We start from the raw sequence: 70,146 nt of genomic DNA, 5'->3' as shown, positions 1-70,146 counted from the left end.
TAGTGTGATGGATACAGATTGGACTAAATACTCCTCTCCTAACTTAGGGTGGCAATAGCCAATGCCCGTAATGACTTCAGTGGCACATGATGGACAAAGCCACACATATCCCCCCAGATCCTTCTCAAATGTACATGTGAAAACTGCCCTCCCTGAAAGGGCCTGGCAGCCAATGAGCAGAGTCATGCAGGACCTGGGAAAGCTCCCACTGACGCTCCAGGCCTCCCTGGACTGGGGCAAGTGGGCATGCCAGGCATGGCTCTACTGAGCAGGTCAAGGTGCCCCTGTTCCTTTGGCTAACAGGCTCCTTAGGAAGCTCTTTCCTGTACAGCATGCAGGCTTTCCATTCGGTATATTAAGGATTTGTGGAAATACTATCTTCTGATTACTGCCATTAAAAAACTGAGCAACAGGTTCTCGGGCAGGAGCCTAATCTGCTATGATAACATGGTTCCTGTGGGGAAATCGGATTCCTTCCTTTCGATACCCATCAGCCTTTCCAGGAATGGAGCACTCAGTCGGAAAAAGTGAGGGATGAGGATGGGAATCATCTCCTACCTGGCCCCCCACCTTTCTCTCTATCCATCCATCTAAAATCGATATGCCCAAGGACCTCTGTTTAGTCCTGAATGGCTGAGGTTTTTCCTTCAATTACATGGCTTGGCCCTGTACTTGTGCTCCTGAGTATATAAAGTTATATAGTTATACCACACCCTAGGTTGTCTCTAGTTGTTGACTACATTGTACCCTCAAAGCTGCCTGTCCATTTATCTCTATATCAAATCTGAACGTAGGGCCAGTATATGCTTGAGCTCATTGTTTGAAATTTAAATGTTAATAAAAAAAATAGTATACCCCCCAGTAAATAAATAAATAAATAAAATTGATATGCCTACAAACCCCGAATTTATGCACCCGGGCCAGGCCTCTCTCCCACATTGCACACTCCCTTACCTGCTTTGATGTGTAACAGAAACCTCAAACTCAGCATGCCCCAAACTCTGCCCCTCGTCTTCCCCAAAGCTACTGCCCCCATCTGCCTTGCCCACTGCAGTTGATGACCACTCTGTCCTTCCTTAATACCTTTCTTTCTCTCACCACTCTCCCCACAACATCCAATCTGTCAGGAAGTCCTGTTGGCTATACCTTCCGTAGATCCAGAATCTGACCGTCGTCTCCTCCGCCACTGTCACCTGCCGCCTCCCAGCCACCATCATCTCTTGCATGGGTTACGGCAGCAGTGTCTCAACGCATCTCCCTGTTTCCTCCCTTGTTCATCTACACTTTGTCTCAACGGAGAAGCCAGGGTGATATAGAATCTCCCAACCGGAGACTTTTGGCTTCCTCACTGAGGGGATGTCTGAACCATGGTCACTCGTCTTCCACCTGTATGTCCCCAACTTCTGCATCAACCACTTAGTTCACAAGTATGTTTGGTGATGCATTTACTGCGTGTCTGTGGTAGGACTGGAGTATTAAACCTGATCCTTCCAGGAGCTCCCAGCCTCCCTAGGGAGACCATTAATCCATTTGGAAAAATTAAAGAGCGATGCGCATTATTGTTGATTCAGCTTCATGCAAGGCTGGGAGAGGTGATGCTATGAGATCCCTTGAGGGAAGTCTTCTGGGAGGAGGAGTGCCCAGGGCTGGGCTTTGAAAATCTGATTGGAGAACAAGGTGGATAAAGAGTATATTTTAGGCTGAGAGGTAGGGGAAGAGCCTGCAAAAAGGGGCAAAGTGCATGAGCTTGTTAGGCTCAGGGACAGACAAAATCTGGGCCTGTCTGGAATGGAGGGTGTGAGATGGGGCTGCGAATTGCTGAGTCATCTCCATCTTAAGGCCTCCCAGGGTGGGGTTGGGGGAGAGGGGAGGGGAGGTGTGTGTGTCAGCTGGTATGCTCCCCACTAAGGGGTAGGGGTGAGTGTGAAGGGAGGTGTGTCCTCCTCCACGCTCCAGTCTGAGGGCCCTTATTTCTTTCACTGAAAGTGACCATGAAGCCTCATGTGTCCGGCACTCCAACTTCCTCTCCATCTTCCCCAGACTTACCTGACCCTCCTCTTCTCTTTAGCATAAGGGACTCAGATGACTCAGTCCTCCAGGAATGAGGCTGTGCTCTGATGGCAGCACTTAAGCTATGTTGGTCCCCGAGGAAAAGAGGGAACTTGGTGGTGGGATGTTTGAGTGTCCCTCAAACCGGGTGCTTGGACTGTCTCACAGGAGGCTGTGTGTCAGCGGAGAGGATCTTCACTGCGGTCAGTGATGGCTAGATGACCACAGCTTCAAGGGATGGGACACAGCAGACCACTAGTACCCTCCTCTGCTGGCCTGAGAACACCGCCACCCCAAGGCCCTGATTCATGCTGCCTCTGCCTCTCAGCCCTGCCCTCCCCTCCCCTAGGTACCCATTGGCCCTTTGGAAGAATGAGGAACATTCCCAGTCCAGAGCACTGAGTAGCCAGATGGTCTCTGCTTTAGTGCTACTCCAGCTCTGTGGCTGAGAACCCCCTGCTGGCAGGCACTGGTTTCCATCCCAGGAAGCTGCACCCTCCTTACCCAGGATCCCCCTTGCTCATTAAACTCTGGCCATGGGGACCTTCCTTCAGACGTTCGTATATGCCAAGGTCTTTCCAGGAGGGCTTCCCAGCACTCTCATCCTCAGCGTAGCAGGCCTCCCTACTTTGCTTTACTAACTACTGTCCCTGCTAGTCTCAGCGGGAACATCCCTCCTCAGAGGCGCCATTGGGGTTGCCCTGCACCAGCTATATTCTGCTCCCTCATTATTCTTGCTCACAATTTTCAGTTCTTTTCCTCTCTAGAGCTTAGCACAATTTTAATTAAATAGTTGTGTGTATTTGTTTCATGTTGCTCTCTCCAACTAGATGGCAAGCTTCCTGGGTGCAGAGCCCCATCTGCCCTACTCACAGCTGTATTCCCTGTGTCTCTGGCCACGGTAGCTGTCTGCAAGAGACACGCTGAGTGATGAACGCTGGAGATGCACGGCTCAGTCCTGCAGGGAATCAGGGGCTGCTGTCCCCCATTTGATTCCAGAACAGTTTGATTCTGGGCTGCAGTGTGAGCTGGGGGTTTGCTCTTCATCATGGGGCGGCAGGGGGGAGGGTCTCAGGTTCAGGAGGTGGATGGGAATCGTGATAGAAAAAAGTCCAGGGAGAGGGGTCCCCATATTCAGGCCTGCCCTTAACTTTTGTAGTGATAAATCAGGCTAACAAACTGTTACATAAAACATGTCCTGTCCTCCTCCTTTGACACATATACCTTCAAAATGGCCTGGAAGTCTAGATTTGGATTCAGAAATTTTGGACTATTGGAGTTTCATACCAGAACTTGGTAGCATAGGAGGAACTGGCCCTTTGCCCCAGAGCCAAGGCCAGCTCAATCTTTTGTTGAGAGTTTTAATCTTCAGTGAGTAGCATGGGAACAGAAAACAGAACAGATTTATCCCACAGTGGCCCCTAAGGAAGGGGCCTGAGGCCTGCATTCCCCAAGGCCACCTGGCTTTGTTCTTTCCAAGGCCTGGTTGGTCAGGGTTTTCTTTGGTTCTCTAAGTGCTATAGACTGAATGTTTATGTTCCCCAAAATTCATATGCTGAAACCTAATTCCCAGTGTGATGGTATTTGGAGGTGAGATCTTTGGGAGGTGATTAGGTCCTGAGGATGGAGTCCTCAGGAATAGAATTAGTGCCCCTAAAAACAGACCCCAGAGAGCTCCCTTGCCCCTTCTGCCATGTGAGGACACAGCAAGAAGACAGCTGTCTATGAACCAGGAAGTCTGGCTCTCACCAGACACTGAATCTGCTGTTGCCTTGATCTTGGACTTCCCAGCCTCCAGAAACATAAGAAATCAATTTCTGGTGTTTATAAGCCACCTAGACTATCATATTCTTTTACAGCAGCTTAAGCTGACTACGACACTGAGCTACCCACGAATTTCTAATAAATTCTTTCTCCCACTTTAGTTAGAACCAGAGTTGGTTTCTGTTGCTTGCATCCAAAGATAGTCTCCCATTGTTCTTAAATATTTCGAAGAATGTGATTTTTAAAAGGCTATATGTATTATATTCACTTATTTGGCTGATATCCTGTTGTTTTGTGCTTTCCTGCTAATAGCATTACCACTTTCGATCCATCTCTCCTTTTTTTCAGTTCTGATACATTCCCTAAGCACATACTGAGCAAAATGGCAGAAGCAAGCAAGCTAGAGAAAGTCTTCTTATAGGAAGCATGGCTTGTTTCTGACACCCTAGTGGAATCCTTTCACTGGCCAATTTTGTTCCACTGTTTCGTCATTCATTCTTTAATTTATAATCCATTCTTAACGTTGGAAGGATCCTATGGATTGTGTAGGGCAGGAATGGCATCTTGGCGTCCCGCTTCAATTAATTGGTCAGAGTTACTTGAGCGTTGTGAACTCAGTGGGAAAATTGTGTCATAATTAGTTCTCCATGTTTGACATGGTCATGGAAGGTGGATGTCTGGATATATGTACCACATATTTGTCATTCCTGATCTAATGCAACTTCCCACCTAGTCTGAAAATTCTCTGATCTATAGTATTGCTCTGAGATGGTTTCTGATTAAGCACATTCATTGGAAGAGCACACTTCATATGTGGATTTCTCCTTTTGTTATTAAGTTCTTCCCTGGGAGTATGGGGCAGAGTAAAGGGTTGGGTTGATTTAGATAACCTAAAGCTAATTCTGATTGACTGCCACTGACTAGTTATGTGATTCTAGGGAGTAACAGTCTCTTCCGGCCTCGGTCTTCCACCTGAGAAATGAAAAACTTGAACCGAGTAACCACAAAGTCTCCTTCCAGCTTGAAGATCCTATTATTCATATGAGTCAGTATTTGCCTCACAGAGACATATTCCATTGGCCTCACTTACACAGTAGGGCTTACGTGAGAGCCCCTCAAATATTGGAGGACCAACGGCCTTCTGAGCTTTTTGTTATCAGCTAAACATGCCCAGTTTCTTTAATCATTTCTCATATGATGAGGTTTCCAGACTTTTCACCATCTGGTCATTCTTTTCTGGACACCTGAGTTTTCCAACGTCTCCCTGGAGGTGTGGCTCCCAGAACTGGACCTGGGCTAGTCGTGCAGTGGGGGTGTCCCCACTCTTTTTTTTTTTAACATTTTTTTTGATGTGGACCACTTTTAAAGTCTTTATTGAATTTGTTACAATATGGTTTCTGTTTTATGTTTTGGTTTTTTGGCCGCGAGGCATGTGGGATCTTAGCTCCCCGACCAGGGATCGAACCCACACCCCCTGCACTGGAAGGCGGAATCTTAACCACTGGACCACCAGGGAAGTCCCCTATCCCCACTCTTTACCCATGTGATCAGCCTGCCCCTCCTGGCCGATGGGACCCGTGCTGACCAGTGCACAGCCCACTAAAACTTTCCTGAATCTAGGGATATATTGTATAGTTTAGAGGCCCTCCTTCAAGCTGCATGCAGAACGGATGCAGGGAGCCATGGAGTCAAATCTGGAAGGAGGTGGTGCTTCCTCCGAAGACCAGTAAGTAACCAAGTACTGGTGAACTGAACAGGTGCTACTTCTTGATAAACATGGAAGGAAGATTTGCCAGAGATATCATTAATGTTTGCAGCAGTTTTTTTTTAATTTATCAATTTTTAAAATTGAAGTATAGTTGATTTACAATGTTATATTAGTTTCAAGTGTACAAAATAGTAATTCAATATTTCATAGATTATACTCCATTTAAAGTTATTCTGAAATAATGGCTCTAATTCCCTGTGCCATACAATATATCCTTATAGCTTATTTATTTTATGCACTGTAGTTTGTACTTCTTAATCCCCTACCCTTATCTTGCCCCACCCTCCTTTCCTCTCCCCAATGTTATTTTGTTTTTTGAAATGAGGCATTGGGTGCTCATAGCTCCACTGGTGAGAAAATTTGTTTCTAACCCTTCTCTCTTGCGATACCCTCCCCGCTCCATTTCCTCTGACATTGTGGCACATGACCCCTTTGCTCGAGCAGCTCTTGTATTTACACAGGACAGGTACAAAGGCTCTTGCTCAAAGGAGATATAATGAAAACAAGGAAAAGCAAACACAGATTTGGAGTGGATTCTGGTCTGACCGTGAGCCCACTGGAGTTAATGGTGCCAAGGTCATTATGGGAGGAATCTGACATTCAAACAAAAGAGGTCGCTCCTGGCTTCCCTAACCCCAGGGACGGGGTGTTCTGAAGACCACAAGGTCCCAAGTGCTGTGGCCCCAGACCATCACTATGGTCCTCCCCTTTCCTTCCCCACCCTCTTTGTTTTGGCCCAGTTGCCCTGGTCTCCGCTCTCCTCTTCATAAACCCCAACTATGCTCCCCGTCAGGGCCTTTGCATCCTCTGCTCTCTGGAACGCTCTTTGCCCAGCCACTGCATGGCTCACTCCACTGCACTGGGCTTCTGTTCACATGTCACCTTGTCAGGAGGAGGTGTCCTCTGATCCCCTTATCTAAGACAGACCCCTTCTCCCCAACACACCATTCTCTTGCCATTTACTCCGCCTTAGCTTTCTTAGTAGAACGTATCCACATGTGACATGTGCTTACTTGCTTATTTATATTATCTAGAATATAAACTCCATGAAGGAAGGACATTGCTTTATTCACTACTGAGTCCCCAGTGCCCTGAAGTCTACCCAGTGCATGCTGCACACTCAATCAATATTTGTTCCTGTGTGACTTTTAAAGCATCAATCCCAATGCTTTTCAACACGAACGCTGTGGTGGGTTAATTAGTCCACTAGTGGACAAATGAGTCATTGGGGATGGGAACCTCAGTTGATTTGAGCAGCGTGAATATGTTCAAAAGGTCCTGGTGTACCACACAACAAAACCGCCATCTACATGAAGTCTCCAAGGGTTACCGCGTGAAGGAGAACTGTGGGTCCCACCCCATCCAGAACTGCTCTGATCTGAGGCGGGGCCCTGGAGATGAAGGCAAGAGAGAAGGGGAGTGGGGTGTGTGTGTATGTGTGTGTGTGTGTGTGTTTCCCTCATTCAACCACCATGGCTCATTGCTAGACCCTGGGCTTTCTCTTTCACATCAGTTTTAGAGACTAAGGCCAGTTTTGCCTGGTTCATTGACCAGGCCCGGGGAACGCCTCTGATGACAGGTGGCAGCAGCACTAGCTGCTGTGGCCATGTGCACTGTTCAGGTGGACTTGGAAGAAGGTGATGGGAGAGAAGTGGATGCAGGAGAGGCATAAGGACTAGGCGAAGTCAGGTGGCCAGCAGGGAACCTCTGAGCAGAGCCAGCAGGCAGGGAAATTCCAGGACTAGTCGTGTGGAGGAGTGGCGATATGAATCTGGAGGCCAGCTGAGCTGACCATTTGTCCAAGGTGAAGTGACTGCCCAGGAACTGGGGAGAAGACGGAAACCCCTTGCACAGGGCTGACATCCTGGGTGGAGGGATTGAAGCCGCCCTGGGAAAATACTTCAAAGCCTACCCCTGTTTCTTCAATGCCTCCTTCCTCTATCATCAAGACTTGAGTGAGGTCCTAGAAAAAAATCCAGTTACACTTGGGAGGGAGTAATGCTGGACCATATTATCTACTAATTCTTAAGTGTAAGTTTAGCTCATCAATTATTTTTTCCAGTGGCAATATTCTGGAGCTATTTAAGACAGAATCGCTCAGTGGCAGATTGTGTTTTGCAGAGATGGCCACAATAATACCTTCCATCCCAAATGCTCTCCTTTCAAAGTGACCTTGAACATCTTCCCATTGAGTGGTGGGTCCCTTGAACTTGGGTGGATCTTCTGCACTTGCATCGGAAAATGAGTGTGGCAGATATTAGGATGCCTCAGCTCCTTTCCCTCCATAATTTCCCTTCTGTTTAGCTTTTCCTGGCTCCTCCCTCTCTCAGTCTCAGGCAGAGACCCTCATCCTGAGCTGAGCTGATTTTCCTGAAGTTGTGCAAGAACTTCCTGTTGGCTGAGGAATTTAATCTCTCTTTTTCTGGTCACTGTGCTAGACAGTGAGGAGAGAATCTCAAAGCCAACTCCAGCTCCTGTGGGAGGCATGATGGTCAGTGCTGAGGGTGAAGATGTCAATTAAAAAGATGTTACCGGCAAAATGGCACCCATCCCAACCATGAGATATCAACCATCCCTTGATTGTCTAGAACTGTAAATTACCTTTGAGGACCATGAACTTGCAAGTCCTTCAAGCCGGAAAGAGAAACCCTTGACCCCCACGTCTCTTCTTCATCAAGTTCTAGACCTTTTCTTATAATTTCTTGGTTGTGGGAAACATCAGGGTCTCAAATGACAGGGGCTGGGTTGGGGCTGAAAGTGGGTGATTGTCTAATGTCTTTTAGAGGCCAGGGCCCAGGCTGGAAGTAATCCTTTGATGCTGGTTGGTTAATAGTTGTGTTAGTCTGCTAGGGCTGCCATAACAAGATATCAGAATGGGTGGCTTAAACGACAGAAATTTATTTTCTCAGTCTTGGAAACTGGAAGTCCAAGACCAAGATGTTAGCAGGTTTGGTTTCTCCCAAGGCCTCTCTCCTTGGCTTGCAGAGGGCTTCCTTCTCTCTGTGTCCTTCCATGGCTTTTTCTCTCTGTGTGTGCATTCCTGGTGTGTCTCCCTCTTCTTATAAGGACACCAGTCATATCGGATTAGCGCCATCTCAATGACCTCATTTAACCTCAATTATCTCTTTAAAGACCCTATCTCCAAACACAGTCATATCCTGAGATACTGGGGGTTAGGATTTCAACATGTGAATTTAAAGGGGACAAATTCCATCCATAACAATACTTGATGAACAGTGGTGGAGGAGTGAGTGCCCTGGACAATCAATCTATGGATCCTGGAGAACTTCCAGTGTCCTTGAGGGGATGTCCTGCTGGGCCCATGCTGCCCAGAGCAGAGCCAGGACATGCAACCAGGGGAGAGGGAAGGGGGAAGGTGTGGAAGGTTGTGTCAGTGCTTCCTGCCCTCCCAGTGTGACGGCTGCCCAGGCTGTTCCTGAGAGGTGGTACAGGAGTATCACAGGAGGTACGAGGCCCATGGTGGTTTCCAGGTACCAGCTACATCCCAGAGCATCATGTGGCTAGGCGGTGGGTTTCCTCACGATCCAGGCATTGCTCATGGCAGACCCTACACGAGGGGGTTCTCTGTCTCTGGAGCCACTTCATCAGCACAGACATCTTTCTTCTTTTTCCCTGGCAAGGAGATCAGAACGAAGGTTACCCCTCCAATGTTTGTACCGAAGGCCTCTGAATTCTGACTGTCCTTGCGTATTCCTCAGGCAAGGAAAAGCTCTCCTGGTTTTCTAAGACCCTGGAAAAGGAGATGCTTCAAGGACAGGAAGTTCTTCCTAATGTCTAGCCTTTCTCTGCAATTATGGCACGCGTTTAGCTGTAGAAGGTATAGAAACTTAGAGCTGGGATGGACCCAGTTAAATGACTAGGCAGAAGCCATGTGGCAGAGGCAAGGGCCAGCCTCCAGTTGCCCTGGGTAAAGCCTTTCCACTATCCCAGGTAGTTGGATTCTCTCTACCCTTCTCAGTGTCCAAAGCTGCTCTTTTCTGAGCCTTGAAAACATTAGGCAAAGTGAAAGAAGTCAGTCACAAAGGATCACACAGTGCATGACTCCATTTACAGGATAGACTGTCCAGAAGAGACAGTCTAGAGACAGAAAGGAGATTAGTGGCTGCCTGGGTCTGGAAGGGAAAGGGGGACTAGGGAGTGATAGCTAAGGGGCTTGGGAATTTCTTTTTGGGGTAATGAGAATGTTCTCAAATTGAGTGTGGTGATGGATGAACAACTCTGTGACTGTAATAAAAGCCATTGAGTTTCACACTTGAAATGCATGAATTACATGGTATGTGAATTATAGTCCAATAAAGCCGTTAAAACAAAAAGCTGCTCGTTTCCTGGCTTCCACCTTCTTACCACAAATCCTGGGGGCTGTCTGAGGCAAAGGGCCACGTCAGACCCTCTCAGGAGCAGACAGGCCCCTAGGTGGAGTGTGACCTCAGCTGCTCCCTCCTCCCTCCCTTGCCTGTGGAAAGAATATACAGGAGCCAGCCAGCCAGCCGGCCCAGCTGCATGCTCAGTGGCTGCGCCAAGACTCTTGCCTTTTAGGACACATCCACTGAAGTCTTATGCCTCCTTCTCCTTGCTGACCCACTTTCTCCATCCTGGGATCAACCAGACAGCCTAGGATGGACATGTCCGCGAAGCCCAGGTCAGCTGGGGTAGCTCTTTCAGGAGCTGGATGGAGAGCTCAGAACCCAGCTTGACCTCTGAGTGTCCCCTTCCTTCTTCTCCTGGGGGAAGGAGGCCCTATCAGTCCCTGACCAGAGAGGTGCTTCTCTCAGGGAGCCTTTCCTAGGATGGTTGGCAAGAAGGAGTTGGGATTCATCTAGATTTTCACTCAACACACCTTTATTGATACCAGCTATGTTCCAGGAACCCTTGCTAGGTGTCAGGGGGTGGTGACTCAGCTTTCGTCTTTCAAGACCTGAGAACTCCGTGGGAGAGTGAGGGCAGTAAGTGCTGTGACTGAGATGAGCACTGGAGAGTCAAGGCAGGACACAAACCCAGCCTGGGTGTGGGAGAGAAGGTCGGGAAGGCTTCCTGGAGGGGGCACACCTTGAAGATGGTGGAGGTGACAGCCAAATGAAGAAGGCGAGTTGGGTGGGAAGTTATGGAAAATGTGTTCCAGACAGAAAGAGTAGAATGTGCAAATGCCTGCAGAGGCACATAAGAGAGTAGCTCTTTTGAAAACTGCTGAAGGAACTTCAAGTATTTCAGTCTGACTGGAGACCAGACTATTAGATGGAGAGGGCCAAGAGATGACATGGGAGAGGTAAGCCTAAATAGGAGGAGGTTCAGACTTGGCCCTCCTTCCCAGAAGACCTACCTCCTCCACCCACCCCCAGCCCCTGCAGGACTCCTACCTGAGCAGGGGCCCCAGTGCCAGGCAGAGAGACCAGCCAGGATCAGGAACAGCAAGACAGGCACCACCACCAGTAGCACATCTTTGTAGGAGGCCATCCCTGGAGCTGGACATGGAGGGGGCGGGGTCACAGGTGGACTGCATGCTTCACCATCCCTCAACCACCGGTCCCCAGCCCTTGGCATACCTGCCTGGCGATGGCAGCTCTCCCAGGGGGTGACTGTGGCCAAGTCCCAGCTGACAGGGTTTGAGACAATGCAGGAATAGGCCACACCTTTGTCACCTGGTCCCAGTGACACACTCAGCACCTGTCCGTCCACGAAGAGGCCACCTGGCTTGATATCAAGGTCGATGGTTCCCTCCCGTCGCCAGCTATAGGTTATGTCGCTGATGTTGGGAGCCCAACAGGACAGGAACACTTGGCAGGTCTTGGGGAGCTGAGCATCCCCTGATACAGCAATGAACACTTGTACCTCGGGCCTGGGCACTGCATCTGAGCAAGAACAGCAGAGCCAGTGTGGGTTATAGGGATGCTGAACGGGGCCCATAGCTCCAGCTCTGGGATCCACGCAGCGCTAGATGCCACCTCTGACTAGACCACTCTGGCTCTAAAGCCTCATCAGGCTCCCATTGCCCACAGGACGGAAGCTGAATTTCTAAGTCTGGTATTCAAAATCCTTCATTAAATGGTTGATGTCAACCTCTCCAGCTGTACCTCCTGCTGATCTTCCCCACCCATCTTAATTAATTTCCTGTTCTCCCAAACGTGTCATGCTCTTCTTCATATCTTTCATATGGCTCAGCTGTACACATATGCTTTTCTCGTCTCACCCTCCTAGAAAACTCCTACTCATCCTCCAAGGCGCAGCTCGGACACACTGCTTACTGCTCTGATTATGAAGCCTTCTCTGATATTCCAGGTATGGCTCTGAGCCCTCCGAGAACTCTGTGTATCCCTTGTCATCAAATTTCCCTGATACATGATACATCAGTCAGAGAGACAATAAACGTTTATTAAGGTAGGCACAAAAACAAACACATTCCTGGACTTTTGGAGCTTTTGGAGTTTGGTGAGGAAGACATACTAACAAGTGATGATGAATAACTAAGAAAATTATTACAAGGATGCAAAATTCTGTGAAGGAGCAGACCAGGAGGTAGGGGCTCTGCCTTGTTATCTCCATAACCCTTGCTCTCAAGGTGCTCAGCTACTTGGGCCATTGGACAAATTGGTGTCCTGGCATTCCAGACCATGGCTGCCCTTTCCTACATCAGTTGATGAGTAGATCATGAGTCTCGTGGCAAAGTGGGTCAGCGGGAGAGCATTCTGGCAACAATGGGAGGGCTCAGTCTCTGAGAGCATTCCAACGTTAAGCTGAGTAAAACCTCATTAATGCCAGCTCAATCTGGTGGGATTTGTGATATGAAAAAAGAAAAGATTTGTTGGGTGCACTAATAGTATAAACAAAGATTACAGGGGAGGGAGATATTTACACTACTTAAGAGGACAAGCTGCTTCCAAACACCATCAGGCACAGTAGAAACACCCATTGACATTTCTAGTAACTGATCTGCTAATTCAAATCATTCTTATCTATTGTCAAAGCAGAGCTCCTAAGGACGGCTGCTTGGCAGCTTTGTGCAATTAGTTCTAATCACGCTACGTATTTGGAAGCAATAAAACAGCAATTTCCTTAAAATCTGTAATTCAGATGCTGAGAACAAGGCATTTTAGAGCTTAGTGGTGTGGGCGCTGCATGTATTATCACATTCAACGTCCTCATTTCACATATGTGGCAGCTGAGACTCAGAACGGGGGAGAGCCTCCCTAGCTGCCTGTGTGGTTGTGAAGGCTGTTCACTGTGCAAGGGCGCTGGGCTCAGGGGGTAACAGGTGAGAGGTGGGTGCTGAATTCCAGCCAGCACTCTGCTTGCCAAGCCGTGCAACACGGATCAGGGTCGTGTGCACCCAAAAGGACACACATTTAATTGTACACTGGCAGCCCGTGTGGCTCACCTAAGTGACGAGCCAGTTATCTCCCTCTAGGTGTGGGAGGGTCTCTCTCTTTCCGGTTTGCTACTGCCTTTCTCTCCCTCAGTGTTTTGCTCTGCCCAGCTATCACCCCTACTCTCCATTCTTAAATTTGCACCTTTTCCTACCCCTTATTCTATCCCAATTTCTGAGGTTTTACTGAAATAGGGGTCACTGACATATCTTTTCCAAGCCACTAGATAGATGAATAGGAGCTCAAAGGCCACTTTATCTTTACCAGCAGAAATACGGTGGCAGTGGTAGAAGCATAGGTGGTGATGGTGGTGCAGGTGATGGTGGGGGTGGTGAAGGTAGTGTAGGTGATGGTGGGGGTGGTGGAGGTGGAGGTGGTGATGGTGGTGCAGGTGATGGTGGAGGTGGTGGAGGTGGAGGTGGTGATGGTGGTGCAGGTGATGGTAGGGGTGGTGGAGGTGGTGGTGGTGATGATGGTACAGGTGATGGAGGGGGTGGCGGCAGTGGAGGTGGTGATGGTGGTGCAGGTGATGGAGGGGGTGCTGGAGGTGGTGGTGGTGATGGTGGGGGTGGTAGAGGTGGTGGTGGTGATGGTGGTGCAGGTGATGGAGGGGGTGGCGGTGGTGGAGGTGGTGATGGTGTGCAGGTGATGGTGGGGGTGGTGGAGGTGAAGGTGGTGATGGTGGTGCAGGTGATGGAGGGGGTGGTGGAGGTGGTGGTGGTGATGGTGGTGCAGGTGATGGTGGGGGTGGTGGAGGTGGTGGTGGTGATGGTGGTGCAGGTGATGGAGGGGGTGGTGGAGGTGGTGGTGGTGATGGTGGTGCAGGTGATGGAGGGGGTGGTGGAGGTGGTGGTGGTGATGGTGGTGCAGGTGATGGAGGGGGTGGTGGAGGTGGTGGTGGTGATGGTGGTGCAGGTGATGGAGGGGGTGGTGGAGGTGGTGGTGGTGATGGTGGTGCAGGTGATGGTGGGGGTGGTGGAGGTGGTGGTGGTGATGGTGGTGCAGGTGATGGAGGGGGTGGTGGAGGTGGAGGTGGTGATGGTGGGGCAGGTGATGGTGAGGGTGGTGGCGGTGGAGGTGGTGATGGTGGGGGTGGTGGCGGTGGTTGTGGAGGTGCTGGTTATGACAGAGGTGGAGGTGAAGTTGCTGGAAAGAAAGACCCATCCAGCCTCCAGTGAATTCAGTCACCCCAGCTGAGGTACTGAGAGCAGCTTTATGAATGACCCTAACAAACCTATGTAGAACAGAGGATCTGCTCAGCTGAGCCCTGCCAAGTCAGACTTGTGAGAAACAAAAATATTTGTTGTTTTTAACCAGTAAGTTTGGGGATGGTTTATTTTGCAATAACAAATAACAGAGAACACCCATGAATGATGTAAATTTAAAATCTCTCAATACATCTAAAAGAGCTCTTTTAAGAAATATGACATAAAAATTCTATACTTTAGTTACAATGAATTTTTAAATTAAAATCATTGTGTCATAGTTTATTTGCAATATTTATTTTTCTTTTTGGTGGTGCATAAAATAATGGCACGTCTTATAACCTGTTATCTTAGAATTGATGATGTCTAGGCCAGCCTGTATCCCAGATGCTTCTCAAATGCCACTGATTTTACCTTTATTGGCATTTTCATGGTAATATTACTATACAGGTTTTACAAGTGAGAAAGGTCAATGTCAGGGAGTAAGTATTGTGTCCAAGGCCACTGAGATAAGAAAAGACCAAGCTAGAGTTCAGACCAGGGCTGTAGGGCGGAAAAGCCTGGCTGCCCCAGCCAGAAGCTCACCTGGGAGAACCCGAGGAGTTTTCTTACCTGTGGCTGTGGGGAAGCAGCTGTTCCCTGAATCAGCCATGAGGTCAGAGGCCACAGGTTTCTAGAGCCCAGCTCTCCCCAGTTTCCAGGACGCAGGATGCCTTTCCGGAGCTTTGTGGGAGGAGGTGGGGCAGAGAGCCTGAGTCAGGCGCACTCACCATACACCTTGAGCTGCAGGGTCTGGGTCCAGGCTCGACCTTCCTTGTCCACCAGCAGCACGGAGAAGTTGCCGCTGTCTCCAGACTCCAGCGGCCGCAGCTCCAAGCTGAGGTTGCTGTGCAGCTGGGCTCGGCCCAGGAAGCGGGAGTGGTACAGCGTCTCCAGAGACCCCCGGAAAAACGTGGCCAGGAGCTCCTCTGAAGGCCAGAGGGATCTCCAGATGGCCTCTCGGATTTGGAAGCCGGGAGGGCGCTCTGCCACCAGCAGCGCCGAACCCCCCACCTGGCCCTGAACTTGGGCACCGGTGACAACGAAGGGAAGTAGTGCTGAAAGGACAGAACCCCATCACTCTGCCTGCCCCAGCCTCCTCATCTCTCTCCTGCATGCAGCTGAGCTGCTGCGGAGCAAGGGAGGCCCCTTCTCTCCACACTCCCTCCACCCAAGCTGAGGGTGCCCCGCGCCAGGGACTGGGAATAAAACAGTGAGGAAGGGAATCCAGTCCCTGCGCTCATGGAGCTCAGACTCTTAAGACAGCAATTTACCATGATGGCAACAAGGGGTGCCCTGGGAGAACACAGGTAGGCTGATAGGGTGACCTTGCCAGGCCTTGAGGGACTCAGAGAAGAAAAGGTTAAGCTGAGACCTGGAAAGAGGAATGGAAATCAACCAGGCCAAGCAGAGGGCGGCCTGGAGTGGGGATGGGGAAGTGTTAGAGACTGAGTGGGCAGCACACACAAAGGCCCGGACGGTGAGAGAGCTCGGTGCGCCGTGGGGAACTGAAAGTAGTTCTCCGCAGAGGAGGTAAGAAATAGCACTGCAGAGTCTGCGGGAGCCAGATCCTGCAGGGCCCTAAAAGCAACTTTGGAGTTTGGGCTTTATCCTTAGAGTGACGGGGGGGCCTTGGATAGTCTTTAAGTAAGAGAGTGACGTGATTAGATCCGTGGTTAGAAAGACAGCTCCAGCAGAGGTGTGCAGGCTGCACGGGAGGTGGGGCAAGACTGAGGCTGCGTCTGTTCACCCCAAGGAGAGTGGGATTGTACTTGTACTGGAAGTACAATGGAAACTTGTACTGAGGAAGGGAGCAGCTGAGACAGGCGGAAGTGGGAGGAATGGAGAGGTTACTGTGTGTAGTCAGTGGGATCTGGTAACAGACTAGATCTGGGGAGTGAGGGCGCGCGGAGTCAAGGATGGCTCCCAGGTCCTTGGGACCCACTGGATGCCATTCTCTGTGATCCAGAACAGGAGGAGAAACAGAATGGGGGTGAGGTGTCAAGAGGCTGTTTTGCTGGGAACATATTCAGTGTGACCTGTGTGGGTGACACTTCTGCTTGAAGTGCCCCTCTGACTCCTTTGCTGACTAACTTCTGCTCCTCCTTGAAGCATCACTGCCTCCCCTGGACTCTGCCATCTGTCACTGCAGGTTACAAACTCTCTCTGTGTTCCCACAGCGGGCTGGGATCACCACTACAAATGCTCCTATCCCTCTATTGTGACCACTTGTTTATGAGTCCCATGAGACCATGAGCTCCTCTTTTCATGTTTGTACTCCCTGTGCCCAGCACAGTTTAGGAGCAGGATGTAGGAGAAACTCGGCAGATACACTTAATGCATGACAAAATTGGCTGAGGACTTCCCTTGTACCCAGCACAGTGGTGGGCACGGGGGTTCAGGGCAGAATAAAAGCAGATGGAGAACACACCCAAGTGCTGGGAGTTTGGTTAGGGAGCTGGGTTCTGGATGATCACTCAGCCAGCCGCTGGTAACTCCAGTCTCCTGTCTGTCTCACTGCCCTACCAGCCCCAGTCATCTCAGTCCTAACTGGGGATGGCTTCAGGGTTAAGGCACAGTGGAGATGTAAAGAGAGCATAGCGCTGGATGTCAATCAAGACTCCTGTTCTATCCTGCCCTGGCTCTGCCACGAACAAGCTGTGCAATCTTCAGCATACCTCTTCCCCCTAAACGCTTCCATTGTCCCATTTGTAAAGCAAGGGGGTGCATTCAACCAGTGGTACTCATCCCTTTTACCATTCAGAAAAATTATTTTTGCTTCCCATGTCCACAGATTTGAAAGATTTGTGAACCAAACAGATTCCCTCTTTTTGGCAGGATTTCCTTCACATGTTTAGAAATGTTGAAATCTGCAGACTTTTGGAGCCAGGAACTCAGGTGGGGACACCGGACAAAATCATCTTGAAGCCCCTATGAGTTTCTGACACAAACAAAAGTGTCTGAGTATTTGCCACACCCCATGGCTCCCATCCCCTGGCCTAGCAGCGCTGGCCCTTGTCATACTGACCACTTGCTAACCAAGGGAGGGAACTCAGGCATCGGACAGGATGGGGGGGGGGTGTTGCCCAGTGTTGAAGAGACCTGATTTGTCTCTTCTGACATCACACTGCTATCGACCACCCCAAGTCCACAGGCAGTATATTAACTTGCTTTTGTCTCTCATCCCTCCTCAATGTCCACTTCCACAGACCTGCAGGGAGGAGTCTGAGCTCCCCCACAGGCTGTTGGAAAGACATCCTCAGATTGTAAGAGCCCTGCCCGCCCCTGCTCTCCCCAAACCACATTTAGAATTTGCATGTGTTAACACTGCCAGACCCTCACATTCTCACGACCATCTCTTTCAAAACCAATGGTACCACCAGCCTCAGTTTTAACCTCCCTGGGCCACAAAACAGCTTGTGTCTCAGGGGCATGGAGGCTCCTCGTGCTGCCATCCTTCTATCCAGGATCCTGCATCTCTTTGCCTCTGCCTAGCTTTTAAGGTTGCCCAAGAACTTGCTTCAGTCTTCCCTACCCCTCCACAGCTCCTGGGTCCTCACTTGGGTTGGGGAGAGGATCCTGCCCAGATGCCTGGGGAAGGGACTTCAGCTCTCTGAGGCCAGGCCAACCGCCTGCCCCACTTACCTTCCCAGAGAAGGAGACTCCACAGGTACCACACGGCCATACTTCGGAGAGGCAGGCAAAGTCGCTCGACAGCCAAATCCAGAACATCCCAGGTCAAGCGGATGCATGGAAGGAGCTGTGGTCCTTCTGGAAAGTCCCATGTTTAGAAGGAGGAATGTTGACTCAGAACAGGACGCCCTGAAAGTGAAAATATCCAGAGGAAAGTGGAAGTTGGCCTCGGGTCTGGCTGGGCTCTTTCAGGAGCTGATTCTTGTAAGTCAGCCTCTTTCAAATGCCTATGGTTGGCCAATGCAGATGGCAAGCACCCCCCGCACAAGCCCACATCCTCCTTGCTGACTCCCACCGGGCATCCCCACATCCCACTCTGCCCGGCTGCCCCCTGCCTTTCCTGTTGTCAACACAGAGAGCCCTCTAAACTGCGATTCCCATCATCACTTCTCTGCTTAAAATTCTTCTGCAGCCTCCCACTGCCCTCAGGATAAAGACTAAACTCTTGGCTTAGCATACAAGGTTCTCCTAAGTCCAACTCCAGCCTGCTTCTCCAGCCCGCCGTCCTACGTCCATTCCGCTCTCCAGCCACGCCAAGCCAGGACTGCCTCTTCTCAGAACTGCCAATTCCACACTTCCATTCATTGTACTTGTTCCATTCATCCTTCTGGATGTGGCATGGCTATGCAGCTGGCCGGACTCCCATTCCAGGCTTCCTGACCACAGGCAGCATGAGGAACCTTCCTTTCTGCGTGCCCAGGGCGTGCCCGTTCCTCTGTCATAACTCTTAGCACACTGTTTCGCAACAGTTTTCTCATCTCCACAGACTGTTTGTTGCCAAGGTCTCATATTCATTTCTGTTTACCCCTCGGTGCTGGGCATGTCATGGATGCTTAATGAACATTTGTTAAACCAGGGTGTGAATTCTAGAGATTGCTGCATATTTTGCTTCCTGGAAGCCCTACAACTCTCCTCTGAGAGGATCTGATTATCACCCTGTTAGAGCTGGGGGAGTTTGCAAACCAGAGTGAGGTTAGCACCTTTCGGAGGTCACAGAGAAGCAGAGCTATGAGCTGAGCTTCAGTCTTCCGAGTGTGGTCCTTTTTGCCAGTCGCTCCATCCTAACTCCGTTTCTCTTCTCACTTGGCGGTAACTTGGTTTCTTTAGTCAGGGAAGGCTTTGCGAGAAGATAAGGAACATCTCCGAGCTTCCTGAGTGTGGCTTGTGGTGTCTAGTCCTGCAGAGCTTCTGACCTGTCAGTCAAGCTGAACGCTCTGCCCTGGACCCAGCTGGGAACGAGGCAGATGTGGTGGCAGGTGAGCAGGAGGCTTCCAGAACAGGCTTCCTGCCCTCCAGTTACTCACCACCAAATTGTAGGAACAAGATATGCCTGGGAAGGGAAGGCCCACGACAGACAGACACGGCTCTGTGCAAAAGAGCCGCACAGACGGTCCACGCTGCAGGAGGGCACGGGAAGAGGTCTCTGTGGATGTGGGCAGGGGACACTTCCTTAAAAGGTGGAAGTTGAGCTGCATCTTGAAGATGGACATGATTTGGATAGGCTGAGAAAACAGGGAGGGCCAGAGGTTGGGGGTGGGCTCTGAGCATGAGGGGAAAGCAGCGTAAAGCTTGGCAGTGGGGAGGTCCCGTGTGGGCTCCAGAGACAATGAAGGAGCAGAGGGAGGAATCCTTTAGGGCTGCCTTGGGTAAAATGGAAAGGGAGGCTGGGGGTCAGATTATGGGGTCCTTGAGTACTAGGTTAAGTTTAGGCTTTTACTCTGGAGGCCAGCAACTCTCACCTGTGCTGAAAACTTGGATTCTCAGGGATTCTGGTTCAGTGGGGCTGGGCTGGGGCTCAGGAACCTGTAGTTTTAACAAGCACTGCACTCCGGGTGATTCTGAGCTAGTGAATGGAGGGAGGGCTCTGAGAAGCACTGCTTGGAGGGAGGGGGCTGCTGTCCATTTTGGGCTAACTTGCTAGTGGGAGGACAGCGTGCAGGGCTGATTGGGAGAGAAAAAAGAGGCAGGGAGGTCTGGGTAGCAGCTATTGTGATTGTCCTGACTGGAGTAGAAAGGAACTCTCTAGAGAGAAAGGGGCAGAGCTGGAGTTGTGACAGAACTTGGACACCACCCACCTATGGGACACAGAGGCCAAGGGAGAGGACTGATCTATGACTCCACTGTCAATTCCATCATCCATGTGTCAGATATTTATTGATCATCTACTTACATGTCAGGTGCTGGGGAAACAAAGATGAAGGGCACAGCCTCTGCTCTCAAGGAGTCTGCAGTTTAGATGAGAAGACAGACATGTAACCCAGTAATTACAATCAGTGCGGTCAGAGCAATGCCAGCTGCGTGCATGGGATGCTATGGGAGCCCGAGGGTGGATGGGTGGGAGCCAGCTGGGGGGCTAGGAGGCCAGGTGGGCCTCATGGAGGGGGTAGTGTTTGAGGTGAGCCTTAGGATATAAACAGATGAGGGTGAGGGTAGGACTTAAGAACTCAAGCTCTGGGGTCAAGCTTCTTGGGTTCAGGTCTTGGCTGTGAAACCTTGAGCAAAGTGGCTGCTCTGTGTTGGGCATCTTCATGCACGAAACGGAGATTAATAACAGTATCTACCTCTCCGTGGTGCCGTAAGGGTGAAACCACTTAAAATAGGGTCTGGTGCATAGTCAGGTAAAATAAAGAATGTGGCCCACTATCCAGTTCTACAAGTTATTGGCTACTGCAGTTGCTGACCTACAGTACACCCTGAAAGGAATTCAGGATGACGATCAGGATGAGGACTTCTGTGCTCTGGGAAAACAGGCAGAACAGACCCTCAGATATTTTATGAACCCAATTTCTTGCATCTTCCCATACTTATAAAAGCACTAAAATCATTGACTAGGATAGCTGTGCCTTGTGACAAGCAGTAACCTTCTACCAAAATGTGTGCTTAATTGCATGGACTCTTTCTCCAAAATCACTGTATGCTGACCTCCCCCTAACCTCTTCAGAGCAGTTCCTCAGAGCTATCTGAGAGGCTGTGTCCCAGGCTCTAGTCCTCTGTAAGTCCCCAAATAAAAAGGAAACTCACATTGTGCATTTTAATTTCAGTTGACAATCAGCACTCAAAAAAATTAACCATTGTTACTAAGTGGCCAGAGAGAGGGAAGAAGGGAGAGCTGGGCAAATGCAGGTAAAGGAGTGTTGAGGTGCCAGCAACCCTGCTTCAACTCTCTTCTCCCAGTTCCTGAGGGCGGGGATCAGACCCCCTTCATTTCTGCACCCTGTATATCACCAAGGACAGGATTTCCATGAGGTGGTACCCTTCAAGCATGTGTTGAAGTGGATTGAATGATTCTGAAATGTCAAGGCCAGGTCTGGGGTGGCCATGGAATGCAGGAGTCTGGCTGGTGTGTGAATGCTGGGAATACGGATGCTGAATTCCTTTGGAGGAGACAGTGGGCAGTCACACTGCCTCTCAGCAGAAAGGGTGGTCCATAGTGGTCCATCCAAGCAGGAAATGAGTTGCGATCTTCTATGCACCACCCCAGCCCTTTTCCTTTAGGGGAATTTCAGGGAGGCTGAGAAAGTGGGGAGGGGGAGGTTGGGTGAGGGCCTGAAAATATCCCACCCACTTCCCCCAAAAGAAAAACTTCCAGCAGCCGTGTGACAGCTGGAGAAGAATGGACTGACGAAGGCACAGGAAGGGTTAAGTCTGCGGTGGCAGGTTCCCCCACCCCTCCCAGGGCTAATTACTGGTTCAGACCACATTAATTACCCAGCCACAGGGGGAGTGCATGGAGTAAATTAGCTAGTAAGTTCAAAGGGGCCACTCCGCACATTCCTTAATTAAGAGAGAAGCTGGCAGCGGGGGGCTGCGCTCAGCCTCCCTGGGGCCTTTCTGGGAAGCCCGGAGCCATGGAGTCTGCCTCTGCCGCAGCCCTGGCAGGTGCAGTAGTAGCCCCATCTGCCAGGCAGAGTGGCCTGCACCTGCCATTAGCCCACCTTCCCTGCGGGCTGGGGTGGGGGTAGTGGCGAGCAGGTGTAAAATGTGGCCAAACCAGCATCTGAGCTCAATCCTTAGCCCTGAGAGCAGCGTGGTGCAGAGAATCGGGCTGGGTGGAATTTGATGGGGTGTGAAGGGTGATCGAAGTGATGCCCTGCGTCTGTCCACTCACACTCGTCCTTGTTCCTTGGACTGGCCTGAGGGCAGAATGCGGCCTTGTTTCTCCTGGGGTGGGGAGAAGTGGAGAAGGGAAAAGAAAAGGTGAGATGCCTGGGGAGAGAAGGGAGCTGGCAGAGAAGGAGGCAGAGGAAGAGCACCAGGCAGGAAGGAGGGGCCTTCAGCGGGCTTTTGGAAGGCAGGGGTGAGGGAAGAGGGCGGAGTGTTGCTGGAGGGTGGGTGGGCCTCTGGGCACCACTTCCAGGGGGCTGTGCAGGATGGGGCTGAGGGAGAACCCCAGGTAGAACCCCACCTGAGCCCCGTCTTTGTGTCTACCTTCACCGGCACGGTTCCCATAGGGTGGACCAGCTGCCTGCACCATCTGCCAGCTGACACCATTCCAGCCCCAAAGGCTGCCCTGGGCGGGGGAGCCCATGTGCACCCCTCCCTTGGCAGCCAGCTTGGGCAGTGGTGCTGCCATGTGATGAAGACTGGGTTTGAGGCAGTGCCTGCATGTGTGAAATGGATGTACTTTAACCTGCCCCAGAGGACACTCTCATGCATGCACAGCCCCGAAGATGACTCCCTCTTCAATATTTGTGTCCGGGGCATTTCTCTTGCCTCACCCTCATCTTGGCCCTGCTGGAAGTAGGTAGAGGGAATGGAACCTTCGATGGACCAGGGGCATGGTGCTCACAGCTGGAAGGGGGGAAACTGAGGAGAGGGGGAAAAAGAGGGAGCCTATGAGATAGCTCGTGGGAGACTGGGTGGGAGGCATCTGAGGCTTTGGTAGGGTCTGCTTTTGAGGCAAAGACATATCTTCCCAGAGAGTCAAAGGAAGGCTGCACAAAAAAGAAACAGAGCTACAACTGTGTTGTGCTGAGGTAGAGAGCCGGAAGCTGGAAACTCATTTCTTCATTCCCTCACTTACCCAGCATTTGTTGGATTCCCATCTTGTGCACACTAATGTACTGAGCAAACGTTTATTGAACATCTAGCATGTGTAAGCCCCATGAGATCAGGAACACATGCTGATGATGACAGCGACCACGCTCCTGACCATGAAAGGAACAGTCACTCTTCGTCTGTACGTCACATGGGAGAGAATTCCGGAAACAAGCACAACGTAGGCTCTTCACTCACAGAGAGTGGTGCGTGCTGAGTGAGCAGCCTTAGTGACGCTCCAGGTCTGCTGGGTGCAGCTTCTTCCGGCCGTGTAGACGGAGATATGACATGGGAAAGCCTGGGTCTTTCCCGTGCTGTGCACCTTGTCTGTACTTACCGTCATCACAGTTGATACGAAGATGAAGGACACAGAGCTGTTTAGTGGATGCTTATTTAAATAAAAAGGTAGGAGATCTATTTCCTAGCCAAATTTAAAATAACAAACCTGGAATTGAAAGAAATTCCAGTATGTGCAACCTGCCTGGTTCAGGAAAAGGCCATGCTCCATTTTTATTGTTCGTATCTAAATGGTGTAGCCACATACAAGGCAAAGATGGGGTGTCTAATGATATCTTACAAAAAACCTGTCCAGTGAACGGATCAGACCACAGTGTAGGCTGGTGCTCAAGTCCCTGACTACCCGAGAGGGCCACCAGAGGGCAGCCTTGAGGCTGCTGGCTGTCCTCTTACTCTCTACCTTAAGGGGGCAGCTCCAGGCTGCCTCTCCATCCTCATCCCAGCTAAGAAGTTCTTTCTTTTCTTCTTACTCTGTAAGTGATATGACCCCACAGAGCACAGGTCCCTAGATGAGGCACAGCCAACTCACCTCTGCTGGATATGTGTCTGCATTTAGCTCTGACTTGGAGAGAAAAATAAGGTTTCATAGCCCAGAGCCTTGATAAAGTGTGGAGGCAGCTTGTGTGCATTCCTGTGGGGAGCAGCACAGTGGCAGGCTGGGCACTGTGGCATCCTTTTTCTGTGCCTGCAGGGTCTGGCCCTGGAGAACTGTGAGGGTCCCATCCTCCCTTGGCAGTGGCCTTTCCTCCCCTGCCCACCATCATCCTCTAGGAACAGAAGCAGCTGCCTGCTCTGAGGACTGGAGATGGGATTTGGGGCTGGGTGTGCTGATATCAGGCAAACCAGAGAGAGTCTGGGCTGAAAAGCGTGGGTTTCCTCTGAAAACTCTGTTTTCTCTATGTTCTTCTGGGGATTCTCTTTTCCTTTAATTTTCTTAGTAATTGTTCATTTTGGAAAATTCCAGCTCATTCTTTTATAAATTAAGGGTCTGAGGAGAGAGCAAAGTGTCTGAGAGACCAGGCCAGCAGTGTGTGAGTGAGAGCGTGTGTGTATGTGTGTGTGTGTGTAAGATAGGACTTCTCACCTATGTGTGTTGAAGGACCTGTTTTTCTTTTTTATTTCCAATCCATTGTGGAGCTATACTTTGTAAAATATAATAAAAACACGTTACCAAAAAAAAAAAAAATTAAAAGAGAGGTACCAAATACGAGCCCTAATTTTTATGATTATATTAAACAAACATAAAATTAACTCTGTCAGATTGCTATAAAAGTTCCTAAATTTTTGCTTGCAATTGTTCTATTATCTTGCCTGGACTGGTAAATCCAATTCACAGACAACCCCCAGTCCATGGACCAGGCGTTAAGTGTCTCGGGTGTAGGGCAGGGAGGAGGGAGGTATGAAAGCTCAGAAGCAGGTGGTCTGTGGACGACTGGAGGGTTGGCTCTTTCCCAGTCCCCATCATCAGTGTTCTCTTCATGAGCTGTCTTGTCTATGTTTTGTTTTTTTTTTTCAAGATTTTTTTAAAAAAATTAATTAATTAATTAATTTTTATTTATGGCTGTGTTGGGTCTTCGTTTCTGTGCGAGGGCTTTCTCCAGTTGTGGCAAGCGGGGGCCACTCTTCATCGCGGTGCGCGGGCCTCTCACTATTGCGGCCTCTCTTGTTGTGGAGCACAGGCTCCAGACGCGCAGGCTCAGTAATTGTGGCTCACGGGCCTAGTTGCTCCGCGGCATGTGGGATCTTCCCAGACCAGGGCTCGAACCCGTGTCCCCTGCATTGGCAGGCAGACTCTCAACCACTGCACCACCAGGGAAGCCCCCTTGTCTACGTTTTGACTTTTTAGAAGGAGGCGACTCATTTACAGAGGGCGTGGCGAGGGCTTAGGGTCGGGGTGCTTACTGATTGACCAGTGAAGACCCTGTGCTTCTAGATGGTGTGTGCCTCTCAGTCATCCTGGCAGAACCAAGGAGGCAAAGGGGAGGGGACCCTGGTGTATTCTGACTGTGGATTTTGACTGGTGATGACAGAGACAGGAGGATGAGGAAGAGGAAGGGTTGGGATGGGAGGAGGGAAGGGAGAAAAGGGAGTAGAAGACAAATGAGAAAAAAGGCTAGCATGGGTTGCCTTATCCACTGTCTTTACCCAGAGCAGAACCGCAGACAATTAAGCTCCCAAAGGCAAGTGGACTGATTTACTTCCAAGACGTATGTATTTTGGAGGTATACCAGGCTTTTAAAACTTTCATGTACATGCAAATCGCCTGGAGATCTTATTGAAATGCAGGTTCTGATTCAGCAGATCTGGGCGTCTGCATTTCTAATAAGCTCAAGGGGAAATGCTAGATGTTTGCAGCTCTGAGGGGCCAAGAGCGCTCTGAACGAGCAGACTTCTTGCTAGGGGAGGCAGGTACCAGAGTTGCTAACTCAGACCTCACTCTCCGTGATTCCGGTGCAGGGGTCTGCAAGCTGGGGCCAGGGCCTCACAGGAGCAAATATATAATCCTTCACTGAGCACTCTGGCTGTGGACTGGACTGGGACTCCCCTCCCTTCCCACCCCCTGCCCCAGCAACCCTTCCTCTCCCTCGCCCTCTCATCTCTCTCATCACCAGTCAGGTCCACAGGGAGTCCATTGTCCTTGAATAAACCAGACCAAATGATCAGGCAGCCCAAATGATTGCTACTGATGAACAATATGAAACAAATTGATACACCTTTATTAACAAATAGATTCTACAACCATGTATCTTTTTAAACATGTAAGGGGTAACAGAGTTTTCTGACGTGCTCCACAAACGGTGGGGGGGCGGTTCTGGCTGCTGGGCTGGGGAACTGGAGGACCACAGAAGAGGCTGGGGTCCCCTGGCCTCCTGGGGAGCGCTGGGGGCTGCGGATGGGTGTGTGTGTTGGGGGGAGGAGATGCCGTCACTAGCAGAGGACCTCCTCGCAGTCACTAATGGGATCTTGCTGGGTCCTGCTTCCTCTATTCAGCCCTTTGGCTGGAACCTCACTGAACTGAGGGCATCTCACCTCAGCGGAGATGACAGAAATGTCTTGTGGGAGAGTCAGGTCAGGGTGAGGAAGCAGACGTCACACAGAGAATGAGAAAAGAGCAGGGGTCCCATCTCACCTTTTCCCGCCGGGCTGACTGCGCAGGCCTGGCTGTGGGGAAGAGCAGCACTAAGGTTAGGGCACTGGGTTCACGGGGTGCCCCCTCCCCACCTCCTCGTGGCACCTTCCTCCAGAGAGCACGGGCCGGCCAGGGTTGGGGGCTGCTCCCCCTTTTACACCTCAGGGCTCCTCACCCGCCATCTGAAAGCAGGTGGGCCTGGGAATCAGGAGACTCCAGCTGTGTGACCGGAGGCCAGTCACTTGGCCTCTGAGTCTCAGCTGCTTCAACCAGGAAAGGGTGGTGGTGTTGACAGTGACTGCCTTGCAGGATTACAGTGTGAAGCAAGAGACAAGAAGGTGCCCAAGATACTTCTAGAATAACTCCTCCATTAGACATCCACTCTGCACCAGGCAACCATTTAGGTGTGAAAATTATATAGCTGATCTATCTAGTATACAGCTAACAGAAGTATAATTCTGTATATCTAATCTCACATCAGTCTTGCCAAGTAGGGGGTATTGATTCCTTCTCACAGTGGGATGAAAAAACTGAGGCTCGGGCTTCCCTGGAGGCGCAGTGGTTGAGAATCTGCCTGCCAATGCAGGGGACACGGGTTCGAGCCCTGATCTGGGAGGATCCCACATGCCGCGGAGCAACTGGGCCCGTGAGCCACAATTACTGAGCCTGCGCGTCTGGAGCCTGTGCTCCGCAACAAGAGAGGCCGCGATAGTGAGAGGCCCGCGCACTTCAATGAAGAGTGGCCCCCGCTTGCCGCAACTAGAGAAAGCCCTCGCACAGAAATGAAGACCCAACACACCAAAAATAAATAAATAAATAAATAAATGAATTTTAAAAAAAAAAAGAAAGAAAACTGAGGCTCAGTGAGGTGAATAACTCTCCACAGTCACTTCCATAAGAAATGGAACCGTAGGCAAATATTGAATCTTTGTGCATGTGAAGCATTCTCCCACTGATAAAAGATCCAGTATCCTCTCTTCTATGCATCTTGGAACATAACAGCTCTCCTTACTTTGGGTTTCAGATCCCTGCACCCACCCAACAGGGAAAGCCTGCTCAGAGCTTGAGCTGGAAGCAGACTGTCCCAGACCCCACCCCTGCCCCGAATCATGCCTTCACCCTGTTGCCTGCTAGGATTAAAAGGATCACATTTTCTTATTTTCCTTATTTTGCTAATGAAAACCATAGAGTCTGAGGTTGGCTTCTTTTTTCCTTTCTTATGTTTAAGTCCTCATTGTAACCCTTCTCAGGAAGGAACTGGGCCCACGTGTGCTTTCCCATCTGCTTGGCAATGCTCTGGCCAGCAACCGGTCAGGTCCTGGGAGAACTGCCCTGAGTCCAAGAGACTTCTTGGCCGTCCACTTTCCCTAGTGCCCTTTATGGGTGGGAGTGGAGTCCCTAGACTGACTCAAATCCATTTTACAGACCAGGAATTGAAATCTCAGCACAGGTGAGACATAAAACGAGCTCCCTATTTTTAAACACCTATTGCATACCAGACAATCTTTATGGTTTCTAGAACCCAGGTTCTATTCCTAGCCATTTATAATAATCTTACAAAGTAGGCATTATCTACACTTTATAGATTAGGCTCAGAGAGCTTAAATAATTTGCCCACAGGTGCACAGTGAGTACATAGAATCAAGTTTTGAACTCAATTCTGACTGACTCAGAAACCCACACTCCTCCCATGATTCCACGTTGCCTGTTTGTCTGTTAGAGAGTGGACTAGCCTTCCCCGTGCCTGCCATCTTGACTCTGGTATCTGTGGCCGGGGTTCATAGTCTTTATGGCTCCCTCTTAGAGCTGAGAGTGTCCTGTTTAGACTTACACTCAGGGTCAAAGACAAACTGTATCATTCTTTTTCCTTTTTTCCTTTGTTGCTCCACAATGCTCAGAAAAGGGCAAAAAAAAAAAAAAAAAATTTTCCCTAGTTGGGATGGTAACAGTGGAGGTGTGGTGGAGATGATGTAGATGATGGTGATTATGGTGGACATAGTGGTGTTTGTGGTGATGGTGGTAGTGAAGGAGGAGATGATGGTGGTGGTGGTGAAGGTGGCCGTGGTCAGGGTGATGATGGCAGTCATGGTGATGCTGGTGGTCAGGGTGATGATGGTGGTCAGGGTGATGACAGTTGTCATGGTGATGATGGCGGTAGTGATACCTCACCCTAGGCCCCAAACTTCCCCTTTACATTAGCAAAGATGTCAAGTTTGACCCGAGATCACTCACCTTCACTCTCCCTTGGGATCGTACGTACCACAGAGTAGATAACCCCTTCATCGTTCTCATTCTGCCAATGAACTGAAAGAAGGAATGCAGCTGCAGCTTGACTAGGATCCACCTGCTCTCCCACCTCAAGACCCAGAAGCACTTACGGGGGGAAGCTGATCAGGGGCTGTTATGGTGATAACTGGCAGTGGGAAGCAGTTATTAATGTGGGATATCCATCTTGGCAGGAGGTGCCTGACCCCTGCAGCAGATTCTAGCAGCTTCCCCAGCCCTGATGTTGTTTAAACTAGAGGTTGGCACAATCTTTTTCTGTAAAAAAGGTAGTGAATATTTTAGGTTTTGCAAATACCTGTCTCTGTAGTGTGATAGCAGCCACACACGATACATACACAATGTTCTTTACAAAAATACTTGGTGGACCAGATTTGACCCATGGTCAAATTTGCTAACCCTTGGTCTAAACCTCCCTCTTGGGGGCTGGGATCCCTTCCTGCTTCCCTCTCCCACCACCAGCTCCATGCACTGGCTCCTTAAGCTCTCCCCAGAAGCCATCTGTTTCCTTCCCCAGATGACTCTGATTCCTGAGACTCGGGCTCATGAGGCCTTCTTTCTCATGACTCCCTTAAGAGGCCTTTCTCTGCCTTTATGGACGGACACTGGTGCTACTGCAAGTCCTTACCATTGACATACAGTGGGTGTTCCTCTCCACCTGGGGCGGGGGGCAGATTCCGGGGTGGAAGGGGCCCTAGGAGATGCAAAGGCACAATTCACTGAGCGCCCTCAGAGAGCAGACTGGACAGTGGGGACAGAGAGGCTGAGAGAAAGAATGTCAGTTACCTTTAAAAATTGTATAAAATTACCTTTAAAAACTGTATAAAAAAATTAAAAAATTAAACTAAAAAAAAAAAAGAAAAGAATGCCAGCAGAGGTTGCTGGAGGTCTGAGGCTGGTTTGTTAATGAGGGTTAATTCACAGGTCTGGACACGGTTAACTTTTGTGGGATGTTTTCTTTGAAAAATACCCCAGAGGGGAGGATGGCTCCATGGGAATCGCAAACTGGGAGGAAGGAGGGTCAGAAAGGATGGGCCACATCCTTGCATCGAAAGGGCCCAGACCCACCAGTCAGGCTGCTTTTCAGAAGGAGGAAAAGCTAATAACTTTGACAACACACCATGAGCCAGAAACAGGGCCAGGGAATTCAAATACAGCGTCTACTTAATAGCAAACCTCCTAACCCAGGGACAAGCACAGAGCTGGATGTCACAAAAGCCCCCTTACCTAAATCTTCGGTGTCTGGTGTTCTTCACAACCACCTTGCAAAGGTTGATACTGTGATTTCCGTTTTTTAGATGAGGTGACTGAAAAACAGTTGGGAGAGGTGACTTCTTCAAGGTCACACAGAAAGTGGTGGAGACAGAATCTTAATCCAGTGTGTACACTTTTTCTCCACTAGCATGCTGCCTCTGTGAAAGCAGGCGTTTCCAGAACTTTAAAAATTAGCTCTTGGGATAGGAATTGGGTCACAGGTGGATGTTAGAACACCTGGTTCATGCCTGGTGTCCAAGAAATATTCATTAGCTCTAACAGCAAGAAAGCATCAGAGTCATCAGGTAGCACCTTCGGACATGGCTCCTCCTGTAAAACCAAGAGGGCATTTGTGGAGACTCAGAGAGGCCTCTAATGCTCATTTGTCAAGGCTGTGTTTCTGAGTCTCCATTCACGAAGAGCTCTGTGAGTTTGATGGAACTGTGTTTTATGGGAGGTGTGACAGTGGGAAGTGAAATGAACACTTTTAAGCAAACAACCAGAACTTGCACACTTAGGTAACTGCTACTTTGAAGTAGACCTCCTGTATGACCACATCCTAGTCCTAGTGATTCCATGATTGGTCAAAATGTTTTGAACATTGCCTTCAGAGATACAGTCTGTGGAATATCTTCAGTGGTGGCACATTTTTGTTTGTTGAGGAATGGATATGCTGTCTGGAAATGGTTAAAGCTGGGCATGAAGAAAAAAGCTGTTGGACTGTGTTTCCTGTGTGGCTATGGAATTGGGCCTGAAGGTGGTTTTCTGAGCGACATTCTAAGGAAGGTTTTGTGCCCCTGAGCTTCTGAGATGCTAGGACCACCACCAGGAGTCTTATTTTCATGAGAGACAGGTTCCTTAACAAAATGGAGCTCAGGTGCTCCCAGGCTGGCAGTGGGGGTGGGGTAGGGGAGTGGGAATGGGTGGGGAGGCAAAATCGCCACATGAAGAGGGATGCTCCTTCGTTCCCTGTGAAAGGCATCTTCCTCTTGAAGATCTTTCACCAGTGTCTGTTCCTTCACCATCTTGTTTGGGCCGGGGAGGGAGATGGCTGTACTGTGTTGCTTTGCCTTTAACTCTTTGACCCAGAGGTGAGTGGGCAGAAACACCCACGTTATTGAGACCAGGCTGGCTTTATGACAGGTGCAGAGATGGTAGAACTCACAGATCTTCAGTTCATGGTCCCTTACTCCAGTTGCTTCCTCATCTAACTCTGGGCCTGTCTCCATCTTTCTCCCACTGCACAGGTATACCTTAAAGCAACTCTGGCCTGCCTTCATGAAATCTAGACTCAAGACTAAAGGAAAGGAGAGATGAGAAGTTAGATGGACAAAGGCTGCTAAATTAAAAAGGGGAGAGGAAGTCGGAGCCTGGCTCAAGCCCTAACTGGGGTGCCTGGTGAGGTAGTGGGTCTAGGGCTGGGGAGAGATGTTTTCAGGTATCCTGGCTGATGGTCAGGGAAGACTGGATTGGATTGCAGGACTGGGTGGTCTTCCTCAAAGAACAGTCCGGCTTAGCTCTCAGAACTCATCACTAATTCCTTAACTGAGGGAACTGCAAACTTGAATAAGCAAATCTAGTTGGAGGTCTATGAGAACAATTACTTTTGCCCTTGGCAAGTGGAAAATAAAAATGTTGCCCCCAGGGAGGAAGAAGTAGGTTGATTTGAACTTCTGTAGGTGGATTTGAAGCCCTAGGAATAAACTGGCACCAAATAGCTTTGGCACTGGGAGCCATTCCCTTCAACAAGGCCCCAGGCAAACAAGGGTTAGAGTTGGAATAAACGTGTAGCCACCCAAGGTGATTGCTTTGAAAGCCAACATTCATACTTAATTATCATGACCATGACAGGAAGAAGAGGAGAGTCTGGAATTTCAAAACCAATAGATGACCTAGAAATGCCATTTATCTGATTATTTTCACTTATTTCTCCCTATAGAATTCTCTCCCTATAGAATTTCTCTCATCTGAATTTTAGCGAAACTTTTTATGACTCTGATCAGAGGAATTACAGAATGGATAACAGGAGCAAAGGCAGTTTGGGAACCTGCCGGGGTGATGTGTTCAGACCAGAATGAGAATGTACTGAGCACCCACTCAGCGCCAGGCTAATACATCAGGTATGAGACAGATGTCACCTCATTGACTCAGACCTTACAACATCCCAAGAGGGAGACATTTAGTGAAACTTAAAAGGAACTGGCCCAAGGTTACTGAACTAGTAAATAGCAGTGCTGGGACCGGGCTATTCCCCAGTGCTCTCCACCACACTTCGCTCCTGATGAGTCAACAGCCACGGACTCTCACCCAGGGCACAGCACGGCACAGAAGTGTGTATGCGTGAGCATGCATGTGCACTGGAGTTCTCATGTCTTCTTTCTCCTCCACTAAGCAGACCAGAGCTCTGCTGACTTTAAGGAGAGAATTGGAGGCCTTGGGTTTGTTCAGTCATATTCACAGCCACAGACTGTCTTTCAAATGGGAAGGACACTGATCTACACCTTGTTTGGCTTGTGAGAATTCCTGTTTGTGCCTTTATTCATGCCCCAGTGTGCAGTAGTGTGTTTGTGTGCTCTCTGGGTGATTGGGTGTGTGAGACACTGTGTCTGTGTGTGTGAGTTCTGGAAGCTGTAAGTGTCCCTCCTGGGGCCCCTTTGTATGACGTGTGAAGAAAAGTCCCTCCTCCTCCCAATACCCAGAAGTAAGCAGTTGGTCCTGTCAGGCTCTGGCTTTCCAATGGCTGGGCTGTGCCTGGCATAGGGATTCGGCAATCAAGAAAGCCAAAAAGAGTTACTGACCGGTTTTTCTCCAGGGTCTGAAATACCCTAGAAGTGCAGCAGCAATGACCGTCATGCCAAGCAGGCTTGCAGGCCGCCAAGGAACCAGCCAATTGATGCTAGTGGGGGCAGATAAGACCCGAGGACCTGGGGGGTGAGTAGGGGTGACCATGAGCATTGAGGATGAAATTCACAAATGCACCCCAGACTGGCACAGGAGAGGCAGAGTGGTTGGCATTAGTGGGAACCACCTGGCCTGAAGGAGCCTTGCCAGTGGGAATGAGGGACGGATCAAAGGATGTCAACATGGATGGGCAATTCCACGGATGACCATGTGGCCCTCCCCCCACGGTGCCCCTCACTCTCTGTGGACTTCATTGTTTCCCTGCCAGGTTCAGTGGACAGATGGTCCAAGCGGGGTCCATGCTCAGTCAGTCATGCCGTGCCTGCTCTGGGCCCAGCATTGTGGGAGGCATGGCGGGAGGAACACAGAGGAGTGAGATCTGACCCTGGCCAGCTTGCTGGGGCTCACAGCCCAGTTGGGGGACAAGACCTACCCTCCACGGAGAGTGTCTCAGGCTTGCTTGTCTCTTTGGAGACACTGTTCTCAGCCTCGCAGGCGTAGTTCCCAGCATCCTGCTCTGACATCGCCGGGAAGAGGAAGGAGACAGCTCCACCACGGGGAGTCACGTGGTTCCGCAGGGTGTCCCCACTGAGGTAGAACGGGGATCGGAGGGGAGGAGCTCCACAACTCGGCTGGTGGGTCTCAGGGTGAGCAGAGGACAGGACACAGGAACCGGGGCAGCACACAGCTGGAAGGGTCAGCGGGACCCCCCAGGCTCCTCCCTTAGGGACCCCTCCCCACATTCCCAGGGGGCCCCACTGCCCACTGCCCAGGCCCCTGGGGAGTGTCTCCCCGTCCTCCCCTTACTCCACACCCTGACCTCCAGCTGGGGACTCTGCTTCTGGACCCAGCCACCCCCAAGGGCCACCGCGCACCAGTAAAGCCCGGAGTCTCCCTCCTCGGCTGCTGGGATGCAGAGTTCTGGATGCAGGCCCCTGTCCTGCAGGGTGTGGCCCTCCGTGTGGAAGGAGAAGAGGAGCTGCGGGGCTGACCTCTGGCTCCCCCCACGGAGCTCACGAGAGGGGTGGGCTCTCAGCACAGGAGGCAGGACGGCTCTGGGAAGAGGCAGCCCGGGGCTCAGGAGGGGAGTGCTGGACAGCGAGGCCCCTGGAGTCTGAGGTGAGGTCTGAGCTTCGGCACATCCCAGGCCCTGCCCCGTGCCCTGTGGGAAGTGCAGTCACTGTCTCCCAGCACCTGGCCTCTCATCCCACACACCAGCTCGGAACTGACTCCCACAGCCCTGAGCCCCTCTGGGGTCCCAGAAGGCCAGAGACAGAAGGGCCTTAGAGGTCACCTAGTGCCCAGAGGAGAAGGGTCTGGCTCAGGGTCCCAAGCGGGGGAGCAGCAGGGCTGGTTCTGGCTCTTCCACCACAGGGCATCTTCCCCCCCTTCCCTGGCTCCAGACATGCCCCATGGGGGGCCAGGGCATGTGGACAGCATCCTGGATGTCTCAGGGCCCTGCAGATTGGCCCAGCATCAGGGGAAGCCAGAGAAAGGGGCGCTGCCCAGAGCGCTGCTGACCTGTAAGACCAGACCCCTGAGCAGCACCCTCCCCGCTCCCCCCAGTCCCCCAAGTTGTGACTCACCTTGGACTTGAGCCATGACAGTCCTTGAGGTTCGTCTGCCCACATATGGGATGTATGTCACCTGTCCAGTGCAGCTGTACCGGCCACTGCTGTTCACTGTTGCTGTTCGCATGGACAGAGGCTGGTTGTCCTTAGAGAGACGGAGGAATTTTCCGTCCCTGTAGAATCTCACCTGGGACAGTGCTGCGTTCCTCCTTCCCCAGCATCGCAGAGTCAGGATATCCCCTTCAAACGCGGGGTCTGGCTGGACTTGGAGGCTCAGCCAGGCTGTGAGACACAGGAACAGGGTCACCCTGGAGCTGCAGGTCCCTCATCCATTTTCCCCCTCTGTCCCCCAGCCTAATGCCTCCCCCGCAGCCCTCCCCCCCACCCCTCCCCGGGATGGAGGCTCCTGGTCAGCTCCTTCACAGCTGTCGCTGTCCCCCGGCCCTTCACGCCAGACCAGGGCAGGGCTTCTGCTTTCCTGCACCCCTCCTTCCTCTCTCCTTCCTCTGCCCTTCTCCTCTATTCCCCCCTCCCGTCCCCTCCCCTCCCTGTGCCTTCTCTCTGGCCTCCTTCCCTCCTACCCTCCTTGTCTCCGTTTTTTTTTTGGCTGTGACCAGGGATCTAACCCGTGCCCCCTGCAGTGGAAGCGCGGAGTCTTAACCACTGGACCTCCAGGGAAGTCCCCCTTCTTGTCTCCTTTTATTCTGCATTTTCCTCCGCCACCTTGACAAGCCTGAGTCAAGTTGGATTCCTTCCATCTATTGTTCTGCTTCATTCCTCCTTATTAGATTCTCACTCCCCTAGATTGGTTTCTTTTCCTCTGGTGACTCCAGTGCAGCTCTTTCTTCAGCGTCCACCTCTGATGGTAGCTGCACCCCTGTCCACCAGAGAGGAGCTGGAGGGGTGGGTGTTGGAGGTGCCATGGCATGGGCTCGCTCCCTCCTGCTTCCCTCATCAGGCTTCCCCAGGCCCAGCCTCCATCGGTGCTCCCAGCAGTGAGGTTCATTTCCACCACAGTCATGGTGCAGGATCTGTCATTTCTGTCCTCATTTCTAAAATGCATTTTATGTCCTGACATGGACAAGAAAAGAGCTCCTGGGAACCCAGCATCACCTGCAGGGCAATCCCAGGCTGGCCTGGCCCCAGGACATACTTCTTTGATCCCAGACAGCCTCAGGAGCCTGGGAGTAATGATGAGTAATCAGATAGGGAGCCCTGAGGAGAGCCCCAGAACAGCCTGCCTTTGCCTGGATCCACCTGGATCCCTAGAACCCATTCCCCTCCCCCTAGACTAGGTAACGATGCTCACAGCATAGCTGGAAAATGGGTCTTGCTTCCTTGGCTGCTCTTTCTAGCATCACTAAGTATTGGTTTAGATTTCCCTCCCTGGCATCACAGAACATGTCCTTGGAGGTCAAGATGTTCCTAGGCCAGAGTTTTCACCTACTTGACAGAGGCTCCATGGAGTTCAGTGGAACAGGATGGGTGGGAGGGCAAAGGTAGCCAAGGGAGAAAGAAGGCATATCCACACAGAAAGATGCCTGCTTCTTTGAACATTAGAGGGATGGAAGGGAGTCCAGAGCCTTGATGAACGGAGATGACAGGAGCTCCAGAGCCACACTGAGAGGAGGAGACTGAAGCCATTGCTACTTGTAAGGGAGTCGGATGGTGTCCTAGAGCCATTCTTCTGGGCCTTGAGTCACCCTATAACTATCCTCAGCCTGAGAGAGTAGAGTGCTGGGTTTCTCCTCTTCCTGGGCATTAGTGAAGACTCCTGAGGAAGAGGCCTAGGCAGGTGTTGCTCTGAAGATGTTTCTGGGGGACCCAATGGCCCTGACTTTTCCCTGTCCATTAAGTTTTGGCCCAGAGACACACTTGGAGATGAAAGAGACATAGACAAGACTCACCAGTTTTCCCAACACAGGGAACTGCAAGACAACAAAGTGATAGAATTCGATTAAGTAGCAGAAAAAACTTTCTGACAAGGAGGAGGACTGTCGCCTTATAAATGGGTGCTAACATCCATTCAACCAGTCAACCACCCAGCCCCCTAAGCACATAACTATCTAAGCCACCCAACTGCTCAGTCACCCAGCCACCCAACACCCAGCCACCCAACTATCTAACCACCTAAACACCCAGTCACCCAGACATCCAGCCACCCAGCCACTCAGCCACTCAACTTGTACGGTGGACCTGCTGCCTAGAATCCTTTACCCTATCTCAGTTCAAATGCCACCTCCTTAAACAGGTCTTGCTGGGGGCCCGCAGTCAAAAGAATTCTCCTCCATCACTATCACAATACCTTATTGTATTATCATCAGAGCACTTATCACCGTTTGAAATTATCTTATCATTAAATTGCCTACTTGTTATCACCTGTCTCCCTCTGTCTAGAATGTAAGCCTCATGAGAGCAGGTACTCTGCCTGTCTTGTTCACTGCCATGTTACCTATGCCTAGTGCCTGTTCCTGGATCATGGTCTGTGTTTAATAAGCATATACTGAATAGATGCATGAATGCTTTCCTTTGTGTCCACTCATGCGGGGCAGGGAACAAAAATAGAAAACATAGGACTAGATTCTTACACTAAGGTGCTTTACACCTACAGAAGAACTCAGACAGCAAAGGCAGGACCTGATTCCTGTGGTCCATCTGTCCACAGAGCTCTGGGGAATAGAGCATGGGAGTGATCAGAGGCAGGAGGTGAGGTTTCCTTGGAGGAGTAATCATTAAAACGTCGTGGGACACGGACGGGCAGCTCGGACGGATGAGAGAACTACCAGCAGGCCAGCGCATCACACACCGTGTTGCACTTGGTATGCATTGCACTAATGCTTCTAGATGAACCAATGTTTGAGGAGAATAGGTGGCCAGGAAAGAGAGGCCAGACCACAAAATGATGACAGATGAGGTGAGGCAGGTGTGATCAGCCCAAGGGCTGGAGGACCCTAAACTGAGGGGCACAGTTGGATATAAAGCAGTGGAGCGTATTCTGGGCTTTGGGGCAAGAGGTGAAATGATGAATGGTGTAGGGCTGAGTACAGTCAGTCCAGCCGGTCCCCAGGCATTTACCTGTGCCCTTCATTCTTGGGTGCTGTGCAGAACCCTGAGAAATGCAAGAATGGCCTTGGAGGGGGTGGGTGAAGACCCCCCTCAGCAAATGTTTGGCATGTTCATTCACAGGCTGTCACCCTTGCTGTCCACATGACCTGGGACACATTCTCTACCTACTCAGGTCAGGGTCAGGTCACCTGCAGGTTCTCAGTGTGTGCAGAATCTCTTTCTTACCATCCCTCCATCCCTCCATCTTCCCCCGGCCTCCATGTCTAAACACATCTTCTTCTATGAGCTTGGTGTAGTGGAGAGCATGCAGGCTTTGGAACCAGATGACCTGGACTAGACTCATGAATCCATCTTTTTCTATGTGACCTTGGACAAGTTGCTTAAAGTTCAAGAGCCTCCAGTTCCTGGTTCTGTCTGTATAACAGAAACGATAATAGTCATTTTTCCCTTACAGAGTAGTTACATAGATTGTATCAACCCTATGCCTGGGAAGGTGGTTACTACATTAACTGAAAGCAGAAAGAAGGCCTGACCTCAGAGTGACTAAGTAAGACCTTACTGGGTAGTGATGCCTCCCTTTCCTTTCTCTTCTCCCCTGGAAAACGATTTTGCAGCTACAAAGCAATGAACAGCCAGGGTTGAGGGGGCTGACACCTATAACAAGAGAGAAGGCATCCAGGGAGCATAGGCACTTCAGATGAGCTTGTGTCCCCAGATCCTGATGACTTGCTGTCCAGGGCACAGGGGTTGTGACTGCAGGACCACTGTGTATAATCAAGACAGCCGCCAACTGCGGACAGAGTGGGCAACACCTGCCTACAGCAGTTCCTATAAAGAGGACCCGAGGGCCTCAGTGAGCTGCAGGCTGAAGATGAGGTGACAGTGTGATGAGATAGCTGAGAGCTATTGTCACGCTAAGTCGCACAACAGAGTCGCGAACGATGCAGGGAGCAGCCCCACTGAACTCGGCACTCAGGCCACGATGGGGGGGGACGAGAAAGCCCAGCTCCTGGCCCACTGACAAAACCCATCAAGACCAAGCAGACTAGGACATTTCCTATTAGAGGGATTGGGAGACATTTATCTGAGAAAGACGAGAGAGAGTACACAGGGATACACAGTGGCCTTCAAATATTTGATGGGCTAAGCTTAAAAGAAGGGAGAGACTTGTTACTTCATGGGGCAGAAGTGGAACTAATTCACGGAAGTTAGATCAGAGAGGCAGGTTTCAGTTCAACATGAGGAACTATGTCACGGTCAAGTTCTACCACATTGGAACACGCTGCTTTGCCAAGCTGTGGTTGCCATGCAGCTGGGAGGGTTGTGTGTCACAGATGCTGTGTTTGCACATGGGGGGTGGGTTCCAGTATTGAGAGTGAAACTGGCTAATGCTCAGCTGAGAGGAAGATCAAGGTTCATCTCCTAAACTTTAAATACATCTTTAGTGTACAGCCATGTACCAGCATGTTCAACGTCAGGGCTTCTAGCCTCTTGAATCCCTGATCGCCAGTACTAATAATAGGCACCATTTATTGTGTGACCATGTCCTGCCAGGCATTTTAAATGAATTTTACTTTCTAGTTTTACCTGATTAGAATCCAACTATACCCAGACTAGAGGTAGTGAGGTAGAATGGAGAAAGCACGGGGTTTGACATCATATGAACTTGGGTTTGCATTGTTAGCAGGGTAATTTTGCTCTTGTTAGCAGCGTAATTCTAGGCAAGTTTCTTAAACGTTTTTGAACCTCAGTTTCCTCAACTGTTTAATAGGGATAAAATACCCCTGCCCTATAACGTCCTGAAGGTTAGATGAGATAATGTATGCACTACAAAGTAGGTATTCAGTGTTTTTGTTTTTCTCTGTTTCTCTGGCCACATCTGAGAGGAAATAGCAGCTCTACCTTTATGGTAACTCCATTCCCACACATTTAGCCGTGGGGTCTGAATCTTAGGCTGGCTTTCTGGGGTCCTGAGCATCAGGTGTGACACAGTCCTGCCTGGGTTCCCCATACGCTGTCCACTAGTCAGCCAGTCACTGACTCTCCCTCCCTCTTCCTTTGCTCTCTCCCATCCAGATCCTGGGGTACACGCTGGGAAGCTCTTACACTTTATCTAGTCAAGTCCAAGGGCTGTTCCTTTCACGAGGAAGTGATTGGCCCTTGGCAACCTCTCCTCTGGAGTGTATCCAGGCAGGAAGCCATCCTGTCCCTGCACTAACGTGAGCACTGACCTTCTCACTTGTCCAAACGGCCATTCATAGAACACACAGGGCAACACGGTGATGTCGGGGAAGGAAGAGCCCTGAGTGGAACAGGTATTTTCTTCCCAGGGGATAAATGCCCACAAACTCTGTCTAGGAAGCGAGTGTATTTAGGAATGGTTTTGCTTTTCTGGTTCAATGAAAACAAACAAACTTCTGGGACCAAGTTTAAAACAAAAAGTAAGTCAACTCAGAAACCGTAAAGTACTATGTGCCCAGACTTGTTCCTTTTAAGTGTAGCAGGGGACAGTAGCTGAGCCTGAGCTGAGCCTGGGCTGAGCCTGAGCTGAGCCTGGGCCGAGCCTGGGCCGAACCTGGGCCGAGCCTGAGCCGAGCCTGGGCTGAGCCTGGGCTGAGCCTGGAGGAGCCTGAGCTGAGCCTGAGCTGAGCCTGGGCTGAGCCTGAGCCGAGCCTGAGCCGAGCCTGGGCCGAGCCTGAGCCGAGCCTGGGCTGAGCCTGAACTGAGCCTGGGCTGAGCCTGAGCCGAGCCTGAGCTGAGCCTGGGCTGAGCCTGAACTGAGCCTGGGTTGAGCCTGAGCCAAGCCTGAGCTGAGCCTGGGCTGAGCCTGAGCCGAGCCTGAGCTGAGCCTGGGCTGAGCCTGAGCCGAGCCTGAGCTGAGCCTGGGCTGAGCCTGAGCTGAGCCTGAGCTGAGCCTGGGCTGAGCCTGGAGGAGCCTGAGCTGAGCCTGAGCTGAGCCTGAGCTGAGCCTGGGCTGAGCCTGGAGGAGCCTGAGCTGAGCCTGAGCTGAGCCTGGGCTGAGCCTGAGCCGAGCCTGGGCTGAGCCTGAGCTGAGCCTGGGCCGAGCCTGGGCTGAGCCTGGAGGAGCCTGAGCTGAGCCTGAGCTGAGCCTGGGCTGAGCCTGAGCCGAGCCTGAGCCGAGCCTGGGCCGAGCCTGAGCCGAGCCTGGGCTGAGCCTGAACTGAGCCTGGGTTGAGCCTGGGCTGAGCCTGGAGGAGCCTGAGCTGAGCCTGAGCTGAGCCTGGGCTGAGCCTGAGCCGAGCCTGAGCCGAGCCTGGGCCGAGCCTGAGCCGAGCCTGGGCTGAGCCTGAACTGAGCCTGGGTTGAGCCTGAGCCAAGCCTGAGCTGAGCCTGGGCTGAGCCTGAACTGAGCCTGGGTTGAGCCTGAGCCAAGCCTGAGCTGAGCCTGGGCTGAGCCTGAGCCGAGCCTGAGCTGAGCCTGGGCTGAGCCTGAGCTGAGCCTGAGCTGAGCCTGGGCTGAGCCTGGAGGAGCCTGAGCTGAGCCTGAGCTGAGCCTGGGCTGAGCCTGGAGGAGCCTGAGCTGAGCCTGAGCTGAGCCTGGGCTGAGCCTGAGCCGAGCCTGGGCTGAGCCTGAGCCGAGCCTGAGCTGAGCCTGAGCCGAGCCTGGGCTGAGCCTGAGCCGAGCCTGAGCTGAGCCTGAGCCGAGCCTGGGCTGAGCCTGAGCCGAGCCTGGGCTGAGCCTGAGCCGAGCCTGAGCTGAGCCTGAGCCGAGCCTGGGCTGAGCCTGAGCTGAACCTGGGCTGAGCCTGAGCCGAGCCTGAGCCGAGCCTGAGCTGAACCTGGGAGAGCCTGAGCTGAGCCTGAGCTGAACCTGGGGGAGCCTGAGCTGAGCCTGAGCTGAGCCTGGGCTGAGCCTGGGGGAGCAGAGTAACCCACCCCACAACAATCCTCTGCCTGGAGACCAGCCCCTGCAGTCACTGGCAGGGGTGACTGGCCCCGGGGTGCTCAGAGCAAGGAGAGAGGTACAGATTCAGAAGAATGGATTTGAACCTTCATATCGGTCCCCATGGACCAGTCAGACCCAAATCAGAACACCCCCGCCACCCTCCGCAATAGAGAGAGGATGTAGGCAGAAGAGGAGTGGTCAGTTTGAAGGGGGCTTTGGATGCTTAGAGCGTAAACCTCTTGACCAGGTGTGAAGCCCAGTCACTGCTGACTGGTTCTAAGAAGAAGCTGAGGCTTCATAGAAACATATCTCCCTGTAAAACCCCATGTTTTGCTCCTGTTGCTGAGAGAAAAGCACAGAACTGCTTTTTTCCCATTTCCCCGACCTCTTCTCTCACATTCTGGCAGCCTCCTTCCCTTCTATAATATCGTTTTCCTTTCAAGATAGCCCTGATGGATATTTTAACCCGATTTCACAGGGTAAAAGTGTCATTGGGTCTCAGCATGTGATTTTCTGCCTCCTTAAATTAGCTCTGATACATCGAAGGGTTGCCCTTCCAAGGACCCAGGAAAATGGTATAGGAAACGCCGGGACTCCCCTACGTCTCCATGCCCATCACCCTCATCTCCATCACTCTCAAGCATGCCCATGTGCACGCACTTGTCTCAAGCTCCAGCCATAAACCCACTTGAACTAGGAAAGGTGAAATAAGGAACTTTGTGTCTTAGAAACGACTTACAGTCTTTGGTGCCCAGAAGAGGATGCTGGCGCTTGGTGACTTACCAAAGAGCAGTGCAACTGTCCAGAGCAGCATGGGGCCTGGCCTGGCGTGGAGGAGGGAACCCGGGGCAGACTGAAGGCAGGGGTGAAACTGGGAGGGACAGCATCTAGGCCACAGGCACAGGGGTGGGTGGGTGACCCCCTCTGACATGGGTGGTGTTAGTGCTTGATAATCTAAATACGGGAAGTGGGGAAGAAACTTTAAAAGCTCAAATTGGTATTTCTTCTTTGGTAGAAGGAGTGTTACACGAATGAATTTTCTTGACCGTAAAGCATAAAGGAGTCAGGTAAGCCACTAGCAAGCACTTTTGGATGCTCTCTCTGTGGTTTGAAAAAGCTCATGCTAGGAACTGGGGTGGGTCAGGGCTATGGAAAGACCCAAAGACTGCCAGAATTTGCTTGGCCTCAGCATCACCTAGTCTGGAAGGTAGCACAGCTCTAGAAACACTAAGATCATTCACTCCCCACCCTGAGTGACCTCTAGTTCTCCCAGGTACCCTCTTCTTCAAGGATAAATGTGTCTGGATACTGCAATGAGGCAGAGAAGTGGAATCCTGAAAAGAGTCCACAGGACTGTCAGCTCAGGAGAGAATCAGGGATTGATGAGGTTGGGGTAGAATGGGGCTGGAGGTTCTGAATCTGAGGCTTTAAGACTGTCAGGTTATTATTTTGAGAAGAACCATTCATTAAAAAGACACCATTAGGAGAGTGAACAGGCAAGCCACAGGGTGGCAAGGTATTTTCAATACATATGGCTGACAAAGGACTCGTATCCAGAATATAAGAATTTCTACAAGTCAATTAGAAAAAGACAGACCACCCACTAGAAAAATGGGCAATATTTTGGATAGGTACTTTACAAAAGCAGATATCCAAGCGCCCAATAAACACAGGATAAGGAACTTGACTTCATAAATCACCGTGGAAATGCAAACTTAAACTGCAATGAGATACCACCACAGCCCCCATAAGAATGGCCAAAACTATAGACAACCAAGTACTGGTGAGAATGTGAAGCAACTAGAACTCGCGTACACTTCCACAGGGAATATAAATTGGTACAACCACTTTGGAGAACTGTGTGGCAGAATCTACTAAAACTGAACATATAGATGCCTGATGACCGAGCATTTTCACTCTTATGTATATGCACATGGGTGGGCACCAAAAGACAGGTGCAAGAATGTTCATAGCAGCATCACTTGTAACAGATTAAAAACTGGAAACTACTGGTCTCTCAACAGAGAAGGAGGCCATCTCCCCCACCCACACATCCTCTGAGGACTGAACATGTGAGTTTAAGGTGAAGCATGGAGAGGTGGGTAACATACCAGGAAGCACTTTCTGACAGTAAGGTTGCTCCTGGAAGTCTTTGGGTGAGAAGTTTCATATACTGTTGTCTGGAATTTGCTGTGCTTACTGCTGAAAGCAGGAACGGACAGGGTGAATTTTCTAAATTTTCTTGCCCAAGATTCTCTGATTCAGTGGAAATGGGAAACCAATCTGGCACTGCCAGGCAATTATTTTGAGACTCAGCTGATTGGGAGAGAGGTAAAAGGAGTGAGGAAATAAAGTAGGAATCGAATATCTTGTTGGCTCAGCTCAAGATGTTAACATTTATACATTTTCCTCTATTGTTCTCTTTCCAACAGATCTCCTGACTCGAGTTGTCTTTAACTTTGTTCAGCTGCAGGTCTAGAGGGTAATGTGGGCTACAGCTAAGGTAGGAGACGGGGCAACCACAAACGGTCTAGCTTGCAAGCACTCGAGGTGCTTTGCAGGCAGAACCCTTGAAGCCTCGGCCCCTGGCTGCTTCCACTTTCACTGGGTTCCAGCAGCTTGAGTGCGTGAAACCTCCCCCACTTCTCGCTCTACCCCTGCAGAGTAAGATTTGGTTGCACCTTCAGAGGTGTTAGTGAAGTTGGCTCTCTGAGCTGAACTGGCTGCACATCGTTTCTTGGGGACGAAGGTCACCCGAGGGAAGTAGGGCTGCTCCCAGGTTAGGATTCTTCCCAGACCCAGGCTCGCCTTGAATCAAGACTGGGATGGGCTGGCGGGATTAAAACCCATAATAGTAATACTTTAAGGGAAATAAGGGGCTAAAAGGAGGTGGGGAGGGTAACAGAGGGGGGGTTCTCAGCCAGAAGGGGCTTGAAGCCCAGGGGCCCTCATTCCTCAGGGTGAGCTGGCAGGGGAGCAGTAGTAAGGGACAATGGCTTCTGGGGAATGGGAAGATTCAGCCCCACCCCTAGGAGGTAAGAGGGAAGGGCGGGGTAGAGAGCAGGGGTTAGGGGCAGCTCTGGGCGTGGAGACAGCATGGTGGGCCCCAGAGCCACCCACCTGAGCTTCAGTCCTTGCTCTGGATACTCATCTGCTGAGAGCTTGGTGAAGTTTTTAACCTCTCTGCACCGCAGAATCCTTAGTTCTAAAGTGGACAAACGATTACTCCTGCGTCATAGGGGTGTTAGGAAGTTTAAAGGAGATAAAACCTTGAGAGACACTTAGACAATGCTGTCTAGAACTTTCTGCGATGGCGGTGATGTTCTCTGGGCTGTCCAGTTCAGTAGTTACTAGCCACGTGTAGCTACTTGTGGTTGGCTAGTGAGACTGAGGAACTGAAATTTTGTCTTTAATTTTACTTAATTGAAATTTAAATAGTTAGTAAATCAACTATACTCCAATATAAAATAAAAATTAAATTAAAAAATAAAAATCAATTTAAATAGCTACATGTGGCTAGTGGATGCCTTGTTGAATATTGCAAGCTTAGCATAATGACTGGCAAGTGGGAAGTGCTTGTTGATTGGCTACTGTTGTAAGGAAAAGAGTGCGGAAGCCTTGGGCTACCAGAGCCCTCCTCTCAACCTTAGTTTGTACTGGAAAGGCCCAAAGAGGTGAAGTAAATTGTGTAAAGGTACTCAGCCATGAAGCCTGCTGGGACTGGAGGCCCAAGGAAAGACTTGACATCATTTCTCTGAGTTAGGTTCGAAAGAGAGAACTGAGGAAATTTATCAAAAGCCTAGAATTTAGGACAGGAGCTGTACAGACCAGGAGTCCAGTGAAGATGGAGCCGGACTGAGAATGAAGCTCTGGGCCTGGCTGCACTATGAGGCATCTGGTCAACCTCTTTCCCTCTCCCTCCTAGAGACCTGGAGAGAACTTGGAAGGGCCAATGGGAAAGTCTGTGTCAGGTCTGCAGCGATCCCCTGTGGCTACATGGACAATTGCCCTAACAAGAGCGTCTTTATTAATACCGAAAGGTCATTCTCTGTCCGCCTACCCACTTATCCATCAAGCTTTATTTTTTATTTTCTAGCTCTTGCTCAATGCCCAGTCCATCTGTGCCCCTGGGAGCTTAGGAGGAGACAGGCATACACTCAGTATGGTCTTTGTGCTTTTTAAACCATTTTTTTTCATGCCTCCATTATCCTATTTCATCACACTGTATTGTATTTGTTTTATTGTCTTTCTCTAATTCCAGTTTGTGATCTCCCCAAAGCCAAGAGCCAAGTCTAATTTATCTTTGTGTCTCCAGGCCTAGCATAGTAAGAGCTTCAAGGTACGGCAAAGTATAATTGGAGTTCTGGAGTCAAAGAGTTGGGTTCTAATTCTGGCTCTGCTGCCTACTAAATGGAGGATGGGGGGTGTGAGGGGCGGCTTAATCTCAGATTTTAAATCTCTAACAAGGTAGTAATGACCTTGATTTCTAGTATTGTGGAGAGGATTACACTTTTGGGCACACAATATCTTGTACACTCATCCTTCCACCTGAAATTGGGGTCTACACTTATATCTTCTTAGGAGCCTTGTACCACCAATGCTACATGAACTTTTCTCTCCCATGAGTATGGTCACACCATCTCAACTGGATCTTTCTGAAAGATGCTCAAGTCTCTTTTGTCTTCAAACCAAACCAAACCAAACCAAGCCAAACCATTCCAGCAACCCTTCTCTTGACTCCACACTCATAAGCCCCATTTACAGTCACTCTACTTCAAAGAGTAGAATATGGTGGCGCTTCCCAGCTGGTGTTCTGAGACTCACTGGTGTATCTCAAATGGTTACAGGTGTTATAAGATATTGATCTTCTCAGCCCTCAGGGCAGCTGGGTGGGGCCACACTTCCAGCGGGGAGCAGCCTTGCTCAATTACCCAAAGTTCCATTTAAATATAATTTTCTAGGGCTTTCCTGGTGGCGCAGTGGTTAAGAATATGCCTGCCAATGCAGGGGACACGGGTTCAAGCCCTGGTCTGGGAAGATCCCACATGCTGCGGAGCAACTAAGCCTGTGCGCCACAACTACTGAGCCTGTGTGCCACAACTACTGAGCCCGCGTGCCACAACTACTGAAGCCCGTGTGCCTAGAGCCCGTGCTCCGCAACAAGAGAAGCCACTGCAATGAGAAGCCCACGCACCACAACGAAGAGTAGCCCCTGCTCGCTGCTACTAGAGAAAGCCCTCGCGCAGCAACGAAGACCCAACACAGCCAAAAATGAATAAATAAAATAAATTTTAAAAATAAAAAAATTAAAAAAAAATTTTTTCTATATGTGCCACAAAGTGAAAGGGTTTGGGAAGCGCCGACGTGCATTCTGCCATCCCCCGGTTTCCATTTGCTCCCCTCTCAATCACCCCTCAACCTGCTCCAGTTTGGCTTCTGCCTCCTTCATGTCTCCAGCATATCCAGTGGGTGGGGTTTTGTCCACACTCTGTTTGATTTCATGCTCACGTTGTTACTGCTGATTACTCCCTCCTTCCCTAAACACCGGGACAGCAGGAAACCTCTCCTGGTTTTCCTCCCCACTCTCAGCAGGCTCTGCTCCCTCCTCCAAGGTCTTTGAAGAAGTTCTTCCGACCCCAGTCCCGGGCCCTTTTCTCTGTTCACTTTACAGTCTCTCACTCAGTAGTCTCATCTGTGCCCATGGTTTAAATGATCACTTCTAACGCAGACTCCCATATCTGTCATTCTAATGCAGGTCATAACCTTGCATTTAAGATATGAAACTGCAGGGGGAGGGATACACTGGGAGATTGGGATGGACATATACACACTACTATATATAAAATAGATAACCAATAAGGACCTACTGTATAGCATAGGGAACTGTACTCAATACTCTGTAATGGCCTATGTGGGAAAAGAAGCTAAAAAGAGGGGATATATGTATAGGTATAATTGATTCACTTTGCTGTACTCCTGAAACTAACACAACATTGTAAATCAACTATACTCCAATAAAATTTTTTTTAAAAAGATATGAAACTGCTTACCAGAGAGCTCTGCGTGGAGGTCTCAGAGGCTTCATAAGCTCAACTGTCGAGACTGAACCCAGGCCCCTGCCTTCGAACCTGGTCCTCTTCTGGTGTTTCCTGTGTTAGCTGGCAGCACCACTCACCACCCGCTGTGCAAGTCAAAAACCTGGGTGTCACGACTCTGATTTGCCCCAAACTTTCCCATACCATGACCCTTTTGGATAACTGGTATCGTGCATGTGTGCATGCTTTGTATTTCTGTTGTTTATCATTTCCCCACTGCCAGTCTGCCTGAATCCCAGTCGTGTCTTAGATTTCAGTTTACATAACCATTCCTATGGAAGCTCTTTCCTGACCACCCCCCATACCCCAGCCCAGGCTGGCTGAGGGGCACATACATCTGTCTCAGCATTTAGCACACCCATCCGGCATTGTAATCGCCTCTTGTGTGCATTCCCTCCACAGGACTGCAAGCTCTCAGAGGGCATGGGGCAAGTTTGTCTTGTTCTTTGCTGTGCATTCAGTGCCTGGTTCAACAGACATGTGTGGGATGGAGACTGAGATACAGCAGAGGCTCCCCTCTTACTGGTCCTGCTTATGCCCAGTAACAGCCAGCTGGAGGGCTGCTGAATTGTCACCTGATCTGCCCTTCTTCAGGTCCTCTCACTCCCCTTCCATTCTGTTATTCATAAATAAGTGGGTCTTAGGGTGGGATTGCCCTACCTAAGGTGCTTGGTTGTCTCTGAGTTAGCCTAGTATCCAAATAATTCAGTACCTCTATTCCTTCCTTCCTGGCAATGGGAGATTGTCAATTTCTTTGGGGGGGGGCTTCCATTTAATCTATGTTTCTTTGAATCACAGCTGCACCCCATCTGTATTTCCTTACTTTTGATTGTATACATACCCATGACATTCCTCCTTGCATATATTTTCCTAAGTAGCATGTTACAGTTTTTTCAGTTGTGTTTCAGATAGGGCAGCCTAGAAGCCTGTGGTCACCAAAAGCAGTCTTAGAATTAAGGAATGGCTCCACAGAAACGGCTGAAAATGGATGGAGGCTCATTCTTCCCTGGAGATTGAGGAAGAAAAGCATATATAATTAAAGCAATAAATTGGGTTTTTGAGGTTGTCTGTTGACCATTGTCAAATATAATCTATTTCATGCATTTATCCAGAATGCATAAAATAGGTCAGATTTCATTTTCTTCAGTTTGCTTATTTTCTCCTCCAGTTCCCTGCGTAGACACAGAACTCAGATGGAAATGGGAAGACTGTTGACTTGTGTACTTAGAGAAGGTGGTGGTAAAGGATTCAGTGCACTGGACCCTGGAAATTGGATGCCCGTGAGCAAATAAAAACTAAAAAGAGGCAATGAGGTATCTGGGAAATAGCATGGTGTTTGGAGGCAGACAGATCTGAGTTAGAATCCTGGCTCAGCTGCATTCACTGTGCAGCTTGGATTTCACTGTCGTTCCTGTCTTCCCTGCATTCACTCCGTGCGGTCCTCCCACCACCAATTTCTCTCTCCACTGGGTTCTTTTCATCTGCATATGGACATGCGCAAATATCATCTCAAAACAAACAAACCTTGCCCTCTGCCTTCTTCACCTCCTTCAGCTTCCACCCAGGCTTCTCCTCCCTTTACTGCCAAGCTTCTCAAAAGAGTCGCCCACACTCCCCGTCTCCTCTTCTGCAATCCCTACCCACTCCTCAGTCTCCGATGACCTGGCTTCGGCCCCCACTTCACCACTGACCTGCTTCTGTCACAGTCACAATGACTCCTGTATGACCACAGCCCCAAAGACCGTTCCTTTTGCCCTCAGACCATCTGGCCACTCAGCAGCATTTCCAACAGTCGAGCTGTTTCCCTCTTGAAGCAACTTTTCTTTCTTGGCATCCATCTCATCCCCCTCTCCTGGATCATCCTCCTACCTCTCTGGCCTCTCCTTCTTAGTCTGTTTGCTGGATCCTCCTCTTCAACCTGACATTGAACGTAGGGGTCCTCAGAGTTCAGTCCTTGGGTCCCCTCCCCTCCCCTTCCCATCACTTCTCTTCACTGGTTACACTGTCTCCCTAGTCCTACGGCTTTAAATAGTGGACAGCAACACCAAATCCTGACCTGACCCCACCTCTCTGGTAGACTTCGACCCGGAATATACAGCTGTTGGCTCTCCTCCTCCACTGGGGTAATTCACAAATATCTCAGACTTAACTTATCCAAAATAAAATCCTTCATCCTTCTCCTTGCTGGGAACAAACTACCCTTCCACTGTCCCTGCCCTCCTCCCCATGTTTTCTCATCTCAGTAAGCACCACCACTAGCTACTCAGATAGAAACTTCAGAGTCATTCCTCACAGCTAATCTATTATCCAGTTCTATTGGTTCCTCTCCAAAATATATCTCGGATCCACCTGATTCTCCCCAGCTTTACTGCCACCATTATAGTGGATCTCCTGATATCTTTTGCCTTCATTACTGTGAAAGCCTCTTAATTCTTTTCCCCACCTCTGCTCTTGCCCTCCCATGCATTTCACACAGAGATATGACCTACACAGAAGATAAACAGACCCAGTGTAAACACTCCTTGGCTTAAAACTTCCAATGTCTCTCTCCATTGCACTGAGAATAAAACAAACCCCTTTTTATAACGCCCAGCAGGGGGAGCCCTACCTCTCTTTCTGGCTTCCTTTGAAACCACCCACTTCTCTCACCTTGCTGGGGATGATCCTTCAGTTCTGCTAAGGACCACAGCTCCTCCCTCCATGCAGCCTTCCTCTGCTGTTCCCTTTGCCTCAGAGGCTCTGACCCCACCCCACCTCTGCCTTCACTCTCTGTGGTGTGTGTGTGTGTGTGCGTGTGTGTGTGTGTGTGTGTATAATATTAAACATTCAGAAAAGTAAAATTTTACTGTATGTAAATTATACCTCAGTACACCTGATTATCAAAAGAAAGAAAGAGAAGGAAAGAAAGAAAGAAAGAAAGAAAGGAATGCATAACAGATAACATAAGAAACATCTGGGTACCCACCACTCAGCTCTATTTAATTCTAAAATGTCATATTTGTTTCAGATATTTGTCTTTCTTTAAAGAATAAAATAGTACACAATGAAGACACCCCACCTCTGGATTCCTTCCCGATTCTATTTTCCTCCCTTCTTTCCCAGAAGTAACTCCTGAATTTGGTGTTTATCATTCCCATGTTGTTTTTATACTTTCCTTACGTGTGTGTATCCATCAACAATACATAGCATTGTCTGCATAGTTAAATTTTATGTGAGTAGTTTTATTGTGGGAGGATTCTGTAACTCACCCAGTTCCTCAGCATGGTTTGTGAGATGGATCCACAATCACACAGGTGGCTCTAGCTGTCATTTCCACGGTGGCATAGTATTTCATTGGATACATACATCTAACTTGATTTATTCTGCTCAAGATCGATAACGGTGCCATTTTCAATTTTTGACCATCATAAACACTGCTGCGAAGAACATCTGTACACGTCTCCTTGGGCACATATTTGAGAGTTTCTCGAAGGTAAAACCTTAAAATCGGAATTTCTGAATAATAGCGTACTTGCCTCTCCAACTTTACTAGATAGTCCCAGATTGCTCTTCAAAGCGGTTGAAGAGTTTCCACTCCCACCGCAGCGGGGGCATTTCCGGAGCTCCTTATTTTCACCTACAGAGGTGCCGAGCTCGGTCAGGCCTCCAGGGGGCGCCGTGCAGCTTGTTGTGATTCTGGGCGGCCGCGCCAAGAGCGGCTGGACGCAGTTCTTCTTTTCGCTAGTTCGTGGTCTCTTGGCCCCGCAGGTAGTCATTGTTGAGGATGAGATCCCAGAGGTGCATTTAGGGCAGGCTCCAGCCCCTGGATCGCTGGGAGAGGGGGCCTTAATCCTCCTCTCCTCCAAATCTTTTCCAAAATTTGAAAGCGGTACAAAACAAAAACTTCTCCATCTTGAATTAAAACCAAAAAAGGACCTAGGTTGCTAAAAGAAACATCTGTATGCTTAACATGCAAAATATAGAACGCTAACATTTTAACCTATATGTTTGCTTCAGATGTTTTCTCTTCAAGAACAAAACGTTCCAGTTACACTTGAAATTCTCCTATTCTTTCACCTCCCTGCCTTCCAGGTGGCAGTTAAGATCCTGAGTTTTGGGGCTTCCCTGGTGGCGCAGTGGTTGAGAATCTGCCTGCCAATGCAGGGGACACGGGTTCGAGCCCTGGTCTGGGAAGATCCCACATGCCGCGGAGCAGCTGGGCCCGTGAGCCACAACTACTGAGCCTGCGCGTCTGGAGGCTGTGCTCCGCAACAAGAGAGGCCGCGACAGTGAGAGGCCCGCGCACCGCGATGAAGAGTGGCCCCCCCCCCCCCTTGCCACAACTAGAGAAAGCCCTCGCACAGAAACCAAGACCCAACACGGCCAAAAAAAAAAAAAAGAAAACAGATGCTCCATCTCTTTAAAAAAAAAAAAGATCCTGAGTTTGGTGGATATCCAAAACCATTTATTTGTATAAAGTTTGTATCCATAAACAATGTACAGTATTGTTTGTTTTTATTTACACAAATGCTATTCTGTACCTAATACTCCTGCAGGTTTCTTTCCTATGCACACAACATTGTTTCCAAGATAAATCTACGTTGATGCCTGTGTATCTGGTTCAGTGTTTATCAGTTCTCCTAACAATATATTTTCAGGTTGTTTTCAGCTTTTGGCTATTTAAGCAATGCTGCATACACACTTCACAAGAGATTTTTGTTTTGTTCATGCTTACCTTTGAGTCTCTAGAAGTGTGCCTGGCACAAAGAAGGTGCTCAGTAAACTTGTGTTGAGTTAATGAATAAATGAACAGCCTCATACATGTTTCTAGGTTGCTCACATGCAGACTTTGCCCAGAATATACATACAAAAGTGAAGTGGCTGAATTTTCAGGTGAGCTCGGCATATTACTCTCCAAGGCTATTGTTCCATTTTATACATCCCCCAGCAAATTTGAGAGTTTTCATTTCCCCTTAGCTTCGTCAACCTTGGTATCTTGAGATTTGGTGTATATGTGCGTCCAACATGATGTATATCAAATCATATCTTCTTGTGCTAATTTGCATTTCCCTAATTCCTTTCTGACTATCCCCCCACCTCCCGCCACCAACTGACTTCCTTTGTGGCTTCCAGGTTATCAGATTAGCAGAAGTAGGTTGGGGTGGGTTGAGGGTCACTCTTAAGCTCTCAAGGGGGCAGCCTGACTCCTGAATGGGTCTGGACCTCTCCATGTATTTCCAGCCTCCTTCCTGTCCTGGAAGGTTTTGAATACATGTGCCAGATCCAGGACCTTGGGACTGAAGAGCAAAGTTGGAGACCCAGGGCACCCTCCCCACCCAGTCCCACCTTGAGCTCCGAAGCCTCCTGTGAGGGGTGGGAGAGGGCTCTCTGGGCGCCCATGCTGGTCTGTTATTCTCCAGGTCTCCAGCTGGAGAGTGCCAGCCAGGAGAGCCTGGGACCCAGGGTGCTCTGGCATTTGTAGCAGCCTTGACGCCTCTGAGGACCCTGCATGTTCCCGTGGTGGGAGCTGTCTTTGGCGTCCCTGGCACTACCCCTCCTTCACACACACCATGCCCTCCACTTACAGGAGAATATGCCATTTGGTCTGTTTGGCTCCTCTGTATTTGACAAATTGACCACTATTTGGAGAAAAGAAGACACATTCAAAGGTAAGGGGATAGATGTAATGGGAGAGAGGGCTGGGGAGCAGGGGTGCAACTGAGGAGGAAAGTTTGAACTCACGGGTACCCCTTGGCCTTGGGACAATAGGGAAAAATACTGGGCCGCTGGGCTGAATGTAGCACCGGGGGTCACCACCCCTGTAGGCCTTTGAATAGGGTCAACAGCCCAAGATGTAACATGTGACACCAGTGGATCAGCCAGAACAGTGGGTGTGCAAGAGCCACTGCCAGCTGCCATTGGAAAGGCCCACAGTTTTAGCATGTACGGATGACACGCACTTGAGATCCTTTCCCATTTGAAAAGCATTAAAAAATCATAACCTGCAAGCCCAGAGGAGGAGCACTCTGATTTAACAACCCTTTTACTTTCTTTTGCAAAGCATTAAAGTCATTAACTTCCAGCAAGCAGGGACAGGTTCTTACTTAACTCCTCTCTTCTGAAAAGTCTTAAAAATCAGCCGCGGTGAGAGCTTGTCTCTCATTGGCAATGTTAAACCATAAAGCACTGTACTGCTGCTAAGTAATGGGGCCATTCTGTCACTGTGTGACTTAAGAAAAATGGAATCTAGTGACATGTCTTCTGCTCAGAAGCCAGTGGTGACTCCACACTTTGGACCAGATACGATCCAATTGGTGTTCTGCTGCCCTTTCACTGCCTTAATCTAACCATGTGTTTTCTGCTACCCACTGGATGAGGTTTTGCCCTCATCCATGCCAGCTGACTCCCTACATCTTTCCCTCTCCCTCACTGCCACCCATTCATCTTGCCCGTCTCTCTCTCTAAGCCTCCCTATGTGGACCTGACGTATAACATTCGTATTTTTAATAATATACAAATTTGTATATCCTTTTAGGCTATCTGACCACACCCTCCACATCTTATTGAAGGTTCAACTTCGTGAATTCTACCAGATGCACTCCTCTTATCTCTTTAATCACTCCATCATTAAGTATTTATACATTGCATCTTTTCTAATTGTATGTGTCCACCTTTGCATGCACACTTAGGGGTGTACACGTGTAATGTATTCCCCACTATATTATACAACTCCAAAGTTTATTCTTTTCTTCCCATTTCTGCGTCTATGTGCAGATACCCAGGCAGGTGACGGCATGTCAATTAGTCAGTTGCCACATGCTTATTGAGCACCCAGGTGCCAAGCATTGTGCTGGATGCTATGGGTATGGGCACAGTCCTTAGACTCTAGTAGGAAAGAGAGAAATTAAACAACTGAGTGAATCATTATAAGTGAGCCGAGAGCTGCAAAGTAGAAGGACAGATGCTTTGGTAATATGTATGAGTATATGTGGAGGTGGTTGGACGCCATTCCCCAGGAAATGATGTTAAACTGAGACCAATAGTAGGGGTAGAAGTTGGGAGCTAGGCAGAGCTGGGGAACAAATCATTTCAGGCAAAGGGAATAGTATGGGCCCAGACTGTCATGCAGAGAGAGCATAAAGCATCTGGTAACATGCAGGAAAGGGTTAATTCAGCTGGCGTGGGTTGCCCCAACCTTATACATTCCAAAGGTCTTCAGGACCGCCCCTGGACCAGCTCCAGCAAGATGACTTCTGAGCTCTTGGAATATCCTGCCTGATAAGAATGCCTTTGTATATCTGAGACCTTGGGCCAGGTCAGATAGTCTATGCTAACAAAGGGACATGGTGAATCCTTGTTTTTATATGCTGAGGCTGTTTGGGGCCTTCCATATCAATTTGACCTCTGTTGGGGCTGGAGGCTGAGGAGATAAGGTCAGTTATACAGGTGTTGATTACATGATACATGATGACCCTCAACAAAAACCCTGGACACCACAGCCCGGGTGAACTACCCTGGTTGGCAATATTTCTTATGTGTTGTCACACATTGCTGCTGGGAGAATTAAGCACTGTCCTTGCAACTCCACTCAAAGAACGTAACTGGAAGCTCCCACCTGGTTTCTCCTGGACTCTGCCCCATGTGCCTTTCTCCTCTGCTGACTGTAATTTGTATCCTTTCACTGCCTTAAACCATAATGGAGAGGATACCAGCTTTTCTGTGAGTCCCTCTAGCAAATCATCACAACCAAGGGTGGTCCTGGGGACTCCCAACACAGGTAGAGCAGAGAGAACAAGGGCTGTGGGGGGAGGGGAACGACTGAGGTGAGGAGAGAGATGGAGAAAGAGACTGGATTCCTCAGAGCCTTACAGGTCATGATCGAGAATGACATGGTTCTGCCTGGGGGCTTGATTCCAACGTGGTTACTTTATTTCATTCTATTCCATGGCCCTAGGCTGCATCCAGCCCTGACTAGATCTCACAAAAGGTACCTACAGAAAACATGCCAATCAGTGAATTTGCTTGGTGTGGGGTTGGGGGGAGCCCAAGGGCACATAAAACCTACTGGAGGAGATGAGCACTGTCACCTGTCCGGATGGCTGCACCCATTATTTCCTGTATGGCCCACCTTGGGTTTGGAGCAGTTCCTACTCAATATATATTGGTAAAGAAGAAACAGTGGTGTGTTTATTATAACAGCTTGGGGGAAAAAAAAACCCAGAACTGTTTTCCATACTGATCCCACATAATGAAACTCAGGGGTGACATCACCAATCTGTTTCATGATCACATATCCATGGTGACAGAATAAGTCAAGGGACAAATAGGGTGAGGGAGTGGTTTGAAGCGATTTAAGCAATTTGTGGCACAAGGACTCAGTTATCAAGGTTGCAAATAAGTCATCAGCTTCAGGCATGGACGGGGCACCAAGTGTTTCTCAAATTTCTGCTTGCTTGGACAAGCATGCTGCCTTCTCAGGAGTATGCCTTGAATCCTTAATAGCCGGAGAAAAATTTTAACGTAATGGAAGAAGTACTTATGTAACTCATTTCTAAATCAACAGGGGACTATATTTTTGATGGTGCAGGAGGCTTGAGGCAGAAGCCTGTTAGGGATGATGGCTGTGCCTGCGGCCCAACGCTCCCAAGTCAGAGCGGTGCTCCCGAGGCCTGGGGCAGCAGCACGGGGTGGGGTAGCCGTGTGATCTCAGAGCCACACTGATGGCCCCGTCAGCCAAGTGCCTCGATTCTGAGAAACAAGATGCTGTTATGCAATTTCTAATTACAACGAACTCTCGTCTTTCTGTTCCCAAGAGGGAAGGCAGTTTATACTTAAACACAAACCCAAGTTTGAACCCTGTTCTAGCTATGTAACTTTGGGTGTGTTATTTAAACTCTCTGGGCCTCAGTTTACTCATCTGTGCACTGGTCATTATAAGAAGACCTTGTTCATAGGGTTGAAGACTCGATGAGGTAATGCCTATAAAGCACTTGGCACAGTGCCTGGCATGCATTAAGGGCTCAAACAACAACAACACAACCAGAAAGGACGTTCAGGTGTTCAGTAAGTCCTCAGACATAAAAAGACATTTTCGAGGGCTCGATGCCAGTCACATGTGCCTCAAGATTGTCATGCTGGGTGAGGACATCCACATGCTCTGAATGAGATACTAGTGGATGTGACAGACGTGCCCTAAGGAATCAGCTTTACTATTTTGGCCTTCAATGCTTGCGCGGCATTTTAAACAGCAGCCCGTAACTCAGGTGCTGCTGGCTTCAGGGTCAGATGCAGGGTTGTTCTTTGGCTTCCTAAGACGATGAAGAGAATGGATGTTGGAGGCTGTGCTGATAAAATGGCCCTCGAGGTAAAGTTCTGATCATGAAGACAGACCCCCGTGTAACTGGAACTAGGGGGAGGTCTTGGCAGGTGCGATGTCTGGTGAAGGAGCATGAGTCTGGACTTACCACTTGGGTTTGATCCCAGCTCCTTTACTACAAGTGTATGAAGCTCCTATACTGCAAGTATGAGGTGTTGGGCAAGTTACTGGTCTCTAAACCTCAGTCCCTTCATCTGCACAAAGGGGAAAATACTTGACTTGCAGAGTGACTTTAAGGATACATTGATACAGTGCAATGTATGTAAAACACCTGCTATATGGTAGGCACTTCATAAATGATGCTGTAAGTAAGCAAAGTACAGTCACAGCAAAGCATGAAATGCATTAGTGGTAACTGATATTGTTTTGTGACAAAGCAATCCTGTGAGACCAAATTAGTTTCTTAGAAAGAACGGCAAGATACAGACAGCAGGTTTGACGTGAAGCTTGGCAGATGAGGGCAGTTCATTCTGGGAAATGGCTTATGGTTTGGATCAAATCCCTGCCCCGGGTGACATGTTCATCACTGCCCTGGGAAGACCTGATCTGGGGGATCATGGGGGACACGTGGAGAGGGTCTGCATGAGGACCAGACCTCTCAGCCAGTGACGAGCCGCCCTATAAGGGTGATGACAAAGCACAGCTCCAAGAGAGGTGCGGGGAGCCGCAGTGAGTGCGCAGGATGTAGCTCTGTCTGCGGCGGGAAGCTGTGTGCTGGGACACGTGGCCTGGGAGGCAGTCACGGAGCTTGCAGCCCAGAGAGCAAGCGGACCCCAGTCCAGGCGTGCTGCCGGTGAAGTGGAGGCGGGGAACCAGGCCAGGGAGGAATGGTCTCAAAGAAGGGCTCCTCCTGTCCTGACTCCAGTTGCTTCTGCATCAGAACAGTTTTCTGGGAGAGGGACCCAAGAGGTGACGAGGGCAGAACCCAAGTGATAAGGGGGATGTTTTCTACACAGAAAAGCCTCCATTCAGCAGGGAACTCATCACATGTCAGAGGATAAACATGAGTGAAACTTTAAAAACATGGGGGTGGAAGCTGACATTACAGCTATGCCCACCAGCAACTCACTGAGAATAAAGCCCTCCTGCGTGTAGAAAGTTAATGGTGTCTATCACCCTCTTGGAAACCCAGCCTGGGGAGATGAGAGGGACTGGGGACAGGTACCAGACACTGCTTGAAAAGGTAACGGTGTGTGATGGGGTTCGATTGGCCCTTTCTCCCCTATGAGGATGTGTGCGTCCACAGGAGAAATCCCCACGTATGCTCCCACCTCTACTCCCATAGGAAACGAAAGCCTATGGTCGCATGTGGCGCTTGTTGGTCTGATGAAGTGGTTTTCAACGGGGGCCGATTTTGTCCTCCCGGGGGACGTTTGGCAATGTCCGGGGACACTTTTGGTTGTCACAGTTTTTTGGGGGGGCATGCTACTGGCATCTAATGGGTAGATGTCAGGGATCCTGCTGACTCCTTACAGAGCACAGAATGGTCCCCACAGCAAAGAGCTACCCAGACCCTAGTGTCAGTAGTGCTGGCGTTGAGCAAGCCTGGTCTGAGGCGACGCGGAGGTTCTTTGTCAATGGCAGTGGCTTGTTCCTCTCCCCTGTCATCTCAGTGTGGGGTAGAATGGGGAAGGGCCACAGCTAGTCTGCAATCCCTCTTTGGTGGCCATATACAGAAGAGGGTGTGGTGCGAAGGCAAAAAATTGGGGGGGGGGCTGTGGGAATGAGCCCAAAGAGAGACTCAGGCTAACCTCTCAAGGTAGATGGAAGGCCAAGGGCAGAGTTTTTCATTTCAAGTCAACTCTTACTTATTTAAAAAGTGATTTCCTTAAGCACATAATTGTATGTTTATTTCCCTGAGGAACTCTTGAGGCAGAGGAGACCTGCTGAAATTATGGGGATGCAGGCTGCACACAGGGTTTTAATGGGGTTAGAAAAATTTTTCCTCTCCTTTGAGAGAGGCTTGGGAGAAAGAAAAGGGCAGGTTCCTCTCCTGCAGGGCAGAGGATGTGGGGGGATGGAGTTAAGATAGGAACGGAAAGGCAGACAACGTGAGGAATGGTTGTGTGACCCCAGAGGGTTGAATCAGGAAGACACTCTGGGGTACAGCTTCAAGCCTGCTTCTTCTCTCCCCCCATCCTGGTAATTGGAGGGAAGGGATCCAGGAAGTGGGCTGTTCATACCCTTCCTGCCCCACCACCTTCGCGTGTACACGCACACACGCACACACACACACACAATCAAAATACTCCTTTGGAAGATGCTCTGGTTTGCATCAGGACAGAATGGGTCATGCTGCTGTGGGAGGAGTGGGTGCGTGGGCAGGGCAGAGGGGACTTTGATGAGCAGAGGGTAAGGGCTTCAGTGCTTCCCCTCTTCTGCTACCTCTCACTCCTTTGTTTTAGCCTGAATGCTTGGAACTGTAGGTTCTTCTCTTTGAGAGAAGTCCTCACCTGGGTGAGCTGGGTGGGGACCAAGGGAACAGAATGAAGGAACTGATTATCCAGATTCGACACACAGAGGAAAGGAGGGGGGGGCGGCGAGGGCACTTTACAGTCTTTCTCTCACTGCTAGATTGGCAAGACTCTGGCTAATACTCCTTTTGTCTAAGAGGGCTGGAGGGGGGTTGAGTTGGGTGGGCGGCAGAGGAAGGAAGATGCAGTGAGGAGTGGGTGGCCTGGAGCTGGTGGTGGCCTAGGCTAAAAAGGCTGGGGTCTGCAGGGGAACCCTTGCCTCCTCCCTCCATGTCTCCATTGGATGTGGAATGCATGTCTGCCATAATACCTATTCCATGTGGTTGGAATCTGTCGTGCTCCCCTCCTCCAGCAGGCTGTGAATCATGTCCCCTTCAGCTGGAGGGCCTCTGCATCTAACAAAGCCTGGTATACAGGCACTCAGTACACATTCATGATGAATTCCTACCTTATCCATCCTGGCCTGCCATTACAGAAGAGAGGACAGGAATTCAGGCAGGAGTTATAGCAAAAAGAGTCCACCTGGCTAGTCTATCCCATTCATCCTATCTCTCGAAGCTGCAGGTGTGGTGGTGGTGCTGGTAGGATGGCATCCAATGGGGAAGTGAAGGGTAACATCTGAGAAACACGGCCAAGGTTCGCAGCCCTGATGTCTTCTATTTAATCATCAAATATCCTCTGCATACCTGCCCAGAGAGGCTGGGTTCTGGCATTCCTCAGCCTCAGGCCGTGGGGCAGCATAATGGGCTGGAGGTCACAGGTGAGCGGAGCAGCCTGAGGCTGGGGAAAGGCACCCAGCCCCTGGCAGATGGAGACAGGGATTATCTGTGAGCACAGCATCCAGGCCTTCTCTGTCTTAAGAGGGCTAAAGGGATGACACACGTGGGGCATGCGGGCCTGGACTGAGGGGCTGTGTCCACAGGGGCCCTCCTGGCCTGCGAGCATCAGAGACCTTGGGCTGCCAGGGATTTGTTCCTTTTCATTGACCAGCTCCCAGAAGGACACATCAAATATTATTAGAGAGCAGGTACATAAGAGTTTCAGCATCTTTAAAAGGCTGAAAATGTGTGCTGTAGTCCTGGCACATACTTCCACTCTCCAGAAGTGTAACTGTGCGCCTTTCTGAGCCTTGGCCGCCTCATCCAAAGAAGGGATGGCCCTTCTGCCTTCCCTTTATTATGGGGCTATTGTGAGGCGCAAAAAAAAGTCGCAAAGTGTGGGGAGCACTTTGTAACTTGAAGTGCTATGCAATGTGAGCTGGTTCTTTATTGACTCAAGGCAGCGGCCGAGGGACACCCCACACTGGGGCTGCTGCAGTCATCCTCCTACCAGGACCTGCCTGCAGGGAAGGGCTACTTCTGTCTTTTGAGCCAGCCGAGCGAGCGCTGGAGGGCTTAGCACTTCTAGTTCACTTCCGCGTCTCTGGCCCCATCTAACACACAGGTCAGGGCCGCGGGGGACCTGGCAGAAGAGTGCTGAGGTCCCTTATTTCCTTCGCTGGTAGAACTGGAAGACCGCCTTCTCTTGCTCGTAAGTCTCGATGGAGCCGGGTCGAAGGCGCCGGATCTCAGCGATGGCGTCCCCTGCAGCCAGGCCCCGCTCCTTCACCAGGTAACAAGCCAGCATGGTACCCGTGCGGCCAAAGCCCAGGGCACAGTGCACTCCCACCGCCTGCGAAGGGGGAGCTGGGTGGGGTGGAGCTCAACGCCCTCCCAACACTCTCCTGACCCTCACTTGTAAAATACAACCAGGTTTTAAAGATGTAGGACAATGAAGAATGAAAATATCTGGTTAAGAATTTATTTTATATTGCTTATATGCTGAAATAATATTTTGGAGTTACTGGGTTAAATTATATTATCAAGATGAATTTCTCCTGCTTCTTGTTTACCTTTTTAAAATGTGGCTCCGTTACATTTGGACAGAACCTTACTCCGGAGACTGCTCAATACCCCCTGACTTCAACCCCCATCTCTCCCAAGTCTGTTCACCCTTTCTCCTTCACAACTCACACATCAGCTGGTTCTTCGTTGCTTTTCCTCGAGCCCAATTCACACTGCTGGGCCCTCTTTATACTCCTCCCCCTTGCCGCCCCGCCCCCTCCCCCCGCCTCCGCTCCCCCCCCCCCACCGCCTCCGCCCCCGCCCCGCTTCGGCTTTCTGTTCTGGTTGCGATGGTCTCCTGGCCCCACCGTCTTCCTCCAGTCTCTCTCCCGGAACTCAGCTAAGTTATTCCTGGCCCTGACCTCCCCAGCTCCGCGTGTCCCCGCTGACCCCTCCCAAGTCCCTCCCTTCCGGCGCTAACCCCGCTCACTAACCTCTCCCCGGGCGTTGGCCTCGTCGACAATCTTCACGAAGCGGTCGATCTGCTCTGGGCCCGGCGAGCAGAAGTCTGGGATGCGCAGTCGGTGCAGGGTGAGGCCGGGGCAGCTGTCGCTGTGCGGGGGCCCGCGCTCCGTCAGTGACACCAGGTGCCGCACACCCTGGTCCAGCAGGAACTGGTAGTGGGCGGGGAGCCGGGGCAGGGCCAGCCCCGCCAGCCGGCCGGGGAGCACCCAAGAGAAGTTGGGGGGCTGCACGCCCATGGCTGAGGGAGGGCACAGAACAGCGGGTCACCGGGGGCTGGCCGCGGCGCGTCCCGCTCCGCCCACCCGCCCCCGGGCCGGGTAACCTTCCACCTACCTAGCACTGGCGCCTCCTGGGGCCACGTGGTCTTCTGGACACAGCCTGGGTGTCGTCCTGCTTCGCCTCAGGGGATTGGCCGAGCCGCCTGGGGGACGGGGCTAAAACACCCAACTCCGGGGCTCCTAGTGACCGACGCAGCATTCTGGCCCGGCCCCAAGCAGAACACTCGTGATTGGTTGGATAGTCAATAATGGGCGGGATTACTGCAGCCGTGTGCACGGGGATTGTGGACCACGCAAACAGCCAAGAAGAACACCTATGAAGGAATTAAGAATTTTTTCTGTGGATGAAGCAACCCGGGTCGAGCTCTGCTGCTCCCTGGCGGTCCGGTTGGGAATTATTGCATCCTGGCCAACTGCCCCTGCTGCCCAGGGGCTGGCCTTGTCTTAACTTTCTTCACAATGATGCCAAGGGTTTAAGAGATGGCAAATCTACATACGCCTGGTGGGAGGAATCGTCTCTACAATAACTCTAAGTGATTATCAGTGACTTTTTGAACTCGTCCAGTAAGCGGAATCACCAGGTACAGGGAACTATTCTTGTTTTTCCACTGCTGGAATTATATTAAAAAAAAAAAACAGTGTTTTCTGCCATCTGGTGCCCTGAATCGAACCCGGGAGAGTAATTATGTAATAATAATAACAACAACAAAAACAGCAACAACAACGACAATATAGAATTAACAAATTGAGCATTTACTATGTGCCAGGTATTTTTCAAACTGATTTAATTGCCACAGTAATCTTACGAGGTGGGTAATCTATTTAACTATCTTACAGATGAGAAAACTGAAGCTCTGGAGAGGTTCAGGAACTTGACCAAGAGATGACTGATGGGCGGGGGATTTGAAACCAAGCAGCCTGGCTCCAGAATCTTTAACAAAACAGTATTGTATTCTAAAGTTAAATAGAAGGTTACTGCCTCTTTACCTAACCATCCTCATGCCCCTCAGCTGGGTTAAACAGTTGCAGGATTTGTTAATTTTTCTTCATATTTCCTGATTCTCAGGTTCTGTGAGTCACCCTTCCCTGGGGAGGCTAGGGTTTCTCTGTGTCATTCATAGCAGGTGGGGAACTAGAGCTGAAGACAGTGTCTTAACTGTGATCTGACTGGTTCATATCCTCATCTGAACAATGTGCTTCTAGTGATCAGACTAATTATAATTATGAAAATAGTTAACCCTTATTGAATTTGCTTATGTACCAGGCCTGTGCCAGGTGCTTTCTGGAAGAGCCACATTGGGAAGGTATTTTTATATCTCTTTTGCACATGAGTAATCTGAAGCTTAAAGAAGTTGGTTAACTTAGCCAAGCACACACAGCTAGTAAGTAGCTGGGCTGGTTGAGCCAAGGTCTCTCTCATTCCAAGCCCAGGGTACCTAGTCTTGAAGATGTACTTCCCTCCTTCTGTCCCCATCTACCCCTGACACACACATTTGGTTCCAGCAAAATGAAAAGGAATTTTTCTTCCTCCAAAGATCAAAGCCTGCTCTGACCCTGTGGAAAATGCACTTACTGTTTACCCCGGTAACTCTGAAGCATCGCCTCTGCCTACTCTTCCCAGGTTCCAGGAGCTGCCAAATCTACCCTTTCCCTTTCTTCTGTATAATCACAGCCCTGATTAAGCCCTTCCTGTTTGCACTCCCATTTCCCACACAACTCCCTATGACTCTTTCTAGCCCATCCCAATTTATTCCTACTGTGCCCTTCAGCCACCAGTCACCCCTTCTCCCCTCCCAGCAACTCCTCTCAATCCCTTGCTCAGAATTTCTGGCTGCACTGCCTCTGGAGACAAGACTCCAGCGCTTGCTCCTTTCAGGTTGAACTTTTCTCAGTCCCTTTTCCTTGCTGTCCTTTCTTTGCTCCCTCACTCATAAGGGGAAAACTTCCCACATCTCTCTCCACCACCCTATGCCCCTTCCTTGCCTCCTTGAGATCCAGCTCAAAGCCCATCTTGTTCAGAAAGAAGACATTTCTGGGGGGGAGACAGAGATTCCCGTGTGGGTCTCTGCAGGGGTTGAAGTGCATCCATCAACCCACCTGGGCTTCCTTTGTAGGAATTCCTCCATCTTTACTGCTCTGCCTCTGGCTTCCAACAGACCCCAGGTGAAGGGGTCCTTGCCTTGGTCTGTGTCCCATTGTCAAGAATATTATTTAATTTTCTGTCTTGGGCCCAGGGGGCCTCACACTGAAAGAAAAACTCCTTTCTGATGGTTTCCTGGCTAGGATCCCTGCAACTAAACAATGTCAGCTCCCTGCACGTAGCCCCAACCTCATGCAATACTGAGCTTCTTTTCCTTTCTCTTCTGTAAGTGCTACCTGACCTTCAGTAAGATTTAATCTCCATACTCCCATCTCATTTTATATAAATATGTACTCCTAGTATAGCAGTTAGTTTATTGGATTGGGGTTATCTGTGTCAGAGCCAAGAAGGCATCATTCCAGCTTCAAATTTCACACATCTAATACAGAGCCTGATACACAGTGCTCAAAATTGTTAAATGAATGAAAAAATAAGTAGAATGCATAGGCAAGACTGTGAAGGTACATTTCTGGGAGTGTAGGTGAGTCTCCAGGACTATGTGACAATGTGTGTTTATGTGTCTTTTTTTTTTTTTTTTTCCATCAGCAAAGTGAGTTTATTCAGGAATAGTAGAGAATTGCAATTCGGGACAAGCAAACTATGGCAAACCATAAGCAGGTTCCGGGAACAGAGGAGAGGGGCTTGCTTTTATAGAAGAAAGGAAGAATTGAGGAGGGCTGTGATGGTTCTTCATTGGCTGCAGCCGGTGGGCAGCTTGTTGTTGATGGGCCAGAAGGAAATCTTTCTTCCTGCTGTGGTGTTTGTGTGTCTTTTTAATTGCATGAGTTTGAGGACTATTTGAGTGCTGTGTAGCACCTTCTTGAGATGTACTTTGTACATGTGTGTGCTTTTAAGGAGAGAATGACTGTGTCAGTATGATCCTGGCTAAGTCTAATTACTATTTTGTAAAAAGGGAAAAATAAGCCTTGCTCTTTGCAGAACCCTGCTCCTGTTGTGTGCATGTGTTTGATCTTGTGTGTATGTAAGTGTGTCGAGGGAGATATTTTCCTGGAGAACAATCTGTTGACACTGACGGTGGGCTGAGTGATAAGCTTAATTTCCCTGACTTCAAGGAATTTACAACATGCTGGGGGGGATTTAGACTCAAAAGTAATTGTTCTCATAACATAATAAAGTACTAAATTACTCATCAACGACAATCAGATCATATATATTGAAAAGTTAATTGTGCAGTAAAAATAAGCACAAGAGTAGTCAGTGGGGGAAAGATAAGCTTGGGTTGGAACCACCAGAAAAGTCTTATGAGGACAGCGGTCTTCGTTCCCTTTTGTTCTCTGCCCATTGTGAAATACTGGAAATAACATTATTTGAAAGCTCAGCAGAACAGTTTTAGAGCATCCTAGCTCCCCCTTCCCCAGCTGATAACACTGTTTTGACCTAGTTCTCTTTGATGTTGAGGCCCCAGTTCCTTGACGGCTTGATGCCAGTGGCAGTTGGAGGTGAAACCAGAGACAGAGATTCCTTCCTCCCAGTAGGTCCCTGTGTCCCACCAAGGCAGAGGATTGCTTGGGTTTGGGTTCCTGTGGCCCTTGGACTGTAGTTAGAGCTCTCAGTGTCTTAATTGTTATGATCTTTTGTCTAAACACATTTCACACCTGGGACCCAATGATCTGGAAATTGAGTAACAGAAGGGATGGTGTGGTAGCCAACCTCAAAGACCATCTCATGTCTTTTCCACATTGATAGGGCTGGTTTGAGTAACACGTAGAATATTGTGGACATGATGGTGTGTGACTTCTTAGGCTAACTCATAAAAGACAGTATGGTTTTGACTTGCTCTTTTGTGGGAGAAGCCAGCTGCCATGTTAGGAGGACACTCAAGGAGTCTAATGAGAGATCCGTGTGGGGAGGCTTCATACCAACATCACGTACAAGAACTTGCTATTTTGGTAGTGGATCCTCTGGCCCCAACAAGACTTTAGATGACCTGCCCAACATCTTGACAATAACCTCACAGATTCCCTGAGCCAGAATCACCCAGCTAATCCTCCCTGGAATTTCTTACCCACGGAAACTATGAGATAATAAATATTGATTATTTTAAGCCATCAAATTTCGGGGTAATTTCTTATGCAGCAAATAGGAAACCAGTACAGATGGGAATATTCAGGTAAAAGGAAAGAAGAGAAATAATTTCTAATAAACTTAAGCGAAATAAAATCAAGTTTATTTTTCAAGAAAAAATTATACTATAAGCAGTTGTAGTCTAAGTGTGCGTGTGTGTTTTTTGGGGATAGGGTGTTGAGATGGGTCAGTGCAAATTTTCTACATCTGGAGAACCATGCTGTGTAGAGGAACCAAGCAGAGTAGTTTGGGTGTGGGTTTTGGGTGTTAACGGTGTGGGAGGTATGGGGGTTTTATGTGGTATTTGTGTAGTTAGGGATCATGTACAAATTATTTAATAACTGGCCATGGCACAGGAGGCAAGCAACCAGAATGGACCCTCTACCAATCAGCACCATTGCCTACAAACTAATGGTGATGCGGTCCTGCTGTCTACTGGATGCACACTGATGTCGAGTGTAGAGAGAGGCTTTGACATGATCTGGGGTGTGGTCAGGTTACCTTGGACATTTTAATATAGGTCTTTCCACAAGATGGCACTGACAGCCTGATAGCTTTTCCTTGTTTCACTCTCTCTCTCTCTCTCTCTCTTTTTTTTTTTTTTGGATTTGTGATTTGTATACTGTTACAGAACATACCATGACTGATAGCTCACAATTTACTAGTTGATTTCTTGTACTTCTGACAATTCTATCACCTTCATGGCACTTAAAATTATGTTTTTTCTTTAGACCATTCCAGGGGCACATTGAGACTTCCCGTTGGGATGTTAGGGAGTGGTGCCTTATACTGGAAGCTATGATTAGGGGAGCTGGAGCTGGAGATGGACTTGGGGGCTTTGGTTTCAGTTAGGTAAGAGACACCTTTGCGATGAGAACAGCTTTGGTGAACTATCTCACTCCTAACATTCATGCTGCTACAAACTTTGCCTTGCCTTGGATCCGAAAGGAAGAAATTACTGAAAATCTTGGCATTGCAATTTTCACTGCATAATTGTAAAAATTGGAAAGGACCTCAGAGATCTTCGGGTTTAACCTCTCCATTTCTGGGTGAGGAAACTCACCTCATTGAGTTACTCAGTTGGTCCAGACTAAGACTCAGTCCACACTATCAAATATCACTGGGTCACTAAACTGTGTGACCTGGACCAAGTTACTTTAAATTTCTAAGTCTCCGTTTCAGATGTCTGTAATGATATAGATTATTAAGGATTATTGATAGGGTTAAATAAGCTAGGAATATGTAAAGTGCGTAGCAAAGTGCTGGCACATAATTGGTGCTCACAAATGGAAGCTACTTCTGCTATCACCATCATCATAGGATGATTTAGAGCCAGATGGGAATAAATGAAGAAATTACACTTATGTTGATATATCTCTAATGTGAAGTGTTATCATAGGATGCTGCGGTTAGTGGAATTTTTTTTTTTAGTTCTCCCTTTGAATTTTTTTTTCACATCTTTATTGGAGTATAATCGCTTTACAATGTTGTGTTAGTTTCTGCTGTACAACAAAGTGAACCAGCTATATGTATACATATATCCCCATATCCCCTCCCTCTTGAGCCTCCCTCCCACCCTCCCTATCCCACCCCTGTAGGTGGTCACAAAGTATCAAGCTGATCTCCCTGTGCTATGCAGCCGCTTCCCACTAGCCATCCATTTTACATTTGGTAGTTTGTATATGTCAATTCTACTCTCTTACTTCACTCCAGCTTCTTTCCCCTTCCCCTCCTGTGTCCTCAAGTCCATCCTCTACATCTGCGTCTTTATTCCTGCCCTGCCATTAGGTTCATCAGTACCGTTTTTTTAGATTCCACATATGTGCATTAGTATACGGTATTTGTTTCTCTCTTTCGACTTACTTCACTCTTAGTGGAATTCTAAGATAGGCCCAAATGACCTATACCCTTCGATGAGGGGATATCACTCCCATGATTATGTCATGTTACACGGCAAAAGGGGGCCACTCAGTCAGGTGGCCCTGGGAGTGGAGAGTGATCCCCAGTTGACAGCTACTAAGAAAGCAGAGGCTTCAGTCCTACAATTGCAAGGAAGTGAATTCTGCCAAATGAATGAGCTTGGAGGAGGACCCGGGGCCTCCGATGAGAGTTGCAGCCTAGCTGGCGTCTTCATTTCAGCCTGATGAGACCCTGAGCAGAGGATCCGGCTAACCTGTAACTGGACTTCTGACCTACAGAACTGTGAGATAATAAATGGGTATTTTTGTAGCCACTAAGTTTGTGGCAGTTGGTTACACAGTAATACACAGGAATAAAAAACTAATACAGATGCCTTATTTACTTGCTTTATTTTCTTATTTTTAATATGCTGGTTGCAATACTAGACCTTTGAGCTTTCTAAAAGGCGGTCTTATTTCTTGTCTCTTTTCCCCTTTAAGTCTTCCAGTCTTCAAAACTCTAGACCACATAGGTCCGTTTTCCAGGGCAGATGCAACAAATACAGTGAATCAGTGGAGCGCAGGAATTGTCACTATCTCATTCCCTCTAGGCACCTCCCCAACCTCCTGGCTTATCCTCCAACCACCTTTAGACCAGTGCTTCTCAAAGTGTGATCCACAGTCGAGTGGCATCACATCACCTGGGAGCTTGTGAGAAATGCAGAATCTCAGACCCCATCCCAGACCTGTGAGATCCCAGGTGGTTCACATGCACACCTATGCCTGAGAAGTCCTGCTGTAAAAACTTTGTCCTGCAGCTCTGTTTTCCCTTTGCTGGACAGTCATTGGTAGCACCTAAAACACAGCCTGGTCACAAGAGGTGGTGCCTGATATCGCCAGGTGTCTTTGGCTGAGCAGGGCTGTAGGCAGAGGAGCCAATTAGCACAGTGAGAAGCCTCAAAGAGATCTAACTGGCCTGGGTAAAAGCCTGAGGTCAATTACAAACACCCGACTGTCCCTGGTTGGAACAATCTACTGCTTTACCTACTGGTTAGGAAGCTATCCAAGAAAAATATGCTTACATGTACGTTGTGAATTTCCTGTTTTTGTTCCAAGGAAGGGCTTGGCTCCCAGATTTCCTTTCTGGAGGAACTCTTGAAACATCACTTTCTACTCTCTCCACCTTTAAAGTACGTTCCAACCATGACTGAAATTACCTGATTTATCATCCTTCCATTTAAGTGTGCCAGCCTCCCTCCAGTTTTGGGAAGAGGAGAAGGAGCCATTGGACCACCTCCTGTCACATCCCCTCAACCCCCCACCAGAAATTCCTCCCACCCAGATCCCATCCTTCTGCAATCTCCTTAGGACCCATCACCTCCGTGGCTCTGTGGACTGGCCCCCATTATTCCTGCCTTTACACATTAACCATCTGTGCAGCTACGGTGCCTTTCATAGAACACAGACCTTACTTTCCCAGCTCTTCCTTATTGCCTTCAAGAAAAAATAAAATCCCAACATTTGTAGACTGGCATAAAAAGCCCTCCAGGATGAGGCCTCTTGCTTCTCTCTTCAGCCTCATCTTACCTCATTCCTCTGCAACAATGTGTGTCTCCATCACACAAAGCAAAGAGCAGAAACCTCTCTCATGCCTTTGCCCATGCTATTCCCTTTACCTGTCCTGTTCTTACCTTTACCTGCAGCAACTCCTCACCTCCCTCAAGATTCAGTTTGGAATACAGCACTCTCTCTAGGAAGCCTTTCCTGTGCCCTTACAATTTATGTTTTGTATCCTGCTTCTGTAGCATCTCTATGAAAACATTTACTACATTAGATATTGAAAATATTTGAAAGCATTTATTGCTGTATTTTACAAATATCATATTTTTATTTTAAAAGCATTAACATATATACACACAAAAAGAAAAAAATGATTACCTATTACCTACTTATATTAGTGTTCAAAGAGAAGACACTCTATGTTTTTCAAGTATGAAGGGAAGTGATACAAGAAATTAGAGGCTTACACACCTTTTAGATGGACTGTTGTAGCAAAGGTCCCAGGGGATTTTAGCCTATGACATCTAAGTGACAGACTCTCAAAGACCTTGCCTGGAAGCCAATCCACTA

General features: G+C 49.5%; 3 protein-coding genes across 4 annotated transcripts; all 3 read right to left on the bottom strand.

The window, feature by feature from the left end:
• Positions 1-8,726: 8,726 nt before the first annotated feature.
• SLAMF8 (SLAM family member 8) lies at positions 8,727-23,170 on the bottom strand. Of its 2 annotated transcripts, XM_036843265.1 has the most exons (6): positions 22,921-23,170; positions 17,850-20,122; positions 14,936-15,262; positions 11,143-11,448; positions 10,957-11,061; positions 8,727-9,214 (listed from the first exon to the last, which is right to left on the bottom strand). In XM_036843265.1, exons 2-6 carry the CDS (start codon positions 17,887-17,889, stop codon positions 9,150-9,152), a joined length of 843 nt encoding a protein of 280 aa, XP_036699160.1. In that variant the 5' UTR covers positions 17,890-20,122; positions 22,921-23,170; the 3' UTR covers positions 8,727-9,149. The 2 variants fall into 2 exon arrangements, with proteins under 2 accessions (XP_036699160.1, XP_036699151.1); XM_036843256.1 differs by lacking the exon at positions 22,921-23,170 and having other exon boundaries at positions 17,850-20,932.
• A 2,757-nt stretch (positions 23,171-25,927) lies between these two features.
• Positions 25,928-47,415, bottom strand: FCRL6 (Fc receptor like 6; the record flags this gene model as incomplete). Its single annotated transcript, XM_036870829.1, is given in 10 exon segments — positions 25,928-26,305; positions 26,307-26,393; positions 28,594-28,665; positions 29,273-29,338; positions 32,697-32,822; positions 33,233-33,387; positions 33,498-33,961; positions 34,558-34,652; positions 36,278-36,298; positions 47,394-47,415. Coding segments are annotated over 10 exon segments (1,254 nt in total), but the record flags the coding sequence as incomplete, so codon positions are not given.
• A 13,107-nt stretch (positions 47,416-60,522) lies between these two features.
• Positions 60,523-62,496, bottom strand: DUSP23 (dual specificity phosphatase 23). The gene is made up of 3 exons (XM_036843274.1): positions 61,949-62,496; positions 61,585-61,853; positions 60,523-60,938 (listed from the first exon to the last, which is right to left on the bottom strand). Exons 2-3 carry the CDS (start codon positions 61,849-61,851, stop codon positions 60,753-60,755), a joined length of 453 nt encoding a protein of 150 aa, XP_036699169.1. The 5' UTR covers positions 61,852-61,853; positions 61,949-62,496; the 3' UTR covers positions 60,523-60,752.
• Between the last annotated feature and the right edge of the window lie 7,650 nt (positions 62,497-70,146).

This window comes from Balaenoptera musculus, chromosome 1, assembly GCF_009873245.2.
Source record: "Balaenoptera musculus isolate JJ_BM4_2016_0621 chromosome 1, mBalMus1.pri.v3, whole genome shotgun sequence".
Lineage (NCBI taxonomy): Eukaryota > Metazoa > Chordata > Mammalia > Artiodactyla > Balaenopteridae > Balaenoptera > Balaenoptera musculus.
Note: the sequence above shows the minus strand (reverse complement) of the source record. Positions and strands in the feature narration are given on the sequence as shown.

Bases quoted from the DNA above. Each gene is read 5' to 3' on its own strand.
- SLAMF8 (XM_036843265.1), bottom strand. From the start codon at position 17,889: ATGGCCGTGTGGTACCTGTGGAGTCTCCTTCTCTGGGAAG. The intron at 11,449-14,935 runs GTGAGTGCGCCT...GTTCTTGCTCAG, and splicing joins CCTGCAGCTCAAGGTGTATG to ATGCAGTGCCCAGGCCCGAG. The intron at 11,062-11,142 runs GTATGCCAAGGG...CTCCATGTCCAG, and splicing joins GAGCTGCCATCGCCAGGCAG to CTCCAGGGATGGCCTCCTAC.
- DUSP23 (XM_036843274.1), bottom strand. From the start codon at position 61,851: ATGGGCGTGCAGCCCCCCAACTTCTCTTGGGTGCTCCCCGGCCGGCTG. The intron at 60,939-61,584 runs GTTAGTGAGCGG...CCCCCTTCGCAG, and splicing joins AGGCCAACGCCCGGGGAGAG to GCGGTGGGAGTGCACTGTGC.